The 52989-nt window shown below is 37.6% G+C and overlaps 10 protein-coding genes, 1 long non-coding RNA gene and 2 other non-coding genes across 16 annotated transcripts; 6 read left to right on the top strand and 7 right to left on the bottom strand.

Moving 5' to 3' along the window:
• Positions 1 to 4058: 4058 nt before the first annotated feature.
• On the bottom strand, positions 4059 to 8593 carry LOC137578287 (dehydrogenase/reductase SDR family member on chromosome X). 3 transcript variants are annotated; one of them, XM_068291999.1, is made up of 5 exons: positions 8515 to 8593; positions 5861 to 6071; positions 5685 to 5792; positions 4673 to 5054; positions 4059 to 4608 (listed from the first exon to the last, which is right to left on the bottom strand). In XM_068291999.1, the coding sequence occupies exons 2-5, from the start codon at positions 6039 to 6041 to the stop codon at positions 4212 to 4214; spliced, it is 1068 nt and encodes a 355-aa protein (XP_068148100.1). In that variant the 5' UTR covers positions 6042 to 6071; positions 8515 to 8593; the 3' UTR covers positions 4059 to 4211. The 3 variants fall into 3 exon arrangements, with proteins under 3 accessions (XP_068148100.1, XP_068148099.1, XP_068148098.1); XM_068291998.1 differs by having other exon boundaries at positions 8451 to 8589; XM_068291997.1 differs by lacking the exon at positions 8515 to 8593 and adding an exon at positions 8176 to 8263.
• Positions 8594 to 9302: 709 nt separating this feature from the next.
• Positions 9303 to 17147, top strand: CtsL1 (cathepsin L). Of its 2 annotated transcripts, none has more exons than XM_068292000.1 (4): positions 9303 to 9507; positions 10708 to 10819; positions 15889 to 16103; positions 16169 to 17147. In XM_068292000.1, the coding sequence occupies exons 2-4, from the start codon at positions 10721 to 10723 to the stop codon at positions 16878 to 16880; spliced, it is 1026 nt and encodes a 341-aa protein (XP_068148101.1). In that variant the 5' UTR covers positions 9303 to 9507; positions 10708 to 10720; the 3' UTR covers positions 16881 to 17147. The 2 variants fall into 2 exon arrangements, with proteins under 2 accessions (XP_068148101.1, XP_068148102.1); XM_068292001.1 differs by having other exon boundaries at positions 9310 to 9507; positions 16172 to 17147.
• Positions 17148 to 17217: 70 nt separating this feature from the next.
• Positions 17218 to 17290, bottom strand: TRNAR-CCU (transfer RNA arginine (anticodon CCU)). Its single transcript has one exon. It is a non-coding gene; the product is annotated as a tRNA-Arg (tRNA).
• Positions 17291 to 17778: 488 nt separating this feature from the next.
• On the top strand, positions 17779 to 19456 carry PheRS-m (Phenylalanyl-tRNA synthetase, mitochondrial). Its single transcript, XM_068292023.1, has 3 exons — positions 17779 to 18131; positions 18203 to 19158; positions 19228 to 19456. The coding sequence occupies exons 1-3, from the start codon at positions 17846 to 17848 to the stop codon at positions 19393 to 19395; spliced, it is 1410 nt and encodes a 469-aa protein (XP_068148124.1). The 5' UTR covers positions 17779 to 17845; the 3' UTR covers positions 19396 to 19456.
• Positions 19457 to 19506: 50 nt separating this feature from the next.
• St4 (Sulfotransferase 4) lies at positions 19507 to 20905 on the bottom strand. The gene is made up of 5 exons (XM_068292024.1): positions 20731 to 20905; positions 20426 to 20660; positions 20160 to 20364; positions 19972 to 20098; positions 19507 to 19913 (listed from the first exon to the last, which is right to left on the bottom strand). Exons 1-5 carry the CDS (start codon positions 20810 to 20812, stop codon positions 19528 to 19530), a joined length of 1035 nt encoding a protein of 344 aa, XP_068148125.1. The 5' UTR covers positions 20813 to 20905; the 3' UTR covers positions 19507 to 19527.
• A 296-nt stretch (positions 20906 to 21201) lies between these two features.
• Positions 21202 to 22568, bottom strand: LOC137578305 (uncharacterized). The gene has a single exon (XM_068292025.1). The coding sequence runs from the start codon at positions 22388 to 22390 to the stop codon at positions 21356 to 21358; it is 1035 nt and encodes a 344-aa protein (XP_068148126.1). The 5' UTR covers positions 22391 to 22568; the 3' UTR covers positions 21202 to 21355.
• Positions 22569 to 22973: 405 nt separating this feature from the next.
• On the bottom strand, positions 22974 to 31129 carry LOC137578301 (uncharacterized). Its single transcript, XM_068292022.1, is given in 10 exon segments — positions 22974 to 24453; positions 24658 to 24937; positions 25014 to 25290; positions 25357 to 25462; positions 25527 to 26895; positions 26897 to 27419; positions 27491 to 27695; positions 27755 to 27962; positions 30481 to 30656; positions 30730 to 31129. Coding segments are annotated over 10 exon segments (4191 nt in total). The 5' UTR covers positions 30935 to 31129; the 3' UTR covers positions 22974 to 23611.
• A 568-nt stretch (positions 31130 to 31697) lies between these two features.
• Positions 31698 to 34622, bottom strand: Ctf4 (Chromosome transmission fidelity 4). Its single transcript, XM_068288944.1, has 2 exons — positions 32419 to 34622; positions 31698 to 32358 (listed from the first exon to the last, which is right to left on the bottom strand). The coding sequence occupies exons 1-2, from the start codon at positions 34539 to 34541 to the stop codon at positions 31782 to 31784; spliced, it is 2700 nt and encodes an 899-aa protein (XP_068145045.1). The 5' UTR covers positions 34542 to 34622; the 3' UTR covers positions 31698 to 31781.
• A 757-nt stretch (positions 34623 to 35379) lies between these two features.
• Sec61beta (Sec61 translocon subunit beta) lies at positions 35380 to 36452 on the top strand. The gene is made up of 3 exons (XM_068290953.1): positions 35380 to 35533; positions 35589 to 35800; positions 35877 to 36452. The coding sequence occupies exons 1-3, from the start codon at positions 35531 to 35533 to the stop codon at positions 35962 to 35964; spliced, it is 303 nt and encodes a 100-aa protein (XP_068147054.1). The 5' UTR covers positions 35380 to 35530; the 3' UTR covers positions 35965 to 36452.
• Positions 36453 to 36586: 134 nt separating this feature from the next.
• On the bottom strand, positions 36587 to 38167 carry LOC137577467 (rRNA N6-adenosine-methyltransferase ZCCHC4). The gene is made up of 3 exons (XM_068290951.1): positions 37717 to 38167; positions 37458 to 37655; positions 36587 to 37402 (listed from the first exon to the last, which is right to left on the bottom strand). Exons 1-3 carry the CDS (start codon positions 38130 to 38132, stop codon positions 36652 to 36654), a joined length of 1365 nt encoding a protein of 454 aa, XP_068147052.1. The 5' UTR covers positions 38133 to 38167; the 3' UTR covers positions 36587 to 36651.
• A 3004-nt stretch (positions 38168 to 41171) lies between these two features.
• LOC137576894 (uncharacterized) lies at positions 41172 to 43906 on the top strand. Its single transcript, XR_011032333.1, has 11 exons — positions 41172 to 41342; positions 41547 to 41596; positions 41789 to 41841; positions 42030 to 42079; positions 42262 to 42319; positions 42564 to 42595; positions 42782 to 42835; positions 43015 to 43073; positions 43286 to 43347; positions 43564 to 43627; positions 43817 to 43906. It is a non-coding gene; the product is annotated as an uncharacterized lncRNA (long non-coding RNA).
• Positions 41633 to 41714, top strand: LOC137578452 (small nucleolar RNA Me28S-Cm3227). Its single transcript, XR_011032656.1, has one exon. It is a non-coding gene; the product is annotated as a small nucleolar RNA Me28S-Cm3227 (small nucleolar RNA).
• A 5727-nt stretch (positions 43907 to 49633) lies between the features above and the next one.
• Positions 49634 to 51091, top strand: Had2 (beta Hydroxy acid dehydrogenase 2). The gene is made up of 2 exons (XM_068290519.1): positions 49634 to 50044; positions 50134 to 51091. The coding sequence occupies exons 1-2, from the start codon at positions 49634 to 49636 to the stop codon at positions 50674 to 50676; spliced, it is 954 nt and encodes a 317-aa protein (XP_068146620.1). The 3' UTR covers positions 50677 to 51091.
• Positions 51092 to 52989: the final 1898 nt, after the last annotated feature.

The raw sequence follows: 52989 nt of genomic DNA, 5'->3' as shown, positions 1-52989 counted from the left end.
GGCGTTCAATGGGCTTGATGAGAAAAATTTCTGCTGGCCTTTGTCCGCTCATAATAGACCGTTAAATGGGGCCAGTTTTTTTCTTTTTTTGCTGGGGGGACGGCAGCATCCCATCGCTTAGCCAACCACATCAAAAAGTAGCGCCAAATCAGCAAAAAAAAAAAAAGAAGAAAAAACGTAATGCCAAAAAAAATTTCTGTATCTTTATGAGTATCTCAATTTCTGGCCTCTGGGCTTGGATTTTTTGGTGCTTCCACACAAAAAAGTGATCTCAAAGAGGAGGCAACCAAATAGTTGGCCAAAAAATATTAGCGGTGGGGTGGGGAGGGTCTTAGGCAAATTGGCAAGTGTTTGATTAATCGCCCATGAAAAGCAATTAATTATAATAATTTATGCAAATGGACACAAGCGTAGCCAAAAAAAGGGGGTAACCTTCCATACCCCTCTCCATGCCCTCTTATACATTTGCCAGAAAACGAAGAAAGTGTGGCTTATAAAATATGTTTGACAGAAGAAATTAAAATATTTTATTTTCTTTTATAGTAAAATGATTCTTAAATAAAAACACAAACTTAGGCTTATTTTAATAAGAAGATGACCTACTTGAAGTATTCAAAACGTCTAATTAATCCCAACTGGGCAATTGTAATAAAGATTTGAGTAATTTGAAGGAACAGTTATCATTCAAAGATAGTTATTTGGCCACTAATTACACGAGAACTTGATTTGACAGTTCCCTAAAATATGCTAAGAAAAACAAAACAGATCTGAAGTACCCAAGTAATATGTACATCCAGAAACATTAAAGTGACTAATTAATGCAATTGATAGAAGGGACAAAGTAAACGGATCATAAATGCATGTCTAGGAGATTCCCCCACCAACCTAGACGTGCCTGATGCTCTGACTTACTATGATTATCTGACTTACCTTTAGAATTAAAAACTCATAATACTGTTTATCTATTCACTGATTGCCACAGATCCTTCACTTCAGCTCTGTGTTTAGCCTATTTACATCCATTTGACTAGGCATAAAAGAAAGCTTAACCACTGTAGGCTATAGAAATTATATAGAGGTTTCAAAGAGAATCATAATCCTATATCATAGCTAGAATTATCCGAAAATGCAGTCTTAAACCGTTGCAATCGATTTGTATTTACTTGCAAAGTTGATGCTAAAATGTCCCCTTTTTATGATTACATTCCGCCTATGCCCAGTGTTGGATAGACTTGTTTGAGGTGGGGTTATTGTCAGGGTTAGGTCAAGAACATTCCTATCGCAAGTTGGATAAGCCAATTTAACCCTAAATGAACTGTCTCGTAAACGGCACAAATCCGTCTGAACATAATTTGATATTCATAAAGCAATTTAAAGTTGTTGTTGCTGCTGCTGCTCCCACACACTCACACTCACACAACTTGCAACAACCATTAATTGTTTAAGAGTTAGTTGCCTAACTATCTTATTGCTCATCTGCTTGACCAGCCCCCCTCATGGTCCCACTCCCAGTTTCAAGCCATTGCATTCATTCACACAGTTAAGTTAATGTAGTTTTTATTTAAATTTAGTTTTTCGTTAGTTGCACTTAGCTTAACTGGCGGCAAATTCTTAGCAACAATTTGCTGCTCCAATTAAATCTTCTTCGGAGTTGAAATCGTTTGAGTTGGAGATGGAGTTGGAGTTGTACATTAATCATGCGGTGATTTATGGCGCCCACGTCTCGATGTCGACGCATGAGCTCACGTTTTTCCCCTCTTTCAGCTTCCCTCATCTACAGCAGCGGCAAGTGGCAAGTGGCTCGCGTGTGGGCAGTCCACCACCACCGCCTCCTGCTCCTCCTGCTCCTCTTGCAAGTGTTGCAGCAGTAGCAGTTTAAGAAGCATGTGGAAATTCAATGCTGATGAGGCAAGCAACAACAACAAATTGTTGCTGTGGGCGTTAGCAACAGTTCCGTTTGTGTTTCTCACCTTTGTGCCCAGGTGTCAACCAAAAATTCCATGCAGCATGAAGAGATTTCGGTGGCAGATGAGTTTATTATTATTAAACATCAGAAGCCAGCTGCCGGTGCTCTAACCTGTCAGTTGCAGACGGAAGGGGGGCAGCTGTGGGTCAGAAGGGGGCATGAACAACATGTTGAGTGTTTTAATTACAGCTTCTACGAGTTGTAATCGCTGTCGGTGTCGGTTTCGGAGTCACTGCATCCGCTTTAAGTATATAAATATAAGCAACTGTATTTGATTTACGCATTGGCCATTAAGAGTATCTTCAATTCCTTCCCTCTCTCTCTCTACAAATGTCAAAAGGTTAATTGGATTGTGGCAACGGCAACTGCTACTGGCCAACCGGAGCTAAGAATCTTCCTCCTATGTGCAGAAGAAGAATGTGAATGGAGTTGATCTTGGAGTTGTTGTTGCAGTTGCAGTTGCAGTTTGGGGTATTAATTAAATGATATTGAGGATGGCTAAGTGTGGATAGTTTCTCTTCTTGTCTTAAATTAGCAACCAAAACCAATTGCAATGATTCATATACAAGTTGGTAGTATGTATAAATTGATTAACATCATACAATTCCAACACAGACTTCTTTTGCTTTATAGTTTTTGTCTAGGTCCAACAAGAATTTGACGCACCCGTTAAACATAAGTCAAGGGATAATATAGAACCAAGATCGAAACTCCTTTCGAAAAGTCTATGTAATGCAGTCGGAGCCCAAAAAAGATCTAGTATCTAGGGTATCCCATCTAATTCCTGACAAAAGAAGGCGCGTCAGACACTCAAATGAAATGACTTTAATTTGATTTAATCATCGGACGATTCACAAAATTCTGTTTCCGTCTGTTTTAGCTTTAGTGGATGAGTTCATTTGGCGCATTTGACAGACGACAGCCTGGGAATACGGTCCGCTGATATTTTGATTGATGACAGTGCTCACCAAAAAAATTAATACACACACACACACACTGACACAGAAATCGGCAGCATCACACATTGAATTATCATCGCGCTCCGATAGGTTTTAGTAGATTTATACGAGGGTAGGTTGAAACGAATTCAATTTGGCCACTCGAGATAGAGACAGTTTATCTTTAACATTTTGTGAAGATAAGATAAAAGATTCATGTAAAAAACTTGAGCTATTCCATAGGTTTAACATGGTTTAGCCATGGCCCTGAAAATGCTCTTTTGAAATCCATTTAAAAATCTGTCTTCTTAAAACAGAGCAGGTGAGATATATGTATGTATATAATATAGATTTGCCTCTCATTAGTTTCTTTAATATCGAATTCCGCATAGATCCTAAGCACGTTGCTTCGGTAGACTTAGTTTAATTAATTACTTTAATGAAAATTGACTTGGACCTAGCAGTAGCTGATGAGTTATTTTTCATTCATATGATCCAATTGGGAATGCCGACTTCTTTAATTCTGAGATTACTCTTCAGCCCACCCTCGCCAAGAATCAGTCATCATTGGTTGTGGTTTTGGTTATGCATTTGCTTTGAAGTTCAGTTAAGTTAAGTGACAGCTGTTGTTGTGGCAGATACACCTACCTACCTGCCTGCTGCCTGCCCACCTACCTGGGTAACATCCTCTGCAACTCCCTGCGCCTCTCCAACCACCCATCAAAGTCTGAGTTTTAGTTTTGTTACAGTCGCTCGATCCCCCTTCAAATTTGAAGTCGATTAAAATTCCTCAAAATGTTGAATGTTAATCGCTCATTGTTTTTTTTTTTCATCTACGCTTTTTTTTTGGATTTTGAGGAGGCGCACAAATTAAATTGTTTTGCTTGTTGTTGTAAATTTGACATATAACAGCTGCTGTTGTTGCATTTGTTGTTGTTGCGTTGTCGTCTTTCAAGCTGCCGCCAAACAGCTGAGTGCATTTTGACATTTTTTTGCAGCACTTTTAATTGCATTTTTTCTTCTTAAAGGGGGCTTGATGGCAGATCAAACTTGGACAAGTTAATTAAATCTTAAAAGAAATACAAACATGATTTAATTTACACAAACTCAACATTTTAACCAAATAAAAACTCTTCACCCTCAAATGATGAGTCAATTTTTTCTACAAGTATATAAAAAACAATTTTATATGTGTAAGACAAAAGAAAAATTCATTTACATGGAAAGTGGAAAAGTACGTTGCACCAGTTTTTTGTTTAGAGAGATTAGAATGTTGGTTGGAATGGTTTTTGATTGATATGATCAGATCAGTATACGCCATTGCCATATTGTTTGATTTTCAGCAAATCGCAGGAGAATTGAAACAGTTGCTCACATCTGGCCGGCTTCTTGGCATCACTGTGGAAGGGTCCTTTGCCACCGTTACTCAAATAGGTCCCACCCTGTCCCTCAATCGAGGGATCTATGGCCGCGAATACCACAGTGCGTGATCCTCTTTCGGGGGTCTTGAAGAATAGTTTTTTAAACAATGGCACTGATGTGGTGGCCGAATGTTCAAACAGATCCGTGTCCACAATGCCCGGATGCACAACATTGACCTGGACATGAGCTTTCTCCGCATCGAGCAGAGTCTGCAGATGACGTGTGTACAAAATTTGAGCCAATTTCGATTGACTGTATGCAGTGCCGGGATAATAATGTTTTCTGCAAAGCAAAACCAATGAAATGTTATGTTTGCAAAATCAAAATGTTATCCTTATTTACTTACGTTCCATTGATATCCTTGTAGTTAATGCGTCCAATAAGGTTCACACAGGAACTAACATTCACAATACGTGAATTTCTGCCAGCCTTGCCACCAGCTCTCAGTTGAGGCAATAATAAATGTGTTAACAGGAAATGACCCAAGAAATTGATAGCAAAATGCGATTCATAGCCATCGGCGGTTAATTTAAAGGGTGCAAACATAATGCCAGCATTATTTAATAGTAAATCGATTTTCTGATATTTATCTTTGATGCGTTGTGCAAAAGCCTGAACTGATTTCAAGTCACCCACATCGAGTTGTTCGCATATGAGTTTGCCCTTCGATTCACTTAAATCAACTACACCCGCGACGGCAGTTTCGGCACTGCGAGGATCACGTACGCCTAGAATAAAAATAAATATGAAGAAGATTAGAAAAAAACGACCCTAAAGTTGAGTGAATTTGTTAAAGAGAATATTTATTTATTTGGCTTCTTCGTCCGCGATTTGACAAAGAACAACCAGGATTAAAACCCTCTGATATAGAACATTTTAAGCCAGTTTATGTCATTGCCTATTGGTCTCTTTTTAACTAATTGTACATTTAACTAACAAAGCAACCCAATGCACTCAATTCGGAAAAAGCTTTGACTCATTTGACTATTCAATTTAAGGCAAAAGTTGTTGCCTACTTTTAGGCAGCATTAGTTAAGTGAAATTTTGAATTTGTTTATAATCTCATTTAATAATAACGAACAAGAAAGTGTACTCTTACGCATTGAGAATAACTATATGCACATGTCTAAACTTTGATTTCTTTGCCTGATTAATTCAGACCATTTGACCATTCCGGGCACGTTCACATTAGTGAATGTCTCTGGAATGTGTAATTAAATTCACCCTCAACCCAAAATCTCTACGTTCAGCATTAATTTATAGCCAGAGTCTAAAACAAGTTTCAAACCTTAAACAAAGTTCAATTGGTCAATCGTCACACACACACACACACACACTCAAACACAACAGTTACTTACCCATTATGACTGTCATATCGCAGGCCAACAGCTTCTCTACAATTCGCAATCCGATGCCACGATTACCGCCAGTGATGACAGCAATTCGATCCGGTTGTTTATAAAGTGCTTACAAAATAATATTTAAATTTTTAACCATTAGTTGTTAATCATATAATAGATATTTAAATACTTACCCACACGATCTCGTGCCGCATATTGTGCGTCATGTATGAGTCCTATAATGCCAAGATATTGATAACGAAACTCTGTCTTCCATTCAAACCAGGATTTGGGAAATTCTTTGGTTGTCTTCGAGAATAGAAATGCAGCTAGCAACAATGCTATGAAAAGTAACCAAAAAATAGCAACAAACATCGTTTTGTCGTCTCAATAAACGGTGGAACTCTGAAATATGAAAAGAAGATAAGAATGTTGAGCTACGTATGTGAGCAAAGGTCTAATCAGTGATAAGGGAACTACTTCGATTTGTCTGGAACACTAAAACCCCTCACATATTACAGACTAACGAGTACCCACAACACACACACACATGAGCGGGGCAATTACCAACATTTACCGACTCAACGCCAGATGATGAGTGCACTTTTGCGACACTTGAACTGAGTCAGCACGATTTCCCTGTGCTCTACCAGATGAGGGCATAAGTTGGGGCATATTAATTCACTAACTCAGTTTTATGAGGCCACATAGAAAATTAAGCTATGATTTATCTTTCTAGCTCTTGTTAGATCCAGACTAAAAATTGTGTTTAAACAATGCAGAAAGAAAGAGATCCTCTTTAATTTAAAAGCAAAGCAAAGATAATACAATACGAAAAAAATTCAATATCTCCAAAATATAAATAAATTATCATTCAAAGAAGACTGAACTTAAAATTCTAACCAATAAAATTGAAAAGCTCAGAAAAAACGACATTTCAAAATTGATTCCTAAATTGGCTTTAATCTTTTAAAATCTTTTGAGAAAAGATACAGAAACTACAATAAATTTTCATCAAATAAAGAGCTTTGATAAATGCCAAACGATTAGTTATTTCGATTATATTTCATGCCACGATCATTAATCTTTTATTATGTTTCATAAGGTAAGCTGTAGATCATATTTAAGAGCATTCAATATTCGCCAATAATTGATCGTTTATTTTATGTTTTATTTTGGTTTTACTTAGCTCAGGTCTTTGTGAATATTTACCAAGCAATTCGAACTCAACTGACTGCGTTAATATATTTTGCAAATTGACTTTGTAAAAGCCAAAACGCTGCACTTTACCTGCATTTTATGTTGTCTAAGCTAATTAGCCTAATGCTATTAAATTAAAATAATTACTCTTAACAAAACTTAACTGAAAAGCAGAGGAAAACAAAAAGCGACAGAACTCGTAAAATTCAAATTAAAAACAAAAAAAAACTTAAAAATAAGCCAACAAACACCAAGGAATGAAAGTTGAGAAGAAGACTAAACGAAATGATCGGGGCCAACAAAGTAGAAGATATGTAGAAACCACAAACATAGAAACTCACTCACGATCGTATATATATTTGGCTGGTCTGGGATTCGAAGTAAGTGGAAGTAGCATAGATACATAGAGATGGAATCAACAGGCAGGTGCGAAGACCTGACTATGCCATGAGCATGGCTATGGGAATGGGTTATGGCAATGCTCGGGTCTCTGTTTGCCAACTCTTTTGACTTCCGTCAACAAAAAAAAATTGACGAAAAAAAAAAACTAAACCCTAAGCTTAGCAGTATTTTTTATACACTTTGCTAAGAAAGGTGTGTATTGTTTTGCTTTAATACTATAGAGAGCAGTTCTGAGTTCTAAATTCAATGAGAGTCTCGTTTAAATACTGCATCAAATGGTTATACTATAACTAGCAGAGTGAGATATTTCTCAAGGTATTCTAATGAGCGGAATAGACTTAATTGGGTCGATCTGGGATTATCAGTATAAGCGTTTAATTAATAAAATCGACTACCATTGCTTTTTTCTTTTAGAATTACGCTCTAAAGAAATATATTTAGAAAGGACTAGCTGATGCTCTACATTTCTATAATATAAACTGAGAAAACTCAAAAGAAAGGAACTTATTTTCGAAATATTTCTCAACCAACGACAGTATTAAATTCTTTACTAGGAGACCAAATTTATTAATAGCTCTTGGTCTATTTTATTGTAAGTGTGCAAAAACTTCGGTGCAGACGAACTTGGCTTTTGGCCCTAGAAACTTTTTTGAAATTTTTGTTGTATTTTGTCTTTATAAACTTTCTATTTCTTTTGTTGTTGTTGCTGTTGCCGCTTCTGCTTTTTGGCCATGCTATTTGAAATGCAATGCACAAGAAACACTCCTCATGAAATATAAATTTGAAAAACAAAATGCAACAACAAGAAGGTAGAAACTTTATTTTGACACGCTTTTCCGTTATATCAATGATACTTCTTTCGGTTGCAATTTCAATCACGATTTCATTTATTTATTTATTTACAAACCCCAAAAATGAATGACAGAAGTAAGAAACCGGTTCTCGAAGAAACCGTCAGCGCCCTTTGCGGAAGACACAACCGCACGACGAGAAATTCAAAAGCAAACTAACAAATTCAAAAACACAAAATAAAAATGTGAATAATATATTGGTAGAGGGGGGAGTAAAAAAAATAACGTTAGTTTTAAGAACTTGATTTTGTTGTTGTTTTTGTTATTGTTGTTCGAACAGGTGTCTATTGGTTAGCCGGCAAAGGGGAAAAATTGCTGTTTGTGTTGTTACCGAGTTTTGATTGTCCAATTATCACAATTTGTAGGTACACTTGATTTTGGTAAATTAGCTCTACCTTAGTTCACAATTGTTTAAACTTTTAATTTAATTCACAAAATTAAAGTGGCGGCGGCGGCTACATCAGCTGCTTAATTTCGATAACATCTTATCGATAAGCTTTAAGTGAAATTGGCCGATACCACTAGGTTATGGCATCGATTATCGATTCTATCGGCATTAAAATTTCGTTTAAAATATTAGGCTGTTGGATTAAGTTTTTATTTGTGCAAATGTCTGCCGTCCTTCTTACTCTATCAGACTGATTTTATGCCGGGATTAGGGTGATTGTTCAATTTATTTATTTGCCAAAAACTTGTAAAAGGTTCGATGGTAAATATTTACTTAAGTTACTGGGGCCCAAAACGCGCTTAAACTACATAATTTTGGTATTAAACGAAAGAGAAAAATTCCACCTAGCACTACCTCAGGTGCGCCTTGGTTATTTATTTCGTAGTTTTTGTGTAATTAACAAAGAAAAATTTATGTTTTTAGCGGGATTATACAATATTACAATATTTCTTGATTTTATAGAACAAATATAGTTCAAAATACAATATTCGGCTGACAGAGCAGCCGAATATTCATCGAATTTATAATTTAGAGTAAAATATTCGGCTACTTGGGCGGTCAAACAACGCGCCAAATAAAAAATAGCATTTGCCAACACTAAAATCTAGCTTTAGCCGATTTTTCCACTTTTCAACACTGAAATCTTGATAGCCTATTTAACGATAGATATTTAACAGCTGTTGAATGACTGTGATTTGTTTACGGTTAGTTTCGATAGCAGGTTATCGATAATTCTAGTGGGCTTGCTTAATTTCGAGTTAACAATTTAGCAAAAAATAAATTTAAAATTATTAAACAACGGAAGGTCTTGGTGAACAGAAGTAAAAAATTGTGTTCAGTATTAATTATTAATTCAACTAGTTTAGAGTGCTAAGTTTAAAGTAATTAAATACAACTGAGACGCAAAACAATACTTTTCTTTGCGGCGCAATTCTAAGTGGTAAGAAAATATTAACTTGCATTCATTCACATCAATTTGGTTTTCAACTGACGTTTTATTGCTTTGTTTAAACTAATTGCGTCATGCATCATCATCTATAAAATCTTTCTCGATTGCACCAACAAGTTTACCAGTTTCTATCTCTTCCCCTCTTCCGCATTTTCAAATGGGATGCAGGTACCTCTCAGCTGCGTCATTTATTCATTCCATCCTATTCTCCAGAGTTTTCCCGCATTTTCTATTGTGCTTGGACCCTTCTTCGTTTCTTTTGTTTAGATGTACATAGTTGTTTTTTTTTTTTTTTTTTATTGCGCTGTTCTTGCTTTTTTCTTTGTGTTGACCTATTTTTACTTACACTGCCATTCTCACTCACTCTCTCTGCTTCTCTATTGCTCTTCTATTCTCTTATCATTTGTTTTTGTGTTTACTGGTTTAAGTGATTCACCTTCAAATATATTATGAAAACCAGTTTTGTCCCTCGAACTTGGTCATAAAAAAATTAATACACTTGAAAAGTACAACAATTTATCTTTAAAATTGGCAATAAGAAAGAGAGAGAAAAATAAACATGGCAGACGCCTCTAAAAAAGCTAATGTCCGATAAGATAACGGTTTGATTCGATCTCGAAAGTTGGTCCCGCTTCGAGTAGGAAAAGAAAAAAGCATGAAGTGTTGAAAATCTGCAAACCAATTCAACAGCTGTTCGAATTGTTTATATCTTCTCTACCACTTGTTGAATTTCACAAGCTTTATTTTTGTTGATTTTTTTTTTTGGTATTGTTTACTCAACAATAGCAACAAAGCATTTAAAAAAATTGGAATATAGATTTGGATAATACCCTGTAACGGTATCGTATATGGTCGCCATATTTCAATTCAATATTTTTTTTCCTAAAATGCATTAAAACAATATTTTGCCAGCAAGTTTCTTCCTTTTTGTAATAATTTTTGCATAAGTGAGCATAAAGTGAACAAGTGTAAAAATAGAGAGAGTGATCTAGCTATCTAGTTTTGTCAACAATAGAGAGAGTGATCTAGCTCATCATATTCAGCCGAGTTTATAGAGAATGCGAAAAAAAGACCTGTTCTCTTCTGTGCTTTGAAACAAAGTAAAGCTTGGGTCAGCGTTCGTATCAATCACGTGTCTGGAATTTCAAGCTTTATTAAATTGAATCTAAAATCAAATGTTTTATATTTCAGATACGACAACAAAATGCGTTTTGCCTTGATTACCCTATTGGTAGCCCTGGTGGCTATGACCCAGGCAGTGTCCTTTTCCGAACTCGTGAGGGAAGAATGGACTACATACAAGGTAAGTCGGAAATCCGAGTCAAACAGATGTTTCGTTATTTGTTGATGACTCTCGGACGATGATTCAAAAAGTATATTCTTTTGTTTTGGATAAACATTCTTTTAGGTAATATTGTTCTTTATATTGTTGATCAGGGATTCGATTTCTGTTTACGCTGAGTCATTAATCAATTGCAAAGAAAGCGAGTGCAGTGGACCTAGATGGTAGATAAGAGTAGAGTCTAGATTTAAACAAGTCACATGCCGCCACCAGATCACATGAATGACGACGAGCCGCCTGATTTCAATTTCTTCTTATTTTGTGTGCATGTCCGCAGCTTAGCTCCCAATTGATAAGCCTGGCCAGCCCAGCGGCACTGTGCCACTGATAAGGTGCAATGGTTAAAGCCCAAATGCAAGAGGAAGCCGAAGCCATTTCCTAAACATCACCACTCTTACTGTTCGTGCTAAGCTCTGACTGTTGCACTGACTCACACTATCTGCAAATTCTTTTTTGCTACTACATTTCGTTCTTTGTGGTAAAAAAAAAGCAAACTGCGTTGCTTGTTTTTAGTTCGAGGGACTTATCAGTGTAATTATAAATCTATTGGGAATATGGCCGAGTTTATGTTTCTATTTTTGTGTCTGGCTGTACAGGGCCTCCTATTAAATATGAAAATACTTTTGCGATTACTTTTTCGCTTATCAGTCAATTTAAAAAGGTTTCTTTTGCAAATCATTAAACACAACAAAATACACCATTCTGTATAGACTTAAGAGAGCTTTGGAATTGGCATGACACAAGCCATTAAACATTCATTAGGGGGCGTTTTTTCGTTTCCACAAAACCCACAAAACTAGATCTTGCATGTGTGATAAATAGTCATTATTTATTATACTAGATAGAAATGATTTTTAATGTTTTTAAATTTCTCTTCAATTCGTCATGTACCATAAATTCATAATAATATTCAATAATGTTAAAGTAACGACAAGTCAAGTTTTTTTTTATATTTTAGTTTCTTTAATTTCCTAAACCCATAATAATATACCACATTATTAAACTCTTGTAAACCCCAGAGATTTAAGAACCAAGTTGTATTTATATATATTGGTGCTATTCACCATAAATCCATATTTATGATTATTTTTATAATCTCGTTAAAATGAGCTAACTTTTGTAAATCCCAGGAAAGACAACCCTTGCTTAATAATCTCAAATGTTATGAAATTGATAGTTAAAATCTAGTTAACCCCATGTATTTTAAGAGCCAAATTGTTAAAATTGTTTTCCATTGATGCTAAGTTTCTTACAAAGTTTAAATTCACCAGAAAGCATTTAAATTTGACTAACAATTTGAAATATTTGTAACGGTTTTCTAGACTACTCTGTGGCAATACTCTGGTCACACTTTGAACACCCGCATTGCCAGTGCTGCCCATAAATTCCAAAGTGCCTCAATGAAACGGGAACGGGCGCGCAATTTCAAAATATTTCATTGATAAGTTCTCTTGTGAGTGTGATAGTGGGACTTTGTATGATTGTGAGTGCAGTCCAAAGTGCTTTATCAGCATTATTTCAACAAATTGAACTTTATATTATATTTGCATAATTAACTGAGTTGTTGGCCCCTTCATCAACACATTTTACAGACAGTCAGTCACTCGCTTGATTTGATAAGCCAACTAACCTCCCCTTCCCTCCCCACACACCCCTCCATGCGACAAATGCGTTTTATTTTGCGATAGTTTTTGTGTCGGGGGGGTCGTTTACCAGAAATGGCGTGTGACTTTGCTTCTGGTCCCTTATCAAATGTTTGTTTATGCCAAAAACGAAAAAAACAATACGAAAGCTTTAAGTTTCGAAAGAGAGAGAGAGAGAGCGCCACATACAAGTGCACGAAAAAATCAGCGCAGAAAAACAAGCAAGTGCTGACTTGCAAACTTTTAAAATTCATGATATTAAAGAAATATTTTTTGGACGTGCTGCTCTTCCAATTATGCGAACAACTGGTTCAGTTCGATATCTACAACTACCTACACCAATGCCAAAACCGCCTCTCCTATGTACAAAAGCATAAACATAAATCAGAGGAGTTCTTTTTCAAATAAAACCGGTTAATTTTCAATACGCCTGCGGAACCGTTTCATCCCCTCCCAACTGACAAAAACCCACGTAGACAGGACCGGACTAGTATGTGAGGCAGGAGAGTAAGATATTAAGATTTGGAGCTAAGCGTAGGACTTTGTTTTTCCTTGTACTATAATCTCTATATGTTTTGCTTTGAGCTTAACTTAAATATTAGTCATCGGCTTAAGTTTTCAAAACAAAAACTAGCCTAATGTTTTTTCGAACTTATCGCAATGCTGGAAAACGTTGACGTAGTCAAATCGGCGAACCTCCATACGGTCTTATGACGGTCCTGTGTGTGAGTATATGTATGTGCATAGATTTGCTTGTATGCGGGCAAAGCCCCACCACCACCAATAATTTCAGGCATGGACGTAGCGAGGGGGAATGGCGGGCTGCTGCTCGAAGACTAGGTTTCCTGCATTCTCGCTAGTTATTCTTCATCCTGAAAATATGTTAAAACTCACCCTTAGTTTATTCAACTTACAAACAAAAGACATTGGAGATTTTACTATGCCTTGTTGGGCTCAAAGATAAAATAGATCTATGTATAGTACAAAGTTTGGATAAACAAAGTTGTGCGATGAAGGGAAAAATGTCTCTTTTTCCCCTAATATTAAGTCCGTGCGTAACGTTTCGTTAATTACATACGGATTTTAGACTGCTCCCCCTTAGAAAACGTCCTGGCTACGCCTTTGATTTCAGGCGTCACCATTGAAAGAGAGGCGCTCTGCTATTTTCGTTATTTACCGCCAGACACTCAGCACAAACGGTCGCAGTAGCGGAACTGCAGAGAAAAAGCGAGAGAGCGTTAAATTGAGAGAAAAAAAAAGAAATTAAAGGAATCCAGAGAGAAAAAAGCGCGCGTCATTTCCAAACAGAAAACGTGCTATTCAAAATCTATCACAAAATTATATAAAACATATAAACACAGACTAAAAAATCTTACAAAATGACTAGTTCAGATAAAAATGATTTGAATATAACCCTCGATGTGGTAATACCCACAATAATTGTGGCCATAATGCTGGTGGTCAACGGCTTTATCTTGGCCTATATAATGCGTAGGAGGCGTCAATATAATAACTTGCCTCTAACCGAAGGACCTACAACATCCACAGGAGTTGGATTCGCACCCACTGATATGCCAGATAATCGATGTGAAATTGAAATGGAGCGTCTGTAGTTTCTACCAAAGGACACTAGAAACTTCTTTGCCTTAACCTAGCCCACAATATCAAGATACTCAACAAATGCAACGAATTTTCCTAAAAATGCATTAAACCAAGAGTATTCCATTTTATACTGATGGATGAGATGATGATGATAATGACGACGATGATGAAGAAGACCAACCGGCCATAAATCTAGCTAAAAACTATACTATATACAATGGATATAATGATATGGCGACGTTTTTGGAGTATCCACGTGCATTTAATTAGGGTAACTGAAATTTAAAAAAAACACGTTTTTTATCATGTTGTTAATGTCGCCTACAATAATAATAATACTGAACAAAACAAACAAACAAAATGTGTGAAATTTCTATCTGAATCGTGGAAAAATCAATATGGTTTGTTTTTTTTCCCGACTCCAAACTGCTGACCTCCTGAATGGAATGTTGTATATGGAGATCGAATGAGTGTGTCGCCTCGAATTCATATCAATTATGTCAATTATACGAAAGTTGAACCAGCCGACCAAAAACACGCAATGTCCAATGGAGAACTGTCTCCCCCGGCCCCTTTCCTCCTTCTGCTTGGGTGACAATTGTTGCTTTTTAGGGGTCCCAATTCTGCTTTGCTTTGCACTTGTCTGTCAATTGTCCAACATAATTATGCATGTTCCACACATGACAGCACCCAATAAGACGTCTTTAATGGCTACAATGAAATGCGGGTCATTAAGAATGGATATTTTTCTCGTAAATTTAACGTTTTTTATTTCCATAAATCTTATAAATAGGAATATTTATTGGTCGAAAGTCGTCTAGGACGAATGTACACTACGTAAATCGTGAACGAGGCTATATAGGGATTGGTTACCTTTCGCCTATTACATTTCAACGTGGGAGGTTTATTTTTTATTTGGAGGAGAAACTTTCTGTCTAGTTAAGTGTTGTTATTAAAGTTTAACAGGAATTAAGTTCTTCATGAAGCATTACACTAATCTTTTGAAGTTAAAAATGATTCCAATTTACCCATTCGATGCTTTCAACGACCTTTTATTTTAAACTCAGCGTGACAAATGAATATTTTTAGCTAAAATATATCTAAATTAAGCACAAAATATGTGCATATGTGCCTTCCCCTAGTTTAGAGACCAAACTATTTGTAGTTCTTGATATGTGATATTTGAACAGTTGGTCCATTGTTACACTGAAAAGATAAGATAACGATTACATCCGGAATGCATGAGCATTGTAAATTATGTTGTAGGTGCAAGTTCGACCTTTCAGCATTTCAAATTATCAATTGCTTATAAATTTTTTGGCAAACATTAGCAGTCTACGCTTGATGTTACGAAGAATACATAAACACGTTGGTTTAACTGTTGTAGTATTTGTTTGTTGTTGTCAGTCAATCGTTAAAAGGTTTTATGGTCAATATTTATGAGCGACTACTGGAGAGGGTGGTTGAGTAGTTGAGCGAACCTTGATAGCCTATCCCAGCTGCGTGTGTTCTTGGTTATCAACGAAATGGTCTTTGGTAAACCAAGGTAAATCAGAAGGTACTTTGCTTTAGTTACCAAAATTATAGATTAATTGTTGTTAGGTAAGAGTTAGGTACTGGAAAAATTGAATGCATTTCGGTTTTACCTCACGTATCTAATCATAGAACTTCACTGATAATGACAGAATGAACGACAAAGAGAGAATATAATGACATAGTGTTATCAGCAAATTGAGGTACATATACCTAAACTTATTTGAAATGTATTTATATATATAATTTCAGTTGGAACACCGCAAGAACTATGCAGATTCGACTGAGGAGAGTTTCCGGATGAAGATTTTCACTGAGAATAAGCATCATATTGCCAAGCATAATCAACGATTTGCTACCGGTGAGGTGAGCTATAAGTTGGCTTTGAATAAATATGCCGATATGTTGCATCATGAGTTCAAGGAGACCATGAACGGCTTCAACTATACTCTGCACAAGCAACTGCGGTAAGAAAAAAACCAAACACTACTATAAGATCCGTTTTTCTAATTTTTTTTGTTTTTCTCCTCAGTAGTACTGATGAAAGCTTCACCGGAGTGACTTTCATCTCGCCAGAACATGTTAAACTGCCCACTGCAGTGGATTGGCGCACAAAGGGAGCTGTGACTGGGGTCAAGGATCAGGGACATTGCGGTAGCTGTTGGGCCTTCTCCAGCACTGGCGCCATTGAAGGACAACATTTCCGCAAGAGTGGCACCCTCGTCTCTCTATCCGAACAGAATCTGGTTGATTGCTCGACTAAATATGGCAATAATGGTTGCAATGGTGGTCTCATGGACAATGCTTTCCGTTATGTCAAGGATAATGGTGGTATTGATACAGAGAAATCATATGCATATGAGGGAATTGATGATTCCTGCCATTTCGATAAGAACTCCATTGGAGCCACCGATCGCGGCTTCACTGATATTCCCCAGGGCAATGAGAAGAAACTGGCTCAAGCTGTCGCCACTATTGGACCTGTTTCGGTTGCCATTGATGCCTCACAGCAATCGTTCCAGTTTTACTCCGAAGGTGTCTATGATGAACCCCATTGCAGTCCTGAGAATTTGGATCACGGTGTCCTTGTCGTTGGTTATGGTACCGAGAAAGATGGCTCCGATTATTGGCTAGTAAAGAACTCGTGGGGTACCACCTGGGGTGATGGAGGCTTCATTAAAATGTCCCGCAACAAGGAGAACCAGTGTGGCATTGCCACTGCAGCCAGCTATCCTCTGGTGTAAGACTCTCTTAGTCATTCATTCTGAAGCCTCATATGCATATAAATAAACACATATACACCATATAATCAACAAATTCCAACGCAAGCATCTCAAAATGAAACTTTAAATAATTTAAATAAATGTTCAAAAAATTCTTAATTGATTTAAATTTATTTCGATTTAATTTGCCATCTAAAACAAAAATACGAATTAAGCAAATTTTACCATGTTGATGTTTGCACAATTATAAATAAATCACGAATAAAATAAATGTAAAAACTAAAAAAACTACACTAATATTTTATATTAATCAAAAAAATACAATTTATTTAATTTAAAAAAAAAAAAGTACAACCCATACCCATGATGGGACTCGAACCCACAATCTTCTGCTTAGGAGGCAGACGCCTTGTCCGTTAGGCCACATAGGCGTGCTTGTCCAGTGTGGCAGAACTCAGTTTTGTGTATCCGGAAATTAGGATTCTTTTTAACATTGCACTGTGGAACAAAATGCCAAGCGTTTGATTTTAAATGTATATACAATATATAAAATTATTTGACGACGAAACGTATCATACTTTTGATCATACTTTTCCTGATGAAAATTAACAGCCTCGAAAATGTTATTCTCATTCTCACTCTTTTTTTCTATTAGCATTAAATGTGCTTACATATTCCTGGTTAAATATTTTCTTCACTATATATTTTATTTGATAAAAATAGTTTGAGCAATATTTAACACTAGCTTAAAAAGTTGTGGTGCTTGTCTTGCAAATATTGATGGCAGCATTATTGTTCAAAACTTAAGATTTTTTTATGAAAACTAACAGAAGATTTAATTTAAGTTCACTACACTGGTTCCGTTCACTGATTTCGGTTTGACAGCTGTTATAAATGGTCAGTCTGGCAACTTTGGTTAAAATTTGGCAGCAGCAGCAACTTACTCTCAGCCTGTGGCAACGCTGTTGGCAAGTGCAATTAAAATAATGCAATTGTCGTTACGTCTGCCTCCTGCCGCGCTATGCCGCCTAGCATCAGTAGTGGGTGGCTCAAGGACTCGATCTAGCAGTAGTGCGGCCGCCACAGAGAAATCCGCCCCGACACTGTCTCCCCCGGCCACATCCAGTCAGCCCGCTCAGCTGGAGGTAAATGGCAGCACGTACGCCACTGATAGCTGGACAAATGTAACGCCCAAAATTCTATCGTATTTGGGAGCTAACAAGCATTTGCAGCGGGATCATCCACTCTCAATTATACGGCAAAGAATCGTAGGTAAGTGATGATTAGAATTCCAATTATCTGTTGACCGTTCATGTATTCAATCATTGAATATCGATTTGTAGACTACTTCTATGGAGCGTACAGAAATCAGCGCGGGAATCCGCTCTTCTCGGTCTACGATAAAATGAACCCCGTGGTTACAGTGCAGCAAAACTTTGACAATCTGCTCATACCCAGTGATCATGTGAGCAGGCAGAAATCCGATTGCTATTACATTAATAAGCATCAATTACTGCGAGCCCACACCACAGCCCATCAAGTCGAATTGATTTCTGGTGGATTGGACAATTTCCTGGTCGTCGGTGAGGTCTATAGGCGTGATGAAATCGATAGTACACACTATCCAGTGTTTCATCAAGCCGATGCAGTGCGTCTTGTAACCAAAGATAAGTTATTCGAACGTAATCCCGGGCTGGAACTATTCGAGGAGACGTGGTCTGGCAAATTAGCCGATCCGCGACACATATTGCCTTCAGCAAAAATCATGGATCAAACTAAGCAACCCTGCCATACTCTGGAAGCTGTCAAGCTAATGGAGCACGAAATGAAACATGTCCTTGTTGGTCTGACAAAGGATTTGTTTGGCCCGCGCATCAAATACCGCTGGGTGGACACATATTTTCCATTTACCCAACCCTCCTGGGAACTTGAAATCTACTTCAAAGACAATTGGCTCGAGGTTTTGGGTTGTGGGATCATGCGCCATGAGATACTACAGCAGGCTGGCGTTCATCAGTCCATTGGCTATGCCTTCGGTGTGGGTTTAGAACGTTTGGCCATGGTGCTTTTTGATATTCCCGATATTCGTCTCTTCTGGTCAAACGATAGTGGATTTCTTTCGCAATTTAGTGAAAAGGATATCCACAACCTGCCCAAGTACAAAGCTATTTCGCATTATCCGCAATGCACAAATGATTTATCCTTCTGGCTGCCTTCCGATGTAGAACTAGATGCGGGTTTCTCGCCTAATGATTTCTACGATTTAGTTCGCTCAGTGGCTGGAGATATGGTGGAGCAGGTGGGTTAATAGTTGATTTATCATTAGATATGTATCTCTAAAATGTGTGTTTATGTTCCCTTTCTAAAGATAAGTCTTGTGGACAAATTCAAGCATCCAAAGACTGGTAAAAATAGCCTTTGCTTCCGCATCGTCTATCGGCATATGGAACGTACCTTAACCCAGGCCGAGGTCAATGAGGTACACAAACAGATTGCGGCCGCCAGTGTGGATAACTTTAATGTACAAATACGTTAGGCCCAAGATTAGTTCAAATTTCAACCAAATATAAAGAGTCAAGATATCCAATAATTGAAAATACTCGGCGGATTACGGCTTCCTATAGAAAATCAACTTACTAGAGAACAGTTTTGAAATGTGAACTTTATTTTAAATGGTCTTAATTGATTCGGAATTCTTTTCAATCCACTCATTGATGCATGATAATAACTTGGGATTATCCTGAAACTCTCGTGGTCCTTTGGCATCGCTACCACCTGTACGTACGAAACCAGCTTCTCCTGGCTTGGTAATCCCAACAGCTGCCATTTCATGCATATTCACGGATTTATTCTCCCGAAAATTATGTATGCTAAGATGATCAAGCAACTTATCTAAATCCCCAGCATTTAGTTGACAATTCAAGAAGGAAGCAATCTTTTGAATGGATCCCGCCAAATCCACCAACATATTCTCGTAGCGTAGAAACAGAACGTTTGGCAGATGGGCATGCTGTTTGGCCTCCTTGACATGACTGTGATACGGTAACCAAGGATCTATAATAGACACAACAGATATTAAAAGAACTGCTGTTTTCCTGCAGATGTTTCTTACTTAATCCCTGCTGGAAATAACGCCAATAGCGTTCAAAATCACCCACGTAGCCCTGAGTGCAGAATAGACGATTGAGATGATAATAAGACACGGCCACATCCTTGGGATTGCGAGATACATAGATGATCTGCAGAATATGCCAAATCGTAGTCATAAAAATAGGAATTTTCAATATAATTATTATTCACTTTGCATTGCTTTTCCAAGACACTTGGCGGCATCAGCGAGAAGGGAAAATGTGTCTTAATGAAACGTCGTTGATTCGTGGGAAGTTCACTTAAAGTCAGATAGCCAGGCCTGGATACATGTTCAAGAAATGCCAAAGACTGGGAATCATTCTTATTTTGTTCCAGTAACTCAGCCTTCACCTCGTCATGCACAAATAGAGGAAATCTATTAGAAAATTGGAAACCAATTGAATGTTTATCACATGTAAAGTTGAAATATTTCTCACTCAAGGAATGGAAAACGTTCGGTTAAGGGTCTACTCTGAGCCTTCTGAAAGTCCAAATTGTTGGCCAATAACCAAATGAGCTCTTGAGTCCAGGTGGTTCCCGATCGCGGGACTGTTGTTATCCATATATCATCGGGACGTGCTTCAAAATTATAATAGTTTTCCGCTTCCAATTTGTATTTATGTGGAAAAAAGAAGCCTTCGGGTCCTACTTGAACGAATCCCGTTCGTTCGCCTTGAAGATTATTATGACGATATGGTATATTATATTATAAATGTCCACTCTTAATTATTTTCATAATCACCTTTAAAATATTGCAAAAGCTCTGCATTAATCGAAGGCTCTAATTCGCGTATTTCGTATGGAAATTTCTTATGATTTTCCATTGCGCTCAAGTTGATCTATGCCAAGCAGATACTTAACATTGACTGAGCCACATTTTGCGGGAAAGCGTTGGGCACGTCGTCTACATGTGCGAGTGAAAGTGGCCATCATAATGACAACTGGTTACTTGGTTGATCAGCCAGCCCAGCCCAGCTAGCCCCGGTCTAAGTGCTTGGCTAAGCGGAAATTACTAACCAACTTGGTGACTTTTGCACTTCAAGTTTGTTAAAACCAAAAGTTTTGTACAATTACTTTTTTTTTTTTGCCCCAGTCTCAGTTACGAGATGTTGACGATGACTAGTTAAAAATTTGATGATTTTACAATAATTATTGGAACATATGGATCTTAGGATCCACATGGGTTGATTTTGAAGATATAGAAAAAAATGTCTTAATATTTATCAGGTCATTTATTTTTAAAACATTCACTTATGTGTGCCATAGCCCGAGGCCGAAAAAGGAGGAATCCAAAAGAACAAGAATTTTACACAAATAATTTATAATCTGATGGGTTCGATTGGTTGACCCCGAAATAAATTTTTGATTTAATACTCAATATCAGATTTGTCGGCCATATTGTCCATATTATCGAAGAGGCTCATCAGCTCGACTTCCTTGCGCTTGATGCGCTCCTTAATGTTTGTTATGGACTCGGATTTGGGTACCTCAGAGCGAAAGAAATCATCCATGGACTTGAAGACATTGCTAAATTGATGATCATAGGTCCCGTAGGTAATGGGCGGAGGCTTTTTGGGAGAACGTTTCGTCACCGCATTGCGATCCGTGAATTCTTTTAGCTTGTCCAGATGTTCCTCCTCCTCCTGTTCGTGTGGAGTAAAACGACGTATGGTTTGACGTTCAGCCTTTGCTTTGGCCTCCCGGCGGCATTTGTCAATTTGAGTGACCACATTGGGTGATGGTGTCATAATTCTAATATTTCCGCTAAGAAGATTATGATCAAGAATTTCAGCTTCATTCGTTTGAATGGCCACTTCCCGTAGGTGCTCCTCCTTGGAAATGGTAGCTGGATCATTAATCACATTTAGAGTCTCCAGAGATTTGACTTCCTTAAGCTTGTGGTTGTCCTTCCTCATATGAGAGATGCCGCCGCCAGTGGAGGGAGCATTTCCACTTGCCTTTTTGGGTGCCCAGAGACGAGCTCTTGTTGCCTGTTTTGCTGTTAGAAGATCACGCTGGCTTTTGGCAGCAACTGCTGCGGCGCGTGCAGCAACTCCCACTACACCTCCTCCTCCAGTCCTGGCCCTGGTAGCCACTTTCATGGGCTTATTCATATTGGCAGCCACCGCTGCAGCTGCTCGTTCCCTTTGCTGTTTGATAGCTTGACGATTGCTTGCCGCCCTCAATGCCGATGCAATTGTTGGCTGCTCCAGTCGTGGTGTTGTGGTCATTCCATGGCTTTCGGATCCACCCATATCAGCGCCACCATCGCCCGCTCCACCGTGAGCCGAAGCCATGCTCTGACGCTTGCGTCCTCCCGTCGAGTGTGACGATAGCGGCGGTGCCGTCATCCTGGCACTGGTACTCCCACTGGTGTTTGTTCTGCCTGCTGCAGCTTTCATCCTCCTTGGCCTTGGTAAAACAATTTCTATATCAATTCGCGCAATCTTTACGGAATTATCCCTATGGCCCTCTATCGAAAAAGAAATCTATTAAAGATTGTTTTTTTTGGGTTACTCTAGGAACTGTCTGAACTGTAATTTGCATGGAATTCTCGAAAAGTATATCAAACTGAACACAAATGATATAGTGCACACATGGACATATGCGATACAATTTTGTCAGAGCCAACTTAGTTCCAAGAATTTTATAAAGCACGACTGATAAGTTGTAAATTCGCCCCTTAAAGTATGCAATAGAAAGTCGAAACAGCACAGAAAGCATTTCAAAAATTACATTCCGGCAAAACACTGTATCCAAACAAGCCGAAACACATTGAAAAAATATATTTTATTCATTTGAATTTATTCATTCGACAAGATTACTTGCTATAGCTAATAAACAGTTTTAATATATTATAATGAATCGTTTGCAATCAAATGTCTTTTTTTCAGTTACACTTTAACTTGTTACAAAATCAATTTCCACTGACATAACAAAAAAAAAAAAAAAAAGAAAAGAAAAGCAAGATAGTAAGAAACAACATTTCTATAGCATTTTGAATATTTATTGCAATGTTGTTTAGATTATATTTGACAATGGGCAAAGTAATATCTTTTTGTGTTTCTCATGAACTATAGGGCATACAATGAGCCGACAACAAGAAATGTACATACATATTATGGTGTGTGTGTGCGAAACATGATTTTTCTCACATAAATAAAAACTTAACTGATTTAATTGGAATGCGTTTATGCTTAAGAAATGCTCCAACATCGTTTTAATCGAATGTAATGAAAGCCAATCTTATGCAAGATTAAATCCCTTCATCTCATTTGACTAAAACGAAATTAAAAACATTTCCTTGGATCGCAGAACAAAAAAATTATATAAATGACCACAGAGTGATCCATATTCCTATGTATTATCAATCATACACATTCGCAACTGATGTAGACCCAGGACGATGTCTGGATGCATACCCCATTTGCGAATCTATTTGGTAAGTAGTATTGCTGCCTTGGCACATGGAACCGCGGATCGCTCCCGATGCAATGAGCCGAAACAGCAAAGTCAAAACAGAGAAACAAAACGGCGGCGGCTATGCCCCCGTGTAATTTCTCATATATGTATATAAAGCTTCCCTGTGTTGGAGAAGCTAATAATTTGAAACGAAATGAAAATTATGAAATTATACATTTGCTTTTGGTCGCCTTTGGCGGCGGTGATGGCGGTCGGTACGATGCATAAGTTCTGCTAGCACTGTCAGGTAGATAACTGTAACGAGAGAAAGCGTACCGAGAGGAGGTGGGACGCTCCTCATGAGCATATGATGCATACTCAAAGCGTGTTGATTCAGTTGGAACTAGATTATAACGTGTCGGCCTGGGGGAAGTCATAGTTGGAGCACTGGGTTTGTGATTCTTTTGTGTGGTTGGAAACTCTATGGCTTCCATAAGGCCAGACGAGCCTAATCTTACTGACTGAGTTGCAGTAGAAGTAGTAGAAGTGGTATTTGCAGAAGCAGAAGCAGCCGTTCTAGCTTGCACAGGAGCAGCCGTTCTAGCTTGCGCAGGAGTAGCCGTTCTAGCTTGCACAGGAACAGCCGTTCTAGCTTGCGCAGGAGTAGACGTTCTAGCTTGCACAGGAGCAGCCGTTCTAGCTTGCACAGGAGCAATAGGTGTACGAATAGTAGACGCAACTTTAGCCGTCGCGATGGGACGAGGAGTAGATGTCGCAGACGTAATTAAACTGGGATTGATAGACATAGCAGATGTCGCCGCAGTTGGGGAAGCCTTGGCTTTGTTGCTCTCTTCCATTTTAAGTTGCTTTATTTGACTGTTGATTAGACGAATTGCCTCGTTTTGCCTATCCACATAACGTGCTTGTGGCGGCGCTGGCAATTCATCAAATATTTTATCCAATTCCGATTTTTGTGTCAATCCTCCCAGTTTGAGAAGCTGGTCTTTGTTATAAAACAATTTCGCTGTCTGCTGTTGTCCTTTGCTGTTGCTGGTCTTAGTCGCTGAAGGAAAAGTCAAGAATTAATATTAACATATTCCAGTTGTGTGCATCAAAAACACGCAAGGGCAACAAAAATTAAGGTCCATATTGAATAGGATAGGGAATAGTTTTGGGATAGGATTAAATGACCAGGGAGTCTCAAAGAACTTTTTCTCAAAATTTCTGTGCCTCTGGCGAGAATAGTAATCAAAATATAGTTTATTACTTCGTTTGAAACTATGGCCCAAAGTGTTTTTAATAGCCTGTTGTTGTTGTTGTGTTTCTGAGAATCTTCTTGGAGCACTTTCTTGAGCAGCAGCATTTCCAGTTCTTATTGTGATTGCTTCCTCGGCCGGTGTATCAGTAAAGTAGGGTGAACCGACCAAAGTCTTCTTATCCCGACACATTTCAATAATATGACGGAAATCTTGATTTTGGCTGAGAGTTTTTGGATTGCCAATAAGGATAAGCAAAGACTTTGGCCGCGACAGCAACACATTCAGACGCTATAAACAATTTTGAGAATTTTAAGATTATTAACCAATTTCAATCCACCTCCAACTTCGTTGTATGCCTACTCACCCTTCTATTGTCGAGGAAACCCAATTTGGGTGTAAAGGAGCGCACAAATGACACTATAATGATCTGTTTCTCCTTCCCCTGGAACAATTCAACAGAACCGCAATCAATCTGTGACCAATTGCGCATATTCAATTGCTCTTGGATGCGTTGATACTGATTCTTATATGGCGATATTATGCCAATATCGGTTTGTGCCAATTTCTGACCATTAATACCAAAATACATAAGATCCTTGACATAGTCCATAACAGCATCGATCTCCTTGTTGTTACAAAGGCTGTTGAAAACAGAGAATACTAATAAATATTTGAAATACTTAATTCTCAATCAATATATAATTTACCTCACTGAGCTCTTTGTGTTCATTACATTGCCGAAAACCGAATGAAACATTATGGGAAAATTATTATTGGGCATATAGAACCAATTATTAAACAGGCATACATTTTCTAAAAACCAAATAAAATATTAATCAAAATTTAATTTCAATTTAACTCTCACTACAAAACTTACTCATAGGAGCCTCAGCTATAAGGGTGCCATCGTAATAGAGATTACTGTAGAGGGCCACAATTTCTGGATGTGAACGGAAATTGCGTATGAGGCGCGTTTGAATGGCATCATTGTATTCTCCATTTTCGTCTCCTCTATAACATTTCCTTGCCAAGAGTCGCTCAAATAGTGATACCGATAGACCCCAATCACTCGCACGCTGAGATTGAAGCACTGGTCCAAGTTGCTTATGATCACCGGAAAGAGTTAAGTTTGTTGTCGGGGCAATCGTGCATGTGATGCCCATCAGGACTTCGGTCTCTGTTGAGGCAGCAGCCTCGTCGACAAACACATGTGAGAACACATGCTGCTTATCCTCACCACGGGCGAAACCGCCGGTTGACAATTTGCCAGCCAAGCTCAGAGTACAGATAACAATGCGATATTGATGAACTGCCTGCACAGCAGGATAGAAATGCAGTGCATACATATTGGAATACTCCAGCAAGAGATCATCAATGTTATCTATGCGCCGATCACAGCTGGCGGCAAAGATGCGTGTCAAGGGACGCGGTTGGGTCTCCGGCGCTTGGGCTATGGCTCGTAGCAAACGTAGGGCTATCTCATCGCAAGCCGTATTAGAGCCAGCGAGAACTAAAATATGAGTTTTCGGTCGATTCACATACAACTGATAGATGGCCTCACAAATGGTAGCCGTTTTTCCTGTTCCCGGTGGACCCCATATTAAATACGGAGCGGGAAATTTCTCACATAACGAGATATGTTGTACTGCCTTTAATTGTTCCGGATTATTGGCAATATCTTGATTAAACAGTTTCAAAGCACCAATTGGAAACCCTTGTTTGGGCTTGTCAACGGGAAAGAGTATACGCTGCACATCGATGGCCCTGGTGAGAGCCAATTGCTGGAGAGCACGATACTGATAGCGCATCACAGCGCGAACCGGCCGAAATATTAACGTATAGGTTGTATTATCCGGAAGTTGACGCTCACAGGTGATATTCACCCGTTGAGTGGATACGCCCAGAATACGGGCAAAGTAAACACGAGGTTCATGGCGCTGCTTGTCCAACGCACCAAATCTCTCATCCACTTTGCGAGCCCATTGTTTAATGGAATCGAAATCCTTGAGTGCCAATTCCAATACCAAATTATGATTCTCCAACAATTGACGTATACTTGAGCCTGTCTCCTGAGTGGAACGCTCATTGATAATCAACACATCATCGCCCGGGGAGACTACATCTTCGGCATTTCTTGTATTCGTTTGCATTTTTACCGACAATTCGCTTCCGAATTGATGCAGCTCCATCTTGGATTGCTTTAGCTCTAGATAATGCTGCAACCGTTCAATATCCTCCACCTGCAAAAAGAGTGCGCCAAGTTCCACCCAGATTCTCTTGGGTCAGTTCCCTGCCTAGCTCACAATAGTTACGATAATGTTTATCAAATTGAGCCAAATGCACTTGAGCATCCTCCTGCTTAAGGACGCTAAACATCTGAGTAGGAGGATTGGCCGGGGCCAAGCTACCACAACGAAAGGTATCCTTATTTGACAAACGATAGGGATTTATATTGAATCTAGCCGTGGGCAAGGCTTCGGTGCGCATAAAATGATGTTGTTCCACATAGTTTTCACCCTTCCACCTGAAACCAATGACAATTGGCTGCTCCCGCAATATCATAAAGACATGCGAGTCCACAAAGAAACGCAATTCACCACTTTCGCTTATCTCCCGTGGCAATCTAGCATTATAAACATAATAAAACTGCCTCGACTGGACAATTATAAATTTGTCAATAATCATATCCGCCTGATCAGTCTTTAAAGTGAAACCAAAGTAGTGACTCTTGACGCAGTTTTGATATGATAATTTCAGCATGGGAGATGAGCTAAACACAATAAAAATGCAAAGACTTACATAAATGAATTGAAATGCTTTTTTATATCAATTGTTACTTACTATTTCTCCATGTTTTTAAGCGATTGAAAATCCGATTCGTCGCCATGATATTCCACATGCTCTTCGTATTTCTCAATACTGTCAAAATTTAGCTGACATATATAACAACCCCAGGAACTAAGTTCAAAGTCCTTTTTCTGTTGCTGTTTTTGGGTCTTTTGATACATCAGAGACATGGTCTCTGCCTCCTCATCAAGTATATGCTCTACAAGTAAAAGTATAAGTAATAAAGACAAGATTGAACTGTGCATGTAAATTGCCAACCTTCTGTTATCGGACTTTGACCCTCGACAATTGATAATCCTGGGAGATTGCCTGGCATATCTAGTATATCACTTTGACGATGCTTCTCGTCGATCGCATTAAATTTCTCCTTGCGAAAATCACAGAGAGAAAAACTTTTAATTTTATAATTTGAATCGCCTCGTGGTGTATTCATAAGAAAATTGGTCCGATGTAACAAGTTTCCAATCTGTAAAAACACAAATGCAATTGGCTTTCGTTTATCATTCATTCATTGGCAATCTGAGACTTGGTGTTTATTTTTTTGAATACTATTTTCGCCTATCAGCAAAAGCTTTAAACAAACAAAGTGGAAATGTTATAAACATACACACAGTCAGGTCTTTGGTATCAGTTTTGTTTGTCAATTTAGAGCATTGGTGGTTCGAAATGGATCTTATTTCATTCACTTAACATGAAAAACTTAATAAGCTTTCAAACAGAGATAAATAAAAATGATGCACCAACGACTTAAATGAATTTTTGAGAGAAGCAAGAGAAGGGATTTTGAATATTTCTTTTCTATTCCCCACAATCGATTCGTGTTTGTGAATAGTTTAGTTTTGCCGATTTCCTAATAGAAAATTATCATTATTTGTGGGACTGCAACCAATCCGATTTAGGTAAAACAATAACTAAATAAATGTGTGCGCCAAATTTTCTGTTACAAATATGACTCTTAAGATAAAATGCTAAAGGTGGTATTTATTAATTAAATTGTTATACTCCAGGTGTAACTTAATTACTCATTTTTATACCCTTGCAAAAAGGGTATATTAATTTTGGTCAGAAGTGTGCAACGCATAGAACAAAGCATCTCCGACCATACAAAGTATATATATTCTTGATCAGCACGACGAGACGAGTTCAACTAGCCATGTCCGTCCGTCCGTCCGTCCGTCCGTCCGTCCGTCTGGATCAACGCAAACTCCTCCTAGACCGTAAGAGCTACAGAGCTGAAATTTTGCACGTAGGCTTGTATATACTGCAGGCGTTGTATATCTCGGATTCAGCCGGATCGGACCACTATATCATATAGCTCCCATACAAACCCCAAAGTCACGAACAGTGACTTTTCTCAATAACTTCGTTATTTTCTATGCTATTATCGTGAAACTTAATATTAGAGAGTTTACTACGCCTATAAGCGACTATGCCAAATTTGATCAAGATCGGGTGACTATATCATATAGCTCCCATACAAACGGCCAAGTCACGAACAGTGACTTTCTCAATAACTTCGTTATTTTCTGAGCTATTGTCGTGAAACTTAATATTAGAGAGTTTACTACGCCTATAAGCGACTATGCCAAATTTGATCAAGATCGGGTGACTATATAATATAGCTCCCATACAAACGGCCAAGTCACGAACAGTGACTTTCTCAATACCTTCGTTATTTTCTGAGCTATTGTCGTGAAACTTAATATTAGAGAGTTTACTACGCCTATAAGCGACTATGCCAAATTTGATCAAGATCAGGTGACTATATCATATAGCTCCCATAGGAACGATTGGTCGAAAACTGTGATTTTTGTAAATTACTTCGTTACTTTTAACGCGATTGCTTTCAAATTAAACATTTGTTAGTTCAGTATATCTGTTAATGACTGTGCCGAATTTGATAAAAAGCGCGTGACTATATCATAGCTCCAATAGGAACGATCGGTGGAAAACAGTGACTTTGATCAATATCTTCGTTATTTCCTATGATTGTAAGCCATTCTTTCTCAAGCTTAAGCCTTTTTAGATAAAACGTTTTTCCACATTGATGGCTAATAGGTAAGGATAGAGTTACCAAAAAAGTTGCAAGGGTATACAAACTTTGACGCGGTCGAAGTTAGCCCCGGCCCTCTGGTTAACTTTAAACTTTCTTTGTCATTTCAGCTTAAATTCATTTGTTGTGCTTTGAAATATGGCAAGCATTTATAATTTGCTTTGAATTAATGTTTTTCTTTTGGTATTTTACTTTGCTAATCGAGTATGGAGCTAATATTTTTATTACTGAACTTTCCAGATTTGCTGCATCAGAGTTTTCTTTCGAGCTTGCAAGATAAGTTCATGGTTTTTAATTTCTTAAATTCCTTAGCGTGCTGGTCATTCTACTTTTGTTCTTTGTTATTTACTTTTGTTAATAATATTCCTTGTTTTATTTTCTGTCTGGCATTTTGAATCATTGATTTAACTTTAAGCGAAAATAGATAATGTTACAGTGAAACCTTGTCTGAGGGAATAATCAAAATTTATTTTAGTGGGCTTTTCTTGACATACAATGCCATACAATGGGCTTGTCCGTTGTCGGATTATTCACTGTATGCATCAATATTAATAACATTATTGATAAAGCTAGCTTATCTTAAGATAATTGATATCAGTTTAACAGCGTTAAAGTACTTATATATGTATATCCCCTGGTAGCAAACAAACTGGTTTCATAGCGATCATCTCGGATTCACCCAGACTTAGAAAAAAAACCGTCATAAAAGAATCAAACAGATGACTAACACATTGTATAGAAAAAGAGAGAGAGATAGAGAGAAACGGAGAGTCGCGAGTGTTTAAATAAATAAATAAATAAATGAATAGTAGTAATAACACGGACTGAGTTTTTGCAAAATGATTAGACTGACGACAGAACAAAGGCAACAAACAAAATGTATGTACATATGTATGTACTTAAAAGAAAATTGTATGTAGTTATCACTCACATTCCAAGCTCCATTGACAGATAGACGGATCCTTATATCGTTGGGATGCGGCTGGCCAGAGAGATGCGCCTCAAAGGAATCTCGCATTGTTCGCTTATCGACAAGCCAACTGGAACGGGCATTGATCACTTGTTTGTCGGCCAATTTTAGTAAGAAATTTCCAATCAATTCGCGTTCTGATTAAATAGTTGATCATTTAATATACAAATCGGTAAGTCGGTAAATTATGCAGTTAGATGTAGGACTTACCCCATGGAATTACTGGCTTGCGCGGCATACCATTCGAAGTGGGCAGGGGACAGGGGATTGTTCCATTTGCGGGCGGTGTTGCGGGTGGAGTTAAAATTGTTGTTGCTCCTGATTTATTGTTATTTCTATTAAATCGGCCAGCATTGTTTGGACTGCAATTTTGGTCGGCAGTTGACTTCTTCTTAAGATTTTTATTCTTCGTCATGTTGTAATAATTTTAAGAAACCCTCACTTTTAATTATTATTGAACACTTTTTTTTTAACTGCAATGAAAAATTGGCAAATGATAACGCGGTAGGTCAGACTCATACACACACACACGCACGCAGACATTCACAGGCACAACGAACGTGACGACTGATCGCGAAACAGAGTGAAAAGCGAATAAAATGAATGCAACGGAACCAAGTGGCTTATATAGCCCTTTATTTTGTGCGACGGTGTGTGTGTGTGTAGAGTTTTGAAAAACGGTAAATTGGAGGGCTGCATTTGAAAACAAATTTATATTTACCAACAAACTTCTACTACTTCTTTGGGTGTATAACTGAACAATTTTGGAAATATTCTTGGATTTGATGGCTTAAAAGTATCGCTGCGAGAACGCTTTTTTACGCGATTTCAATGTATTTTTTTATGTTATTGGAATGTAGAGTATAATTTTATAATGTCGGCCTGTGTTGTACACTTATAAAATCAAAACTAAAATCTGATTTGTGCTCTCTGACACAAAAAGCAGGGGAAGCCCCAAGTTACACCCACAATTGAAGTAGATTTCCAACGATACTTGACGAACACGAAAAGAAAGCAAAGAAGGGAAAAATAGCGGGCCGATACCACCGATCGATACTCAAGTATCGACAAGGCGATTAATAAATTGCGCGCTGCTAATTAAGTGAAAAATAGCGGGCCGATACCACCGATCGATACTCAAGTATCGACAAGGCGATTAATAAATTGCGCGCTGCTAATTAATTTTTAAATTTTAACAATTACAATCTTTTATATTTTTACAATCGAAATCTAACTTAAGACTTAGTTAATAATTTTGTTACTCATTTTTTGGCAAGCTTTAGCTTTTCTGAACCAAAAATGACTCCAGTGTCGACCAATTTGCGCTTCATGGCGAATGGATTAACCGAATTGAGAGGAGTACGTTGCTCCGAGGATTCCGCACATTTACCAGATGGCATCAATTCTGCCTCACTTTCTCCAAAAATATTCTCTTGAGTGTCTATAACGGCCGCAGGTTCGGGTGTCAATGGACGAGATGCAGCCGATTTAAAGAGATTTGGGGAATTGCTGAAGCGTTTAAGAGAACCACGTTTGGCAGAACTCAATTCCATAGCTTTTGGCGCCAGCTTGGGTCCGTTTTGACTGCCCGAGTTGGGTGTCATGGGCAGAACAATGGTAGCTGATATACCACTGGCTCCCAGTAAGTTCTGTTGCTTGCGGGCCTCCTGGAAAGCTTCCAGCTGAGGTAGAAGTTCACACAGACGATCCGAGAGATGTATGCGTCCACGTTTAGTGGCATATTTCACAGCAAGTTGCAAGAGATCGGGACAGCCAATAGATTCAATAAGTTCTCGAGCACGCGGCTCAACTTCACTGCTGCATGCCAAAGCAAAAAGGCTGTAGAACATGATGAAATTATATTAGAAAAATTCAATTAAAATTAGATTTAATAATTACCTAATGGCCGTCTCTTTTTGTTTCTTTTCGCCTCCCTCAACTTGCATTAAGCTGGATCGCAATAGAGAATCCTCGAGTTCGGATTTTTCCATTTCAAAATTACACAAGGGCATTTGCATATAAAGTTCTTGGAGCATTGGTCGCGGGTTGGTCATGGGGTATGAAGACCCACGGCACAGCACTGCCTGAATAATCTGCCTAAGCTCTGAGAGTGCCACCACAAAGTAATTATTCGATACACTTGAACTCTGTTTCATGGTATCGCATATGGGGAACCAAGCATTACTGCTCTTCCTATAAAGCTGGATAAGACCCATATTATCGGCTATAGCCGGTGATCCTACATCGCTGTAACCCAGCCAGCTGAGTTGTCGTCCCGGTGTAAGCGGCACTGGAAGATGCTCGACACGTAAACTTAAGCCATTGATGTTAACCAACATGGCTGATAGATACTGTTGCGTCGGGCTAGGGCTTGAGCTGTGATAGACAAGCATCAGGCTGTTCTCATGGCCACTCAGACTGACCACTGGCCCTGGAATGGTTAATATCTCACGCTGGGTACCCATGACACTGAAAATGCGCAGGAAATTGGAGCTGGTAGCGACAGCAATTAGCCGGCTAGTGGCCACCACAGCCTCCACACATTCGCAGTCGGGGAGATTCAAGGACCATTCCTTATTACCGGCAGTAGCCAGAGCAATGACTACCAATTTGGTTGTTTCAGTCGAAGCCAAAGCCAAGGCACTGCGACTTAAACTGCCCAAATTGTGTTGGTTATAGTTGCTAATGTGCAGAGCATGATGTATGCTGGCATCGTGGAACTCCACATCAATGGATCCATCCCCAGATGTGGGATCCTCATGGCTAATGACTATACCCACATCGTTCCATACTAGATAGCGATGCTCAAGATCCATAGGTGTGGCACTAGGTTGAAATGCTGCTTGTTGTTTAAAGAGTTTCAGTTGAACAGCAGCTGGGGCAACAGGAGCACTCGTTACGCTGCTGGCCAACGATTGACGGGAGTTCTCATCATCAAGATTTAATACTTGTCGCTTTAATTTTTCTAGACTCACACCATCATCGCCCTCGCCATTCGTATCTGGATCTGCAGCGGTGGCTTCCTCAGCCTCATATATATAGTCATCACCGTCCAGCAGTTCATCTTGAGCCTCTTCTATGGCACCTTCGCCACTGCCTCCAACTTCATCGCTTAGTACCATTGTGCCCAATTGACCAGTGGCATCGCAAAAGCCCAATTCGTTCTCATTGGATGTATGCCAGGCCAAATTAGTGATGGCATTACAATCGCTGGGTGGTCCTTCAACAGCAAGTGCTTTCCTCTTCTTCATATCAAAGATGCTAATCTCGCCGCCAGTGGTGCCTGCAGCTAGGCGTTCGCCATTCGGTGAAAAAGCACAACAACTATAATTGCTAGACACCTGGTCATCAATCAGTCTATAGGCCTCTTCCCAGTTGGATGTGTTTAAGACTACAATTTGCTTGTCCAAAGCATAGGCCAACTCCTCGCCTCGTTGGGGCTCAAAAGAGGGAGTGCCGAAGAGGGAGGCACTTTCAAAACTATTGATTCGGGGTAATCCTTCAATGCTTTTTAGCTCCTTTGCCGTGTCAAAATTCCACACTTTCAGAAGTCCATCGCCGGCTACGGAAGCCAATAGCTTTCGTTCCGGAAACAAGTCCAAGGCCAAAACAGGACCCTTGTGTCCCTCCAAAGTTATTTCATTGCCGGCACTTTCGCCACGCAACACTTTAATGTTGGTATCCTCGCTGCCAGCAGCTGTATAGCCACTATTAAACTTTAAACAAGTGGCTGGTGCGGTGAATCTCATCAGTATGCCATCGCTTTCCATAGCCGGAAATGTATAGGCATGGACCGTATTGCGATCCGTGGAGGCCAATAGCCTGGTACCGGTGTGAGCAATGCACATAACAAATTCCCCCAAACAGGTCGAACGAGGATCATCATCGCTAATGCAAGTCCAATGGCGAATGTCCCCATCTGTGCCGCAAGTAATAATAAATTCCCCATCCTTGGGCGTATACAGGAGGCCGGTGTAGCCATCTGTATGGGCATAACGCAGGCAGCTGCTCGCGAAACTCATTATTATTTGTTATTAAATTTATTTATATTATTTATTTATTTACTTTTGGTCGATGCCAATTTCGCGCCAGAAATAGAGATGGGCAATATTCGCTTGTGTGTCATCGATATTTCACAATTCACAGCTGTCAACCACTATCGAAAGTCACAGTTATTCATTGACTCTTGCCATTTCCTGCAGGATCTACGTTGAACATTAAACATATCCGCAATGTTATAATAAAATTTTTAATTAAATAATGGTATTATTGGCCCAGCTAGGAGGGTGAAGAAAAACTTTGTTATGATCCGATTATTTTATTCTCTGCAATTCATCATCAATCACCGGTTAATTCGTATGGCTCAGGAATGGATTCGACCTCGATGGATGGATTAATCGGTCAAACGATTGACCGCCCTGGTAGCCAAATATTTTAATCTAAACTCTACAGTCGCGGACGTCGTCTGCTCTGGCAGCCGAATATTGTATTCTAAACTATATTTGTTCAATAAAATCAAGAAATATTGTAAACTCAACAATATTTTCGTTTGTTTGAGAATAGTGCGAACAAAAGATTCAAAAAAGCCCGCGTATTCGTACACCATCTCAAAATTGAACAGCTTTTTTTAGCCGGAAATAGCTACTTTTAGCTATAGTCCCGCTAAAAATATTAATTTTCTTTTGTTAATTACTCAAAAACTACGAAATAAATCGCCCAGGCGCACCTAAGGTAGTGGTCGTGGAATTTTTCTCTTTCGTTTGATACCAAAATTATGTAGTTTAAGTGCGTTTTGGGCCCGAGTAGCTGTAGTAAATATTTACCCCTTCGGTTGCCTATCGATAACGATAACGCAGCGAACGACAACCACTGTGACGTGGAAAACGAAAGCAGCAAAACACGAAGATTCGGCACGAAGTCTCTTCTTCTTCTTCACAATTTCCAAATCATCAATCAGAATCGCACGCACCTTGCTCGATTATAAAATTGTAAATTATAAATTGTTTAGAAAATGGTGAGTTAAACATTGCAAATTGAAATGAATTAAATTAAAATAAATATTTGCATAGCCTGCTCCTGCTAGTTCCACATCCGTTGGCAGCGGTTCTCGTTCGCCCAGCAAATTGTCGGCGCCACGTAGTGCCGGAGCTGGTGGTGGCAGCACATTGAAGCAAAGAAAGACAACCAGCAGCAATACAGCGGCCAGGAGTCGTGCTCCAGGCGGTGCTGGCACTGGTGGTATGTGGCGTTTCTACACCGACGACTCTCCTGGCATTAAAGTGTAAGATGACTGAGACTCTGACTCTTTAATCCATTCACATGGCTAATTATGTTTTTTCTTCTTTTTTTTTATTAAGTGGTCCCGTGCCCGTGTTGGTCATGTCGCTGCTTTTCATCGCTTCCGTTTTTATGTTGCACATTTGGGGCAAATACAATCGTTCTTAAGCCATTTAATGTGTAGTCCAATAGAAATACTTTCACCTCAACGAACGTGAAGAGACACACACACCCATACATTTGCCAACGTCATCAGATTTCCTCTTTCACACAACAACCGATTTAAGTTTTCAATCAACAACATTCCCGTTGGTTGAGGTGTTCTTGGTGTTTTCCAATTGAAATTAATTAAATTACCTTAAGTTTAAGTTAAAAAACGTCGTAATTTTTGTCCAAAAAAGAAAGAAAAGAAAAAAAAAAAACAAACAAATTAAAACAAAGTTTGCTGAAACATTATACTTCTTCCTGCTGCATGTGCACATTAGATGTTGGGCAGGATTAAAGGCAAGTTTCAATCCACAATTTATCGTGGTCTATGTGCATTATAAATAATAACAACAAAAAGATAAGATCAACGATTCCGAGCGTAATCAAACACACTTTAAAAATTTGTATAAAAAGTGTTAAGATCAAATAAATTTTGTATGAAAACTAAAGTAGACAGTTTTTGTGAAATTTTCCAAAGTGTACAACCATATTATTGAACAATATTAAGAACAAGTTGAACAGCTCTAAAGAAAACTTCTTCGCACTGACAATGTCTGCTTATTTTTTTTTTTTTTTAAATTGCTTTCTTCGAGTAGAAAGAAGGCACTTTATTTTAAGATTATGTTTCAAAGATTTAATTTTTAAAGTTCAGCCTGTAAACTCAATAGTTTTTTGGCCCATAAATTCAGTTTCATTAAAGTATTTGCTACGCTGTTTACACCTTCGCTCTCGATGATCCTTACGTCCACATAAAAGGCAACATTGTCCCCGCTGTGTAGACACAGCTTTGTTTTTCTTTAGGTTTTCAAGCACACGGCAATTGCTTTCGATATGTCCACGCGCACCACAGAGCCAGCAAGTCTGATTGGACTGATAGGAGGAGCATACGTGACCCTCTCGTTGTGTACAACGTCTGCAATTCGGGCAATGAACATAGTTTGGCTTGACACACATATCACAGAACGTACAGTGTCTATATATTTGGCCATTTTGCGACGAACACTTCCCACAGAGATCACAATGCGTAGTCGTTTGTGCTGTGTGTTTCTCGCATTTGTCGCAGTACTTGTAGCCTTCCAACGTAGTTAGATTCAGCTGATCCAATGGGACATTGGTAAATAGACGAACAGGAGAGCCATATGCACGACGTTCGTCACCCACATTTGTGTATCTTGAGTGATTCGTATAATTAATCAAATAATCCGACATTTCCATCTCGGGCATTTGTTGTTTAATATAATTATACGCGAAATACGGATATATCCAAAATATACTAAGCGGTGTCCAAGGGATTTGATTAAGACGGTTGTGCAGATGACGCAGTGAATGCAAAGTGTGAGCAATCAGTTCAGTACGACAACCAAATGGAGGATCAGTCACTATTAACACACGGTCAGTTCTAAAATGGAATAAGATTATAAAAGGTTTTCACATAAATGAAATTCTGGGCATACATAGAGCCTTGCAGGAAACTCTCAAAGGGTCGACGATCATAGAAGAAATGATTGTTGCACATATTGTAGTGACAAAACTCGTTGGGTCCTAAGTGATAAGCGAAACGCTCATCCAAATCCAAAAGAAAACTTTGAATATTTTTGCATTTATCGCGCAAATGGAAATGCAAACGAGGTGCTCCCATGCATACAACTTTTCTAAACGAAAGAAACAAGAATTTGTTTATAAACTAAATTTTAAGCAAAGAAATCAACTTACGTTATACCCAATAGTTGGCACTGTTTGGCTAGAAAGGTCAAGGCATTGGCATCAAAAAAGTACTGAGCATTAACTGCATCCTGTTCAAGCGGCCGCATACTCAGCGTTGGATCGACAATTTTTGAACATTCCATCTTTTCTTGATTGATGTGTGGATGACCTCGGTGGCTAAGTTCTCGTTTAATAGATTCTCCCTTCCATTTGGCGGCTGGCATTTGAAATTTACAGAGCTTGGCATCTCTGTGGGCGGAGCACGCATAGAAACCATCTTGGGGCTTTTGTGACTGACGGTAGAAGAGTATGGTGGGACCGTGTAGACAGCAGGGATGCTGCTCGGATGCCTCTGCGTCGTCCTCCTCCAGTTGTATCAAAAGTTTTTCTTTTTGCAAATCATTTTTCCGACACTTTGTTTCCATCGATCAAAAGTAAAAAAATAGTCAGCTGATTTAGTTTGGGGTTAGCCAACACTGCACAAACCCCTATTTTTCGGTGGGGTAAAACGACCACTTCGATTTGACTTAAATCAGTGCTGCCATCTTTTAATTTAAAAAAACTTAAAAATTACAAAATAAGTAAAATCCGTTTTTAATATCTTATACATAATGTGTCATTAAACCATTTTAATCTTTCTGATTCATAACTGTCTAATAAAAAATATCTTTGCTTAGATTTCACCAGGTTAGCCGACGGAAAAAATATCTTAAACTAGTTGTGGAATATTGAAATATTGACAAAAATTAATAAAGCTACAGCACATTAATTTCGCCAAAAATACTGCGAAAAAAGGCCAAATAAATATCCAAAATTCTTGATTCGTACATTTTCTAAAACTTTTTAGTAAAAGATACTTATAAACGCATAAGACAATCATTGAACTTATAAGGATTAATTAAGTTCAAATTAGTATTTTATATACTTTTTATATATTTTTTAACAATTTGTTATAAAATTAATTGTTCCAGATTTTGAAATTCTACAGTTCTATGCAAGTTCTAGGTAGTTGTAAATAGTTACTTATTTCGTTCTTTATTTTCTAAACTTATTTTTCAAAAGACCTGTCTTTATAACTCTCAAAATTGAGAGTAGATTTCATTGATATCTGTTTTACACACATATTGCTAATACATCTATTATTTTCATTTAACAATTTTAATGGAATAGGCATTCATTTTGTCCACAATTCATAATTCGAAGCTTGTTGCATGTTTTTTTATCATCAAAAATTATTTTGAACTTAATCATTAAATTCAATTAAAAGACTTTACTAACTGTGGTATTTAAAGATTTTTGAAATGTGTAAATTTATCCAAATGAAAAAGAAAAAAAGTCCCATTTGACGGAAAGATCTCAAAAAGGTGCATTTTGTTTGTTTTTGTGTGTAAGATGTCAGTTATTTGCGAATTGTACATACAGGTATCCCTCGTATAACGCGATATGGAAAAATTAGGGGTTTCAGTACAACGCGAAATTTAGGCTAATATAACGCGAAGGGGAAAATACATAATTATTTGATTTAGTTTGTTTTTTGAATTTTGAAATATGTATGTACATATGTATGTATTATTATTCATATCTTGTGTATTTAATTGTATAAGAATGTATGAACTTTAGTATTGAGTTAAAATATATGTGCATCTGTTATTTTGTATGTATTTTATTTAAAAAAAAACCTATTGGAACATAACCCCCAAATTTATATGAAAACTATGTTTTAGATCGCGTTATACGAGGGATACCTGTATATCGAAAATTTACGGCGAGAGGGCAAATATTTTACGGCAAAAATATATACATGTTTCCGGTTACGGCGAGAAAGTCAAAAATGGACGGCGAAAAGTCGAAATTGACGGCGAGAAAGTCAAAAATTTACGGCGAGACGGCAAGAAATTGCGGCGATTTATATATTTATATTTAAATATTTACGGCAAAAATATATACATGTTTCCGGTTACGGCGAGAAAGTCAAAAATGGACGGCGAAAAATCAAAAATTTACGGCGAGAAAGTCAAAAATTTACGGCGAGACGGCAAGAAATTGCGGCGAGAAAGTCAAAAATTTACGGCGAGAGGGAAAAATTCACGGCGAAAAAGTCAAAATTTTGCGGCAAAAATACATGTTTCCGGTTACTGATTCTCTTAATTTCATTTCAAGAGAGAGTTGTCGGAATTCGACTCTTTTGCTCGATTGGATGGTCGGAGTTCGACTCCGTTGTCGGAGTCTGACTCCTTTGCTCGACAGCGTGGTTGGGTCTGACTCCTTTGCTCGACAGCGTGGTTGGGTCTGACTCCTTTGCTCGACAGCGTGGTTGGGTCTGACTCCTTTGCTCGACAGCGCGGTTGGGTCTGACTCCTTTGCTCGATTCCAACCATTTCTCACGATTTTTACTCTCTTTTTACTCTCTTTTGCATGAACTGTGCTCTTTTGTTGTATGTTGGATCGAGTTGCATGTTGGATCGAGTTGCGACGCCCCTTGCAGTGGCTGTCAAACATACCTTGCAGTGGCTGTCAAACATATTCATTTTCTAAAATAAAACAACGCTTCTAAAACTTTTTAGTATGTAAGATGTCAGTTACTTACGAATTGTAAATATATCGAAGTTAGTATTTTAAGTATCGATTGTTAGTAGTAAGTCAGTATTTTAAGTCTGGATTGTTAGTATTAAGTTGCTTATGCAAAATATCGGTATGCGGCTAAGGCCACACTGGAGAGCAGCGTGACCGAACATGGTATTTTAAATACTTTGTTATATGGTATTTTCAGTTTTTTCACACTTTAAGTCTTAATGAATCGAATTCTTAATGCTTAAGACTTGCCTAATTTTAAATAAATAAATAGAAAACATAAACAATAAGCAAAAATATAGAGCTGAGTGGGAGACTATGCCGGAAAATGAAAATGGATAAGATATAAATAATTGCTATAAATATTCGAATATTTCGAAAATTGCTCAATCTATGTTAATTTTGCCCGAAAAATCGACACCGCTTTAAAAATGTAAATATATTACATGTAAAACAATCATTGCGCGAAAATGGGTGCAATAATTTTAAGCCCAATGAACAAATGTTACATATGTAAAGATTTCAACAAATTTAATGTAAGCTGCTCTGACGAAAAAGGCTAGTAAATATAATTAAATATAATATTCTGATCTTAAGAGAAACTAACAAGACTGAACAAAGAAGTTCCTTTATTATTTTATTTAAGAAAAATTTTAAGCATTTAATTAATTTTAAGACTATAAATATATATTGGAATATGGAATTGAATAAGTCAGTTATTACTTTTACATATTATAATTTGAATTTCCAGGCGATTTCTTTGTTATGGTATTTATAGTGGTATTTTGTAAAATATGAAATAGTATTTTATAGTATATTTTTAAGACCAAATTGGTATTTCTCGTTTGGTTCGGCGCGGTCACGCTGATCCCTAAGTTTCCGGTTCCGGTATTCTTTCATTTCATTTCCGGCGATAAAACAAGACAGACGCACAAGCTGCGCAGCTTAAATTAAATTTAATTAAAATTAAATTAAAATTAAATTTTCAAAAAATAAATAAGCGTTTACATGTGGTTAATTAGTTTGTTTACGTTTGGATCCAATATTTCAAGTCGCTGGCCATGGTAAGAATAAATTTGTTTAGCAGGCGTTCGAAATTAATTTATATTGATGATTGTTCTTTTTTCTGAAGAGTCGAATGTTGGGGATTTCCTCAGCATTCTTTTCTTGTAGAAAGAATAAGAACGGCCAACTGATTAGCAAAAATAAAAGCAAAGGAATTTTGCGTAGTTTGTGTTGCACCTTTCATAAATGTACTCAATTTTCAGATGAAGAAAACACGTGGTACTAGGTTGCAGGCCTCCAACATCTCGCAAAGGTGGGTTTCTTGTTTATTTAATGTGTGTAGTCAATGATTTACATGATGATAAGTTCAATCTGAACAAAGTGCTGTGGATTCACAACTTAAAAATTAACCAAAAGGATTCTGAAGAAATGCTTAAATACAAAAGAATCAAGGAAATGTATTAAGCAGAAAATCTAACCTATTTGTTTGTCTCTCTTATTCTAGAATTGACGGTTATGGCTGAAGCCGGCTTGTGGCAGTTGAATAATAATTAAATGGTAAGTTCTTTTTTATAAGCAAAAGCAAACATTATAGTTTTCAAATGATGAATGTAATTACCGTATGATTTTCGTGATAACAACAATTATGGCTGCAATTATTGCAACTGATTTTCCCAACGAAAATGCTTAACTTTCATGGTTTTTGTTCAAATGAAATTTATAAATTTTTTCTTTTGACTTTTCAGAATTCATTTAGAGTGCAAAAGTGAAGTCTAAAAATAATTTGGCGATGGAGGTAAATGATTTAACAATAATTTAATATTTTTTAATTTTAGTTTGATGAAATTAATTACCGTATGATATCAGTGATAACTTTTTATGGCTGCAATTATTGCAACTGAATATGTTTAAAAATCCTAAGCAAGACATTTTATGGCGAAATTCTTGACTAATCAAATTATTTTTTCTATTTTTTAGATCTACTTTTATCAGAGCGGAGCGTTGAAAAAGTCATTATGAAATACAATTCAAAAATGTAAGAAAAAATATATTCTCGAATTAAAAATAGGAAGCTATAGCATAATAGATTTTTCAATATCTTGCTTTTGCGTTCCTATTAATAATTTTATATGATGAATACCTTTTATCTATTAACTTTCGTTCTACTGAGTAGAAAATGCGGAGAAATTTAACTGAATCAAAAATCATTTTTAGTTTCTATGTATCATTTAATATCAATTATATCTAACCTATTCTTTTCTTTTGTATTTGTTTTTCAGTTATCATATTGATCGTGGCATGGCAAGAATGTGTAAGTTTCAACTTTATAAAATTTCTTTAATTAAATACCCAACTTGATGATAACTATAATCTGAAAGCTATGCTGACCAACCAATCAAATTAACCAAAAGGATACTGATAATCCAAAATGTTTCAAAGAATTAATAAATAGCATTAAACAAATTTACTAAGTTCAATTTTTCTATTGTGTTTGCAGATAAACCAAAGCAATGCTGACCAATTTCTTCACAAATCTTGGCACATATTCAAGGTAAATAAAATAAAGTTAACAAATTTATGCAAACTACAATTTTATGATGTTACTTTTTATTAGTATAGTTCATTAGAATCAAATATGTTACAAACTTTATAAAGCTGATATATACAAAAATTTAAATAAATGACAAAAATTCCAAATTTATATTAATTTTGAATTTATTTGTTTTTTAGGAATGGAAAAATTGCAGGTCAATTTATTTGAGAGGCGCTTTTGAAATCTCATATATGATGTAAGTTTAGTTCCAAATTTCATTGTTTAATGTTCAAAGCATTTTTCTGATGAACTCTTAAAGCCTATCAGGGTCCCTCTACTGAGTAGAACCCTAAAACAACCATGCTGTCCACTTATCCCTGTCTGAAAAAAATGCTTTTAACGTTAAATTGCGAATGTAATAAGATAGTCAATATTTATAAAACAAATGGCAAACATTTCTCTTTTTAGGCAGACAAGGGCTGTGAGTATACTGATTTGCGTCATTGTTCAATATTAAATGCAACTTAAAGGTAATTTTAAAATTATAATTCTTACACATGACCCTCCAAAAGCATTTTTCTGATGAATTCTTAAAGCCTATCAGGGTCCCTCTTCTGAGTAGAACCCTAAAACAACCATGCTGTTCACTTATCCCTGTCTGAAAAAAATGCTTTTACTTAGTGCTTAGTTTTTCGATAAATATGCAGATTTATAATTTTTATATTAACTCTATTTCTCTTTTTTAGGACTCACATTCTTAAGGAAGAACTATTTGTCTGATCGTATTGCTGATTTAAGCTATTAAAAAAGGTATTTAGAAACAAATATTTAATTCAACTTAAAAACTCTTGTGATGAGAGTCCCTTGCGGACTTTTTTCCGAGCATAATTATGCGGACTTTAATTTTGTCTTCTTTCCCAGACTGAAACAATTTATTTTAGTTTACGAATTTTTATTTTAAGGTTATATAATTAATGTCTTTAATTTTCTTGATTGCAGGTCTTGTGCGGATGGGCAAATATATCTTATTTAAATGCTGTTAAGACAAATTATTAATGAAATAAAAATTGTTGTTAAATTCGAAAGAAATATTTTGTTTTTAAAAGTTGAGAAGTTCATTGTTTTGCCATTCAAGTTTGATAACATTTGCGGGCGCTGTTAATTCGCAGCTCTGTTAGTTTAACAGTATCATTCGCGAGCACAAAATGATTTTTATCGATAAATCTGATATCGTTTCTGTAATAGAGGGCGCCAGCCTTTAAAAGCATTTCCATTTAGATATAAAAAACAAAAATATTAAAAAATTTCGCTAATTTAATCGCTAATAAACGGATTTCATACAAAGTTCTAAAGTAAATAAATAAATTGTTAGTGTAATTGAAATTACTTTTCACGAGAATTGATTTAGTAGCTGTGCGAAAAATACATTTCACTGATTACTTTTTCTCCACAGAACGTACTTACCGCTTACTTGCAGTCCATTTTCTTGGAATTTTTCGCTTTTTAAAGCCTGCCTCGGCATCAATTTATCATGTTCACATAAGCGGAAGTTGTACTACGAGCCTCATACATGTGCCCTGCCATCCGTAAGGACAATAACAACACTACCAAAAGAAGAGGCACTCGGTAAGGGGTTTTTGTGTTTGGTGGATGATTACGGGTGGGAGACTTGTGTGGTGGAGGGGTGTCACAACTATTTTCAACATTGTGCACACATTTCATTCATTGAGTGCATGCTCAAACATGAGCACAGCAAGAAAAAGCAGAAGAAGAAAAAGAAGGATGAGGTACAGCAGAAGCATATTTACAACTAGTTACGACAGACGGACGAGCTGTTAAAAAGCACTTTATACACTTTTATGAGATTTTATGGGGCATTTTAAATGTCAGTTAGTTGTGATAATTATCTTCTCGAAGAATGCACATTTTGTGCAATCAAATGAATGAATTCAATTGAGAATTTTTCATTTCCTTACCAGGGCAAACTTATTGACAACTCCACTCCACTCCGAATGAGAAATGGCTGGGGATGGGGATTAGGGATTGGAGATGTGTGGGTGAAGATGGTGTTGGTGGTCAGGCCACAAACGGAAAGGAACTATTGGGTGTTTGTGTCTGCCTTTTTGCCAAGTCGTCGAACTTTCTTTTCGTCGACTTTTTTTGGTTTCTCGATATGTGAATGTGACGACGACAAACGACATGGCCATGGCTGCGCTTTTCCACACTGAACTGATAAAGATAAGGCCAAGGAGGAGTCGTCTTCGACAACTCTGAAGAACTCTTCACCCTCACACTCTCTCAGTGTATGTGCGTGTGCGTTGTGTTTGTGTGGAGTGGAAGTCAAGTCGAATCGAATGAAGGAGCAAAAGTTTTTACTCTGACCATTGCGGTTGCTTTTTGTGACAATTTATTTTCTATGCTTTGGCGTTTGCCTTTCAACAAATCGAAAAACTATTAAATTGGGCAGCAAGCCAGCAAAAATAAAAGACCAACAAAAAAGAAACTTGCATACATTTTCAATATATAACACGAACTGATATATACACTTTTAAAACAATTTATTGAAATTGATTGAAGACGATCCTCCAATGAACGATTCAAAATGTTATGGGGAAATATAAATAGACAATTGATTTTTATTCATTTTAAATAAAACGGAAGCTTGTAAGTTGAAAAAATGATACTATGTGCTAGTTGGACTAGTTTAAGAGCTATTTACATTTATGATCTTATCAAAAAGAACTACATAAGAAAATTCTAAACAGTTGTTTAGATTTGAAAATACCTACTACGTCCAATTATAATTATTTGTTTATTTTAACAAGTTCTTATTAAAATTTTAAGATCTTTAAAATTGTAATTTTCCCAACTAAATTCTTAAGTCTAAGTTAGGGTAAGAAAAGTTGTAAAAGTTGACTAGAGAGAGATTTCAGAGATTTCCACTGTCTGACCGTCACGCGAATTCTCAGCATGTCATGCTTTTGGCACATTTGATTCGGCTAGAACTTTTCACCTTTTTACCAAGAAGTATGAGATAGATGAAAAGAACTACCAACTACTCAGAGTAAGAGAAGGACGAGGTGTCGTCAAGTTAATTGGATGTGCCGAGTGTCCAAGGCAACACATTCCAGCGATAAGGATCTAATGCAAACCCTTGTATGTGTATGCTGCTCTGGCATTCAAACATTTTGTGAGGCAAACAAACAGACATTAACACATGCTGCTGCTCGTTTATCTCAATAATCTGCAAATATGTGAATAGAGATAGGATAGGGAGAGAGAGAGAGACGGAGCTACTTGTCACCTAATAAAAATGAAATCTAGTACACAAAAAATACGAGAGGGTGAAAAAGTAACGAGGAGGGGAAGCCTTGGAGAATGGGGATGGGGACGGTTGGGCATTTTTCGTGTGACACTAAACTAATTAAAAGTTTTGAGGTCTATGCAAGTCGTCGTCGTCCATATGGGAACCGACAAAACTCGCAAAAATTCTAAGAAATTACGCATTGAAATCACGTAAATGTCAGGGTAAATTTAATCAGCATGGCATCAGAAAGTGCGGCAGCTAAACAAAAATTAAATTTAGCCAACATAACCAAATCAAGGGACCGAACGAATCCCCCAACCCCCAAGCCCGACCAAACCAGACCATCAACCAAACCAAAAACAATTTCAACCAAGTGACTGTCAACGAAGAACCGAAAAAAGAAATAAAAATTTGCACACAAACTACGTGACTTCAATTTCTCACTAACTACCGAAAAGGGGGGAGGGATATCCCCCAAAAAGGTGTGTGTGGTAGTGTTTAAGTGTGTGTGTGTTCGCTGGACGAGTACAACTTTTAATCCTTTGCACTTTTGTCAATGTCAGACAGGATAGAGTCAAAGCTAGCCAATGACAAACACTAAAAAAAGGTACACGATAAAAAAGGTACAAAAACCCCGTAGAAAACGGTTAGCGAAGTTTTCACACACTTCCCCAAGGAAAAAATCCGAACCTGGCTTAAAATTGCTGCAAAGATAACGATTATTAAAATCAAATATGGATTTTCTATATGGTGAAGAACCTCGGGGGAACCAAACACTGAAAGGTTTCTGAACTAATGTCAGGTAAAACTGAATATAAACCTTGAAATGCCAGCCATTTGTGCATATATATATGTATATATATATATATATATATATATATGTATATATGAACTTAACTCTATATACATATTTCTTTTCCAAAAGTGGGTAGTTGAATACGTTTTGATTTACTTGTGTCCTAAACTAATAAGATAGTTTACTTGTGGTTATAGAGGGACGGTTCAAGCTCGTAATTTTGGGAGCGTAAAGTTGATCGTTTCAGGCGAAAAACCATTCTTAGATTTCAAAATAGATTTTGCAAGTAAAATTCTTCTCGAGGAAGGAAATTAACTATTTACCTCTTCCCCAGGATCTACCGCTGTATTGGAGATTCATTCCCATTGGCACTCAAAACTTGGAATGCCCAATGTGGTATTAATTTGAAATATGTATTTCAAAAGCGCAAATAAGTTTAAACTAGTTTAATATTCAAAATGCGGCTATTTTTTGGTTTAATCGATAAGCTGACCTCTTTGATAAGCCCATCCAATGTTATACTCTAACCAGGCCGCAATATATACCCAACATACATATATCTTTATAGTATATATCATTGGATTTTGGTAAAATGGTTTTTTATTTTGGCCTCCCTCGCCAAATCTACTACTAGCCACTGGCACAATGACATTTCAGTTTTGTCAAACCGGAACAAAACGACACAGAGAGAGGGCCAATAAAATTAATTGATTTTTGCGTTTTTCCTGTTTTTCCATTTTCATGGTTTCTTTTTTTTTTTGCATTTTTAACGCTGTGATTTTGATTTTGTTCTTTTTTTTTTGCTCTCCCACATTGACTGTGACAGTTAACCACATTTGATGGACACATGGGCGTAGCCAAGGAAGTTGTAAAAGCAAATGTTTTATCCTTAGTGGAAGCTGATAAGAAGGCGGCGGTTTGCAAGGACATTCTTTTAATGTCGAACACTGAAGTTCTTAAACACAGTTTATTGGCATCAGATATACATATTTCCGAAAGTTCTTTTGAATTGATCCATAAGCCGAAAATAATCAATCTCAAAAGCTACAAACTTGGTAAACTTGATCTTGTCCAATCAATTTTAAATCGATTAAAAACCATTGACATAACTACCAACAAGATAACAGGTAAGTTAACAGCCTTTTTCTTATCGCTATGTATATGTATTTGACTTTTCTTTTTTATGACTTGCCTGTGATTCTTGAGTGATTTAATACCAATTTGAACAATTTTTCACACAGCGCAAAAAGGAAATAACCAATTGTAAGCGTAAGCGCTTTCAACCATTTTTGCCTTCCTTGTTGGTGTAGTCCTTTTTTGCTCGTTTATTTGCTTTTCTTTCTCTGGTGGTATTGATTTCCATTTTTATTAACAAGCATTTAAATGCAATGAAGTGAAATATGAGTAGCATGGCCTGGAAATATATATAAATATGTTTTTATACCCTCTAGCTATAGTTGGAAAATTGAACTAGGCTTAAGTCTTTGCTCATCTAAGAGCCTGATTCAATAATGATTTTTGAATTCGTGGTTCGAAATGGCAACGTCTCAAGGATCAGCTTTGCAGACCAAGGCTGTTTCAAGTCACCATTGTTAACTGTAATGTAAGCTAGAGAACTTGGTAACGATGATTCGAATTGGTGATGGGTATCGACAAGCCGTTTCTCTTACTTAACGCATAAGACTATTTTCGTTTTTGTTGTGTAGTGTAGATGGCATTTTATGAATGATTTAACCCGCTGCTACTACTTGCCTGATGCTGTTGCTGGTGTAGGTGGTTGTAGGGTCGGGCAATTGGCAGTGGTGCTACTGCTACTGATGCCTAACAGTATCGTCTGTTATTGCTCTTGTTCCGGTTGCCTGTTGTGTGTGTGTGGGTTGTGTTGTTGGTTTTCATTTTTTTTTTGTTGTTGCTGGTTTGTTTGGTTGTATTTCTTTTGCTTTCATACATATGTCAGTGGCGTAAATGAAAATGCAAACGGGGCGTATGATTAATGTGGTTCACATATGAAAACGAGGCGAACTTTCGAACTCTCTTACTGCCCCACCTACTCTAGCCACTCTGTCTCTGTCTCTGTCTGATGTCCTGTTGTCCTCTGTCTGCTGTTTGTACATATTTCGTTGCTGTGGCAGTGCTTATTCAATAATTTATAGCCTGGCAGCCACAGCCACTTACAATGTCAGAAAAATATGCATAAAAGTATTACATGTATGCCACGCCCACACCACCACCAAACACAAAAAAAAAAAGTCTCACGCCCTAGCCATAACAAGGAAAGCGAAAGGAAGGCATCTACATATGTACATACATTCATATTTATATATATCCTCTTAACGAAATCAGGAATCACAGTAATGAATAATCGAATTATGCTTAATATTTATAAAGAAAACTATAAATAAGAGAATTGAATTTAAGCTTGCAGCTCGGATATTGTTTGAGAGAGATAAAGCTATCCCTTCTCCTCCTCCATCCGCGATTTGCTACGCTTCTGTCAAATGCCTTACATTCATAATCATGCATGTTTCCCTCTGGCTCGGCTTATCTCTATACAACAAGCAAACAAGTCATTATCAGTAATAATGCTTGTTTAATTGTAATAATTATTTATATACATTGGGCATGAACTTGAGAAGTGACAGCGATAAATCTTTCGAAGACATTTCAGACATTTTTTTGCCATTGAATCAATTGGAGTCTGTGTCAGTACAAAATGAGCCACCAGAAGATTGGCATCGTGGGCAGTGGCCTGATTGGCCGTGCCTGGGCCATGCTATTCACCTCGGCTGGTTACCGTGTCCAGCTCTATGATATTCTCGATATTCAAATTGAAACTGCTCTCCAGGAGCTGAACAAAGAGCTGCAGCAGTTGGAGCAAAAGGGGTCGTTGCGCGGCCAATTGAAGGCCAAAGAGCAATTTGAATTGATTAGTGTCACCAGCAAGTTGGAGGAATTGGTCCAAAGTGCTGTCCACATACAGGAATGCATACCCGAGAAATTGGAATTGAAGCAAGACCTTTACGGCAAATTGGATGAGATTCTTGAATGCGGCACCGTTGTGGCCAGTTCTACAAGCACTTTTATGCCTTCCTTGTATAGCAAGGACCTCAGTAAAAAGCATCACGTAAGTTAAGAATGAAGTTGAGGGATAATTATCTTTCAATAAATATAAGTCCTTCCATGAAGTTTTAAGTTTATCTATTATTCTTTCAGATGTTAGTGGCTCATCCCTTAAATCCACCATACTTCATTCCCCTAGTGGAAATAGTGCCAGCTCCTTGGACATCTACTGAGGCAGTGGAACGTACTTATGACCTGATGATTTCCATAGGCCAACGTCCGGTGAAACTTAAGCAGGAGATTCAAGGATTTGCCACGAATCGCATACAATATGCCATCCTGAATGAGGTTTGGCGTTTGGTGGGCTCTGGCATAATGACAGTGAACGATGTGGACACGGTTTTGAGTCAAGGTCTGGGACTACGTTATGCCCTATTGGGATCCCTGGAGACGGCCCATCTGAATGCTCCTGGCGGTGTAAAGGATTATTTTCAACGCTTTGGTGGCGAAATTTCAGCAGTTAGTGCCACATATGGACCAACACCCAATACTCTGAAGGAGGAGCAAATTCTTGATGATATAGCCCAGCAGTGTGAGGAAATTATACCACTCGAAAAATTGTCAGCTAGACGAGCCACCAGAGATGCATTCCTCACCGAGCTGGCAAAACTAAAAAGCAATTCGAATAGAAATTAATTACATAACATTAATTTGGCTTACGGATTAAAGTTGACTTAATGAGTGCCAAGTGAGGAGGAGACAGGGGCAGAGAACTGGAGAATAGTGAATGAAGTGAATCAATTTTTATATTGCGACGTAATTGCTTCTCCACTTACTTGTCCCTGAGTTTGTGTCTATGCATTAATGAAATTAATTTTTGTGGCAACCGGAAACGCTTGCCAACACGGCACATTCAAGTCCATCGTGTCACATTTCCGTTTTTCTTCTCCACTTTTCTTTTCTTTACTTTGCTTGCTCTTCCCCATTTCATTTTCGGCATTTGGCTTGATAAATGCTAAAGGCTTTAACTCATTTCTCATTTTCCCTTCTACAATTTTTTGTTTTTGGTGTGTAAGCCGAGTCTTTGAATAAATTACGGAAGGAAAATATATATCTATATATGTATGTATCTTGTGGAAATGCACATTATACATATATACATACTAAGTACTAAGTACATATTTTCATTTCTGCTTAGAAATAAAAGTGAATGGCTACATTTAAAAGTAGAACGATTTGCTGCTCTTTCGAATTGCAAATTTACTTGAATAGAAAAAGATTTCGGAATGCAAAAACCATTTCGAGTAAACCATTTCAAGTGAATGCAGACTGAGTTATGTAATGGATAGCATCAACATAGTTGAGCTTAGATCAGGATAGATAGGGAACAAAGTATTGAAGTACCAATTATCCACTCGAACCAGGTATTTGATATATTGTCTTATATAGTTACAAGCCATTTGTCAGTCCAGTTCTAAAGTGATATGGAAATCTATTTGCGTTTTAAAATAATAAGATACGGATAGGAGAAAAGTTCTATATAGATAGATCGTCAGTTTCCTGTTGAACTCAAAGCATTTTAAAGGACTTTTGGAGGCAATTACTCATAGCCCGTAGTCGTCTTCATAAAAATCAAAATCATCAGCTAAAACGAATTAAGGGACAGTGATTGATTAATGTCCGAAGTGAATCTAAGCCCATTGAGTGCAAAAGATAAGCGGCCCACTTCTTAATCTGTCCAATGCAGTTTTATGATTAGTTTTACAATCTTTAATTACAGTTTAATCAGGCAGTTCCGTTCTGTGCAGAAATGATGGGCATTTTAGAGTAGTTTTTAATTAATTACTTTGATTACTTTTACATTAATTACAGTGCACTTCTCAGACTCTATCTCTCTTTCTTTCCCTTCATCTATTGCTTACTCACTCTTATTGCTTGCGCTCTCTCTGCGAGGTGTTCTCTACTTTATCCTTTCACCCTGCTGAAGTTGGCTTAATAAATTCGAAAAATGAAATTGCGCGTGAAACAATGCATTTCCTGCTTGTCCCTCTTGTCCGAGCAACCAATTCACATGGCATTTGGTGACGACTTTGGCTTCCGCTTCATCTTTTTTTTCCTCTCGCCCACACAGTTGATGTCCTTTCCTGCGTTTGCATTTCTCTTTTTGCCGCAAGTTCAATAAACATCCACACACACACACACACACACACACACACCCACAGACATTTGCTACCCAAATGTGTGTCTGAGTTCGGTCTGGACTCTGAGTTCTGGTTGAAATTGTTGCCTGCTTTATGTTGTCATTCCATTAATTATCGTTCGTTATTTTAACTTTTAGCATAGAGCGGCAGTTTTTGCAGATCCTTTTTTATCTCTGTCAGCCTTTGTGCGCCGTCTGCACTTTACAAATACTTCATAACATTGTACTCTTTTTTTTTTTTTTTTGTTGCTTTTCTGTGGTTCTTTTACAGGTTTTTTTTTTTTATTATTGTCCAACGCCTTTTGTTTGCACATTAAATGGCATTGGCCGCAGCAGCTGCAATACCAGCAGCCATGTGCAATTGGTATTGCCTCCTCTGTTCCTCCTGGAACAGAGGAGTCTGGGTAATGAATTACTAGCCACATGCTTTTTTGTTTCAAACCGCCGCCCGCTGTCTCGCAACAATGACATTGCAGTTTTTAGCAGTAGCCGCCGCCGACAGCCGCGGCCATCGGCGACCCTCAGTCCCCCCAACACCTTCCAGCAACATTTCAGGGCCACTGGCCAAAAACCCCCTTGCTAAACTTCACTTGAAATTATGTGGCTTTAATTGCATACAAATTGTTATGGTCTTTTTAACATATAAAAATTCTCAATTAGCCAGGAATTTAAAGTGAAAATGTTTAATGCGATACTAAAGAGTTGCTATATGAAGTTGTTGCTAAGTTTAAAATAAGTTCAAAAAGTATTCATAACTAAATAACAAGAAACAAAAGAATTGTTAGGCTAGGCTTATGAAGGGTGTTTTA

The sequence above is a fragment of the Drosophila tropicalis genome, unplaced genomic scaffold (genome assembly GCF_018151085.1).
Source record: "Drosophila tropicalis isolate 14030-0801.00 unplaced genomic scaffold, ASM1815108v1 contig_593, whole genome shotgun sequence".
NCBI classification, from domain to species: domain Eukaryota; kingdom Metazoa; phylum Arthropoda; class Insecta; order Diptera; family Drosophilidae; genus Drosophila; species Drosophila tropicalis.
Note: the sequence above shows the minus strand (reverse complement) of the source record. Positions and strands in the feature narration are given on the sequence as shown.

Excerpts from the sequence above, each read along its gene's own strand:
- CtsL1 (XM_068292000.1), top strand. The coding sequence starts at position 10,721 with ATGCGTTTTGCCTTGATTACCCTATTGGTAGCCCTGGTGGCTATGACC. Across the intron at positions 10,820-15,888 it reads AAGAATGGACTACATACAAG|TTGGAACACCGCAAGAACTA; the intron begins GTAAGTCGGAAA and ends ATATAATTTCAG. Across the intron at positions 16,104-16,168 it reads ACTCTGCACAAGCAACTGCG|TAGTACTGATGAAAGCTTCA; the intron begins GTAAGAAAAAAA and ends TTTTCTCCTCAG.
- St4 (XM_068292024.1), bottom strand. The coding sequence starts at position 20,812 with ATGGAAAATCATAAGAAATTTCCATACGAAATACGCGAATTAGAGCCT. Across the intron at positions 20,661-20,730 it reads GCTTTTGCAATATTTTAAAG|GCGAACGAACGGGATTCGTT; the intron begins GTGATTATGAAA and ends ATAATCTTCAAG. Across the intron at positions 19,914-19,971 it reads TTATTTCCAGCAGGGATTAA|ATCCTTGGTTACCGTATCAC; the intron begins GTAAGAAACATC and ends TGTCTATTATAG.
- Sec61beta (XM_068290953.1), top strand. Across the intron at positions 35,801-35,876 it reads GACTCTCCTGGCATTAAAGT|TGGTCCCGTGCCCGTGTTGG; the intron begins GTAAGATGACTG and ends TTTTTTATTAAG.
- Ctf4 (XM_068288944.1), bottom strand. The coding sequence starts at position 34,541 with ATGAGTTTCGCGAGCAGCTGCCTGCGTTATGCCCATACAGATGGCTAC. Across the intron at positions 32,359-32,418 it reads CAAAAAGAGACGGCCATTAG|CCTTTTTGCTTTGGCATGCA; the intron begins GTAATTATTAAA and ends CATGTTCTACAG.
- LOC137578287 (XM_068291999.1), bottom strand. The coding sequence starts at position 6,041 with ATGTTTGTTGCTATTTTTTGGTTACTTTTCATAGCATTGTTGCTAGCT. Across the intron at positions 5,793-5,860 it reads TGCGGCACGAGATCGTGTGG|CACTTTATAAACAACCGGAT; the intron begins GTAAGTATTTAA and ends TTATTTTGTAAG. Across the intron at positions 4,609-4,672 it reads TACAAGGATATCAATGGAAC|AAAACATTATTATCCCGGCA; the intron begins GTAAGTAAATAA and ends TTTGCTTTGCAG.
- LOC137578305 (XM_068292025.1), bottom strand. The coding sequence starts at position 22,390 with ATGAAAGCTGCAGCAGGCAGAACAAACACCAGTGGGAGTACCAGTGCC.
- PheRS-m (XM_068292023.1), top strand. The coding sequence starts at position 17,846 with ATGCAATTGTCGTTACGTCTGCCTCCTGCCGCGCTATGCCGCCTAGCA. Across the intron at positions 18,132-18,202 it reads TATACGGCAAAGAATCGTAG|ACTACTTCTATGGAGCGTAC; the intron begins GTAAGTGATGAT and ends ATCGATTTGTAG. Across the intron at positions 19,159-19,227 it reads CTGGAGATATGGTGGAGCAG|ATAAGTCTTGTGGACAAATT; the intron begins GTGGGTTAATAG and ends CCCTTTCTAAAG.
- LOC137577467 (XM_068290951.1), bottom strand. The coding sequence starts at position 38,132 with ATGGAAACAAAGTGTCGGAAAAATGATTTGCAAAAAGAAAAACTTTTG. Across the intron at positions 37,656-37,716 it reads TGCCAACTATTGGGTATAAC|AAAAGTTGTATGCATGGGAG; the intron begins GTAAGTTGATTT and ends TCTTTCGTTTAG. Across the intron at positions 37,403-37,457 it reads AGTTTCCTGCAAGGCTCTAT|AACTGACCGTGTGTTAATAG; the intron begins GTATGCCCAGAA and ends ATTCCATTTTAG.
- Had2 (XM_068290519.1), top strand. The coding sequence starts at position 49,634 with ATGAGCCACCAGAAGATTGGCATCGTGGGCAGTGGCCTGATTGGCCGT. Across the intron at positions 50,045-50,133 it reads ACCTCAGTAAAAAGCATCAC|ATGTTAGTGGCTCATCCCTT; the intron begins GTAAGTTAAGAA and ends TTATTCTTTCAG.